Source organism: Sparus aurata, chromosome 2 (genome assembly GCF_900880675.1).
Source record: "Sparus aurata chromosome 2, fSpaAur1.1, whole genome shotgun sequence".
NCBI lineage: Eukaryota > Metazoa > Chordata > Actinopteri > Spariformes > Sparidae > Sparus > Sparus aurata.
Window position 1 is genome coordinate 33733893 of NC_044188.1, and position 72089 is coordinate 33805981.

General features: G+C 40.3%; 2 protein-coding genes across 3 annotated transcripts; one reads left to right on the forward strand and one right to left on the reverse strand.

Annotated features, from left to right (window-relative positions):
* Positions 1-3711: 3711 nt before the first annotated feature.
* On the reverse strand, positions 3712-34146 carry dhrs13a.3 (dehydrogenase/reductase (SDR family) member 13a, duplicate 3). Of its 2 annotated transcripts, XM_030406346.1 has the most exons (6): positions 33994-34106; positions 32465-32664; positions 12809-12927; positions 12109-12232; positions 11600-11926; positions 3712-4196 (listed from the first exon to the last, which is right to left on the reverse strand). In XM_030406346.1, exons 2-6 carry the CDS (start codon positions 32634-32636, stop codon positions 3922-3924), a joined length of 1017 nt encoding a protein of 338 aa, XP_030262206.1. In that variant the 5' UTR covers positions 32637-32664; positions 33994-34106; the 3' UTR covers positions 3712-3921. The 2 variants fall into 2 exon arrangements, with proteins under 2 accessions (XP_030262206.1, XP_030262215.1); XM_030406355.1 differs by lacking the exon at positions 32465-32664 and having other exon boundaries at positions 3715-4196; positions 33994-34146.
* A 9810-nt stretch (positions 34147-43956) lies between these two features.
* On the forward strand, positions 43957-56766 carry kcnj13 (potassium inwardly rectifying channel subfamily J member 13). Its single transcript, XM_030439161.1, has 3 exons — positions 43957-44295; positions 51513-52076; positions 53436-56766. Exons 2-3 carry the CDS (start codon positions 51560-51562, stop codon positions 54008-54010), a joined length of 1092 nt encoding a protein of 363 aa, XP_030295021.1. The 5' UTR covers positions 43957-44295; positions 51513-51559; the 3' UTR covers positions 54011-56766.
* Positions 56767-72089: the final 15323 nt, after the last annotated feature.

The following is a 72089-nucleotide window of genomic DNA, read 5'->3' on the forward strand; positions in this document are numbered from 1 at the left end:
AGTTACTAGCCAGTTACTCACTAGTTTAACACTTGTAATTGCTAACACTGGTTGAAAGACTAGAGAGGACACAGTTAGCATTACAGAACCCACAGGATAGAGGAACATCCTAATCTGGACAAAGGGTGAGAGAGAAGATCAAACGTGATCTAGACTCAGCAGCTTAAGGTTTTCACCGGTAAAGTACGAGTGGAACCGCGAAAGAATACTAAAAGTCATAGTAATTAAACAGATCACATCAAGAGTAACAACGGCACCCAGCCTGTCTCAAATCCGCAGAGCGAGCGGCACGCAGCGTCCGCTCCTGCCTGCCCCAACGGGCCTCCACACCACCTGGCGCTGTCCGCCTGCACAAGCCGCATAGATATTATATAATATTATATATAATATATATATATATAGATCAGGAGATATATAGCTATATATATAGATATATAGTATAATAGATAGATAAATGACAGAAATAGAAATACATATAACAATATAAATACATTATATAAGAATAGACACTATAATATAGAAATATACATATAGAGATAAAGAAACATAGATAGAGAGAAATAAAATACAGAAATATACATATATTAGACAGACAGATACATATATATACATACATATATATATATACATATACATATATATATATACATATATATATATATATACATATACATATATACATATACATATACATATATATACATACATATATATATACATACACATATACAAATATATACATACATATATATATATATATATACATATATCAAAGGGAACTTTTACTTATTTCATTAAAATTCAGACCAAAATTCAGACCAAATAGGAAAAGCACTCATGTAAATAACAATATCCCTAACTTATTGTGAGTAGTGTATATACAAATATATACAGACATATATGATGGTACACACATAATGTAATGTCATTTTTTAAACAAGTTGTGCTGCCCCCACCGTGCATGCACTGTTTCCACCAGGAGGTGGCAGTAGTTTGACTCAGTTGGGTATTTTGTGTTTCAACCTTTTGACCTTTTGAGTTGCCGTAGTTGGCCAGTGTAAAAGCAGCAGTGAAGCAGCATAAGCTAACAGCTCTTGGTCTTTTCACACAGAGCTGAAGAAAATATATGTCTGTAAGTATTCATATTCATGAACACAGTTGTTAGTTCAATAAGATAAACTTTGGAAGTTAATGTATAGTTTGTATAGTTTATAGTTTGCTAGCAATCTGAACCTGTGTTTCCTCTGTATCAGTTTTACAGTACACTTCATATGAGAGGCAGCAATAAACAGCCTGAACCTCAAGCTTTGTCCATCATTGAAGAACTGTTTAAACTATCTGCCAAACTAGACACCTACGTTCAGGGAGGGCGGAATACAAGGGTTTAAAATCTTTGGGCTCTGTGCACACATCTCATTTAACAGATATCACTGATGCTCTGTAGATGGGTACTAATGATGTTCTGGGCAGTTTTAATCACCCGCTGCAGAGCCTTCCTGTTCTAGGCCATGCACAAACCATTCTTGATGTTTCTAGTCATGATGCTCTCTATTGCTGCTCTGAAAAGGTTGACCAGATATTTCCAAGGAAACCTATAACTGTTCACCTGCTCCAACTCAGCTCCACTGATGTGGACAGGTGTGTGTTTCTTTGCCTCCTTCTTCCTAAAATTAAAAATCAGTTCCTTGGTTTTGCTGACGTTGAGCAGTAGATTGTTCTATGTCCACCCCTTTACAAGACTGCTGAGTTCTTCCCAAAATGAACTCATAATTTTTTATAATGTGGCCAATAATGGTGTTGTCATCCACATACTTCAAAACAGTGTTCTCCTGATGTCTGAGAGTGCAGTCATGTGTGTACAGTGTGAACATATATACATAGCAATCACAGAGTTGAACTCTTTTTATGTGTATACATACTTTGCAAGTTAAGCTTATTCTGCATTGGCTTTTCTCTGTTTTTGTCATTGTGTTTTATCATCTGTTTTAAAATCTCAACATTTGGTAGGTGTTTGATAATACCCCAGATCTTAAAATACTGGTGCTTTGGGTTGGCGTCACATCCGAGCAGCGAACCCAATCAAGTATCTTTATCCAAAAATGTCATTTTATTTTTCAAATTACCAACTCATTCTCTATTATGTCATTCAAATCAAATGGTGCACGAGAGCTGAAAATACTTATCCTGATGATGAAATGTTTTGAAAAATGAAAACATTTGACAGAATGCAGTTAATTTCAATGGAATCGTGTGAATGAAAATAAGACAATGCCTGCACACTTACTCCCCGCCATGGAAATTTATTAGAGACAACATTTCACTTGGATATAAATGATTCATAAAGTTTTAGAATCAGTCCAGAAGATGTCTCAGCTGGCAGTCACGACACAGCTGCAATGGCTGTAACGTAATCATTTCAGGCAACATTAACCGTCAAAGTTACATCCACTAAAAGTACTTATTTCTGTCACTGAGGTTTGTTAAGTGCCTAATAACATTACGGAAACGACTGTGCTACAAACACTAGAGAGATCATTTTGTTAAATAAAAATACCCTTTTTGTTATGAGAAAACAAGTCTCTTTCAAGAAGTCTTGTTCTGAAATCTCACAGGTGAGGTGTTACAGTTTGTTGGCTCGCCTAGATTGTCAAAATCAGTTAAAGTATAACTAAAACCCCAGAGGTTTGGCAGAAGTGCCTCAACCCTGACAAAAATGGGTTCAAAGAGGAAAAAGTTATATCTCTGTAGGAATTGTTTCTGTAATGTTGTCAGACACGTAGAATAACAACCTCAACCTGTCAATGACAGAAACAAGATTGATTGGTAAGTTCATTGCAATTCTGTGCAAAAAAACTGACAAAAACAAGTGCAAATGCAAGACCTCTCCATGTAGATAAACAGTAGCACAAGTGTAAGCAGATTATAAAAAGTAAAACATTTCACTGCTTAACGGGCTATTCCGGTGTAAATTTAATCCATGGTCTAACACACTGTGAAACTGTGTTAGACTCCCTCTCGAGAGATCAAGTTAGCAGACCGCTAATTTACGGAGTTTTATCAACCTCAGAAATGACCGCACGACAACAATACACTGCAGTAAATGGATCCAAATATAAACCGCCACCAAAAAGCCACAAATAATGTTCAGAACAGCACCAAACTTCAGCAACAGTACAAATAGGGTCTCAGCACATAGTCCGGGGCATCTAACCTCCACTTGCTTAGCTGGATTTCTAATGAAAAGCTGACAACATTTACCACTCTTCTGCAGCAGCTTCCTGTTAACTGGAAGTCCCGACGACTCGATTACCGAGTGCGGTAGAGTTCCGCGGCTCATGGATAAAAATGTATGATTATGGCTCCATGGAAAAGCAATCAAAGTTCATATATGTCTTACCTGCCAGTTTATAACAGTTATTATCGAGAGCGGACAGGGAAAAGAACGGAATTGAGCATTTTCTAACGGCACTCGGTAATCGTCGCGTCGGGACTTCCCCGCTTCACAATAGAAATCCAGCTAAGCTAGCAGAGGACTGTGTGCTGAGATACTATTTGTACAGTTGCTGAAGTTTGGTGCTGTTCTGAGCATTATTTGTGGCTTTTTGGTGGCGGTTTATATTTTGATCCATTTACTGCAGTGTATTGTTGTCGTGCGGCCGTTTCTGAGGTTGATAAAACTCTGTAAATTAGCGGTCTGCTAATTTGATCTCTCGAGAGGGAGTCTAACACAGTTTCATGGTGATTTAGACCATGGATTAAACTTACACCGGAATATCCTTTTAATGCTCCTTCAGTCAAAGGATCTGCTTCGTCTTACATGTACAATACCCAAAGAAACCAACAATAAGAAGTGAAGACTTGAGACCTGTTAATGTCTCTGATAAGGCACAGAGCTTTCACACAATCCTCAGAGCTCCTGAATCAGGATTCAGTCTCTTGTGATACGCTGGTTAACCTCTCACTCACTTCCCACAGCTTCTTTGCTAGGGCATCATCTCGCCCTATGGCTCCCACTTGTTGCAGTGCACAGTTAGAAAAGTAGCGTCCGCTGAGAGGCTCGATGCCCTCCTGCAGGGCACAGTACAGGGTGGTCTGGGACCCCCCTTCAGGGCCAAGGAAGAAAAGCTTGGCAAAGGGTATCATGAGGAGCAGTTGCCACAGGCTCATACTGCGACACAGTTCTGTGTAGACGACTCCTGGAAAAAGAAAGGATTCACACACAAACAATATGATGTTTGACTGAAATACTCCATGTTAACCATGACACAGCTTGGCTCTAGTCTATTCCTTCAGTTGCAAGACCTGCACAAAATACTGTTCTGACATAATATAAGCCAGAGGCAGCATTACTAGGGGGACATAACACCCCCCCAGAAACAGGTGATGTAGTTTCAAGATAGCAACAGATTGAAAATACTCTGCTGAGAAAGAACATAATCGTAGGATTATACTGAATTTACTCAAAATGCTTGTGGAAAAAAAAGCACTGTACAATCAGGCACTGGAGCCCATGACTGGAAAATGTTTGCTTGCCTCCTGATTTTAATACTTAAAGCAACACAAACTGTGTGAGTTGTTTTAAATAATACATTTTTTTAAGCTATGTAGAGACCACTGTGTCATTTCATATTTACTAATCTGTAATCATAAAACACTGCCAGATAGTTTTCAGTTGATCAGATAGAGCTGTGAAAAAAATAAAAGAAATGCTAGTTGTTGCTGTTGCAACATTTTCTGTGTCTTGCTCACTTGCAATCTACATCCTGCACCCTTGTTCTAAATATGTTTTGGTTGGTACTATGTTAACACTGAAATTCTGTTTTTCAGTGTAATATTGTTGCTCATTAACACTTGTACTTGTGCCCATTTCAAGAAACTAGGTGAAGAAAAATGCTCACAGGATAAAGGTAAGGTTTGTTTTCATGATGTTGGGTGGAGGGGGAGCTTTAATGCCAAATGTTCAGCTATCTTAAGTGTTTTCTTTAGGAAGGGGTTAAAATAAAATGTATATGTCACATGTGAATGCCATCAGACTGACTGACTGAAGTGACACCCGTTTTAGTGAATTATAGCAGGTCCAGTGCGTTGGCATTACATTTGGGAGGGAGGGTGTGTTGTTAGGCAGATGTCTGTCATGTCTGCTGTATCCTCATCCAGAGGGAGCTGCTGGTCCGTCATAGACCTCCGCTGCTGTTCAATATTTGCCAGGTAACATTACTTTAGGATTGTTTTAGTGTGTCTTCAGTTTTTAGGTCTCAAATGTAAAGTGTGCTAAACAACACTAATACATATTAGGCCTATTGTGGCGGTGGATTATTGCTCTGAGTGGATTATTGTTAACTCTACTGAGTTAGTTGCGTTTTTCTTTACCAGATTTATCAGAATATTTATTTGATATAATATAGTTTGAACAAATTTGCCTACATTCCTACAGTTTAGTTATGTTTTTGATGTATTACTTTGTTTTATTCAAAAGAATCATAATAACACAAATTAGAGTAAATTTAAAGTAAACTATAGTATATATGACTGTTAGTTCTGCCCACAGCATATAGGTTAAGACCATATCATCAGTTAGGCACAAGTAGTCCACTTCGTTTTATAACTCTAACAAGTACAATGTGTCGAAAACTGCTTAAAAGTGACAACTTTTAAATTGGGTGCATGCTTAAAGAAGGGGTGGGGAACCTCCGGCCTCCAGGCTGTATACGGCCCACGAGACCGTTTGGTCCGGCCCGCGAGGCAATCCATAAACACACCCGCAAAAAATGAATTCAAGAAAAAAAAAATTCAAATGTGTAATTAAATGCCCCCGGGGCATGTGTTTGCCTTTCCAGGTCAAGATCACGGTCATTGAACACAACACCAGCATAACTGTCGTCGCATTGTGTCCTCAGTGATTGGCAGGTGTCAACAACGAGAGGAGACTAGCATTGGCTAAAACGGAACATGTCGACTAAGAACAGAAAAGTTGATGTGGAGTGTCGCTCTTTCCAGGATAAATGGACAAATTAATTCTTGTTTGTGGAAGTGAAAGGCAAGCCTGTGTACCTGGTTTGTGGGGATGCACTGGCGGTAATGAAAAAGGCAAACCTTGAGCGGCATTACAGCGTGAAACACACTAAACTGGATGCGTTGTAAGGACAAGCGTGTGTGGATAAAGTTGCCACTCTCCGATGGAGATTGAGTGGCCAGCAAGCAGTTTTATCCAAACCGCGAGCAGACTAGGACAATGTGACGCAGGCTAGCTTCATGGTGAGTGAGCTAATTGCTAAGAAGCTGAAACCTCATGCTGACGGAGAGTTTGTGAAGGAGTGCCCCGTTGCTGCTGTGGAACTGCTCGCGCCAGAAAATATCAAGCTGTTCCAAAGTGTCAGTTTGTCTTGGGAACCGTCTCAGATTGGATTACTGACATGGCACAAGACATTGAGAAATCATTGAAGGATACTGCAAGAGATTTACAGTTTTTCTCTTTGGCCTGTGATGAGACAATGACATAACAAACAGAGCTCAACTAGCCATTTTTGTGTTAAGGATTACAGCTGACTTTGACATCAGAGAGGAATTGCTCTCATTGCAAGCCATGCATGTGACTACTAAAGGTGAGGATCTGTTTGAACAAGTTGTTTTGGCCATGAACAAATTTGATCACTCGAAAATGACAGATCTAAGTTGTATTTCCCCTGAATTCAGTCTGCTATTAAAAGAAAATTCCCTGTTTCCACTCAACAATTTCACCTCAGATTGATAGTAGATAAAGTTATAATGTACCTCAAATCATTTCAGCATTCTGATGTGATAATAAACAAATACAGCCCTCAGATGTTATTGTGATTTAAAGCTGATATGAGACCTGAGGGTTGTATTTTTAATTTGAATCTTTTTTTTTTTTTTTGAATCCCCAATTTTCACACTTTTTCAAGCATTTTCAAAGCTCATCTAGTCATTCACTCCATTAAAACTGACAAATTTGGCTACATTCAATGTTGTATTCATCTTTTAAATCCCATTAAAACTTTTTGAAAATATTCAACTTTCTTTGAAGCTTTGTCGCAACGCAATTATAATGGCAGTCAATGAGAAATCACTTTAAACTCACTAATTTTCCAACTCTTCTCCCTCCTTCATACATTCTCATAGAATCTTCATTCAAACTTCTTTCACAAAGATTAAGACTTTCTCACATGAATTCAAATTTGTCACAGCATTCATACTTTTTGCACAGTTGTGTTCAAACCTTGATAACTTTTCAGCTACTTTGATCGATTTTTGCATTGGTGTGTGTTGGGTGAAGTGTTGACAGCCAGAGTAAAGGAGCCAACTGACAGACTGGGGAGGAGCTCATAAAATTCAGAAAACATTGTCTTCAACTCGCCCTCGATTCCACAATTTTCACTCCAGCAGAAAAATGATGATGTCAGCTTGCTACAGTGGTTCTCTGGAGTTAATCAGACAAAAACTTTTGGCTCGATGGGCTTTTTAATGACAGGAACACTGACCAACTGCTGCATTAAGTCCCATTAAACTGAGAGTAAAAATATCTGGAGGCAGGCAAACGCATCCACTTCTCTGGCTGTTCCACAAGACGCATTTTTTACCACACACACACACACACAAACATTTCACAAAGTGCTCACAAGACTCTCACAGTTCAACCATATCATTATGTGAGTGATAGCAGTTACTGTTTTGGAGGGAGAAGCATGGTAATGTGAGGTGAGCCCCAGCTGAAATCACTATTAAAGCTGCAGTCTGGAGTTATGAGAAAAAAGTGGACTTAGCCAGTATATTTGAATGATACAGCTCCCAGGTCTTTCCTTCTTCCTCTCCAGCCCTGCCTTCAAAGCCCCTTCCACAGAGGAGCCTGCTGTGCACAAGCAGGCTTGTAACCACGGTAACAGAGGACGTCAGATAACTAAGATGGCACATTCAAAATAACAACAACATAAGTCCAACTAAATTACAGTGAAAAGTGCCTCATGCAGATCACTGTAGATATCCCAAGTAAAAAACAATATTCATCACATCGGGGTAGACGGAGTTATCATCTAATCATTACGGTGCAACGCCATGCTGCCTTTCTGAAGCATGAGTAACGTTATTTCTTTAAACCAATTCAACCACTTCAGAGCGTACTGAACACAAACTAACGTTATAACTGCCCGGTCACTTGAAAGACACTTTTGCTAACCAGTAGCCATGAAGACAGAACTAAACACCCGAGTTAGCATACAAGCTAACAAGCTAGATGTAGCAACAAGCTACATAGCTCGACTGCAACATTGTACGCTGATATGCGCTATTGCAAGTATAACTGTAACTGCCGCTACCTTAGCCTTGTGCTTAAAACATAGAATGAAACATATCAAGCAGGGGTCCTTACTTGTCCAGCACAAAAAGTCCTTAAAAATCCCACAGCTCCCTCCAGCTCTGAAATGACGCTCCGATATTTATCCTTGATTTCTCTCTGGCTCGGTCCAATTCTTTCTTTTAACACTGCTTTTCTTTGTCAGTCGTCTCTATTCTCTATGACATGGGCGATGGTGGGGCATTTTTCGGCTTGTTGTTGTTGTCTGTTCTCCGCCATTGATCACAGTTTGGGCTTGAAAGTATCTGCGAGTGCGTGTCACATCCGACAAATGTGGCAACACCGACAATATTTAACCACATCCGCTTTTAGACCAGGCCAAAATAAGTGTCTGAGTATGAGTTCATACATTTCATTCACACCTAGGTGTCCTGCCCATTGACTTTTGTGAGCCACGCACAGTACATGATCACAGTAAACACTGGGCACTACTATTTGGTAGACTGCAATCCAATCTGCTTTAGCGGAACCAAATTATGCACCGAAATGTCTTCGTTTAGTAAATAAATGAATGGCTCACCCTCGGCTTTGTCAGCACTCACCACATAAAACACCTCTTGAATGTTGGATCAGCCCCTTGAGCAGCACACACGCATTCCTGTGTCACAGGCAGAGATATGCTCTCAGGAAGCGGCATATCTTGGCTGGTGACTTGCACCAGCTCGGCGACATTTTTATGCTCTCTAGGAGCTGCGGCAATAATCTCCATCTTGTTTAACGCTTCAGCTTCTCCTGAAAAAACTGGCATAAGTATGCTGTCAGAAAACGAAACCTCAGTATTTCTGCGTGCTTGCACACAAATGACTGTACAGCAGGGGAACAAATCAGTGTGTTTTTGCGGTACTTTGCCTGACTCCGTGCTATGAGGGATGTCCAACACTTCAAGCTCAGGAGTCACTCTGCCACCTGCTATGTCGTTGCCCATTAAACAAGTTATTCCTGAGATTGGCAACGTGGGGCAAACAGCTACAGACAAGACGTCAGTGATCAATTTGGACTATATGTGTACGCGGTGTACTGGCCGAGGGATATAACCCATCTAGGTGCCAAGCAGCACAGTACCATAACCACATGCGGACTGCTCTGAAAAAGGCAATGCGCTGGAGAGTATCACAGACTGGGCGCCACCAGTGTCGCGCAAAATACACACCGGACACTGGTCACCAGACTTACCTGTCAGCAATACCAACCGTCAAATATAAATTGTTTGAAACAGTCATCTGGTTGATCACAGTCATTAGTGGGAATGCGCAGCTCTCATTTAGTCAACCATATGCTCTTTGGATCCAACGCACTCTGCGAAGACATAGGCTGCTCTTTTCTTTTAAAAGTCAGACAATTGGCGATGACATGTCCAGTCCTGTGGCAATAAAAACATTCTCTCTCCTCTTTATTTTGGATGCCCAATTTAGAAGAATTATTCTGCACAGCCGGAGCATAACGAGGCTTATCAACAAAACAGTCTTATGAGTCAGCGCATATTCATTGGCTAATACAGCTGCTACAGACAGCACATTCACCTTCTGCTCATTTAAATACGCAACCACACGGTCAGGCAAACATTTCTTAAACTCTTCCAATACGATCAACTTCCTTAATGAGGTCAAATCATTGGCTTTACATGTGTTACTCCACTTATCAAAGAGAATTCACTTTTCCTAGGTGAACTCAACATAAGTCTGATTCTGGCCTTTTCTGTGGTTTCTAAATTTTTGTCAATACTCTTCAAGGACCAATTCATAGACGTGCAGCATAGCAGATTTTACCAAATCATATGTCAAACTATCATTGACAGGAAGAGGGGAGGAGTGCAGCTTCTTGTGCTTTCCCCTGAATTTTACAAAATAAGAATCAATTTCAGATTCCGGAAATATTGGCATCAAAGCAACATGCTTACTGACAATGCACTATGAGATACAGGAGGAGGAGCCTGATCCAGAGCTAGAGAGCAACTGAGCTCAGCAGGAGAGGGAGACCAAACACATAATACACACCATACACACACGTACAGGGCCATAACACACAGAGAGACAGATTTATCAATGAGTCAGGTTATTACACACACACACACACACACACACACACACAAATGCAGTTAAATACATGTGTAAGCATGCACACATGTACACGCACACACATACAGCCATGCTTAAGCGCACACTCACATGCACACAAACACAAACACACACAGTATTTCCCAACATTTTAACTATTACCTTTTCATTCATTCAAGCCAGAAACTGCATCTAAATATACAAATGTTCCCAATCATTGATACATTGAGATTTATTGAATTTCTCAGTCCGATTCAGAGTATTTGACTCATTCTCACTGTAACATCTCTTCATACTCCATCAGCTGCTTTTCGACACAAATTCAAGCAAGTGTTGCAGTTTGGCTCAAAGCTTATATTCTATTTTGAATGCTTCATTCTCAGCCAAATATTACAAAGCTTCATTCTCTTCAGACGAGACTTCAAATGAATTAAAGCCACCAATTCAGTTTGGCCTTAGTTTTTCAACAAACCTACATTATTTCACTGTTTTTAGATATCGTGGACATTATTCAAAGTTTTCACAGCCAGCAATGCACATTTGGCTTTATCTTCTCAACAGGGAGCATTCACAACCGCAAGTTCTTCAGAACTTGCCTAGTTTGAAGTGCTGTAACGTAGGCAACTGGACGTGTTTCAGTTTAACTTCAACTGAAACTTCAGTTCAGTTTTCATCCAAGAGGCTTCTTCAGTTCTAACTCTGGAGGGGAGTTGCAGGCTTTAAACTCTGTGTTGGAGTGTCCTTACAGAGTCGTTAGGGCCACATGGGGGTCGTTCCCCCAACCGGCCTACATGTGGGTTGCTAGGGCTGGGTGAGCCCAGGTGTGAATGATTGTTAAGCTGTCTGGGGAGGAAACTCAGTACTGCATTGCAGGTGGGTGATAGGTAGGACACCTCCTCTGTTCAAAGATCGTCGTTCCAGTTTGACATAGATGGATTATTTTACTACTCTTTGAGTTGGTGATGTAATGAACAAGACGTATTAAAAATACGGTACAGTATTAAAATAACAACAGCTGGAAGTGGTTTTATGAGGTGTGGTCAGAGGTGCAACAGACTTGAAACTGTTAAACACAAGGGCAAAATAAAATTAAAATGTTCTCAAGCTCAAACATACCTGCCATAGGATATCCTACATCACACAAAATTCCTATATAGAATGCGCATTAAGCACTAACCTGGGTGGAGGCTATAGCTGGTGACACTGGTGCCCTCCAGCCTGTTAGCCAGCTCCCTGGCAAAGAGAACATTACACAACTTGCTGTTGCAGTAGGCTCGGAAGTTGTGCCAGGTAGACTGACCAGATACTAGTTTGTTCCTGGAAGCCAGTGGAGGAAAGTCAATGTTGCCAAAGCGATGCAGGAGAGCAGCCACCGTGACCACGCGGCTAGGACCACACTGCTGAAGGCGCTCCAGGAGAAGGTTGGTGAGCAGGAAATGACCCAGATGGTTTACCCCAAAGGCCATGCCAAAACCATCCTCAGTATGTCCTGGACCCATTATACCTGAAACAGTTTACTTCCTTTTTACAAAACTGTAGTGGTGAAATCAAAAGTAACCATCTTTTCCTTGAACTGTACTTTTCATTTTATTTTGGTTATTATTTTATATCTTAAAAAAACGATATATATATATATAAACAATGTACCACGGGATGGGTTTTGCCATCGTGTTCTAACACCCTTACCTGCATTGTTGATGAGAATGTCAAGTCTGGGCTCAGACTTCAGGAAGTTTTCAGCAAAGCTGCGTACAGACTTCAAACTTCCCAGATCCAACAGCATAAACATCACCTGATTGTTCCCACTCTCCTGATGGACATAAATATAGTTTTAATCCGGCTGTAATGCACAAACAAACAGAATAAGGAGAACTAAAGAATACTGATGGAAACATGTCTTTCTTTATTTGAAAACGTTTTTTTTCTGCAGTCTGAATGGTCATGAAAGTGTGGACAATGCAGTTCTCTGAGGGTTCTTGTCATTTCACTGTTAATGTGATCAGAGTGATAAGAAATAAATACCTTCATGTCCTGATAATCACAGCGACTTACTTACAAATCATTACAAAAGTACAGAGGCTTTGTACAAGACTGGGTTAACAACAAGGGATTGGTTGATTAATCGATTGGTTGATCATAGGAAACTTAATTGCTATTTTGATTATCAATTAATCATTTCAATTCTTTTATTTAATTAATTTCATTATTAATAAGTGAGGGTGAAGTCCAAATGTTTGAGTATATCTTGACAATATATCTTGACAATTTGATATATCAAATTGATCAAATTCTGAGATTTAGAATGGAATTTTCAGTTCTCGTCATGAATTACAGCACAATGGGTTATGTCTCCTTTGCAGCAGCCTCTTGCCATTATTGTACTCACTCTGCGAATGTCAAAAACAGCAGCCTCAGCTTTCTCCTTGTTGCGGCAGGCCAGGATCACCCTGGCTCCTCTCTTTGCCAGATCCAGAGCCGTCGCCTTGCCAATGCCAGTGTTGCTTCCTGTGCAGGACAATGATTCACACATACTTATCCATACTGAACTTATCCATATCCACACACTCTACCACACTCTCCAGTCCTCTTCTACCATCCAACTCTTTGCCCCATCTGCCAACCTAATCACTATGGGGTCAAGAGCATTCAGCAGATCTGCCCCGAGCCTCTGTGACTCTCTCCCTCTAGACATTCACACTTTTGACACTGTCTCCACTTTTAAATCTCGCTTGCAAACACACTTATTCTGAGTGGCTTACTCTGTATCAGACTAATCATACAATCACATTCTTGCCTGTTCTCTATTATTGCACTATGTAATGCATCTTTGTATTTATCTTTTCATAATTGCACTACAATGTTTCTTGTTTTTTGATGTAGGCTACTGTTGTTATGTGCAGTGTCCTTGAGTGCTTTGAAAGGCACCATTAAATAAAATGCATTATTATTATCATAATCATCATCATCATTATATCATTATTATTATTATTACTTATCAAACAAGAAAAGACTGACAACTGCCATTCAAAGGACTGTCAATTCAATGTAGCTGAAAAATACCCGAAGTTGTAAAAGAGAAGATTGGAACCATAGTATAAACAAATCATTACTCTGTTCATCTGAGATTACACAAGCAGAATATCATTTTACAACAAAGTCAGTTTTTGAAAGCACATGGTGAAAGAGAATATATCTATCTAATCTATCTATCTATCCCAAGTGTCTACTTGGTGTGTGAAAAATGTCAACTCTCTTTTTAACCTGGGAAACTGCATGTTAATTAAGTTAAAGATTTAGTTACTTGAGTTACTGATATTGAATGCTTAAGCTTCGCAAATTAGCAAATGGCACAGTCAGTGATACATGAAGGGATTTATGTGTTTTTCACCAAAAGTGAACCCTAATGCACTACACGAAACATTTGATGTTTGGTTTTTTTCTTTCATTTTGGTTGTGTTATATGCATCCATTTTGGCACTTGTAATATGTCTATAAATACACAGTGTCTGTTATAATTGAATAAATTAACTAAAACCACTGTCATTTCTGCATATAATCAAGCACCCCATGTCAGGAGTTCATCCTGTGGGCCTGCATTCATTTCTGAATGTTCCACCAGATGGCACCATTTACCCGTATTTTGGGGGAGGTGTTGCCTTATTGTAAAACTCACAAAGTCAGTGTCTGGTTCTACTGATATGGATGTAGGAGAGTGATTAGTGTGAAATAATGAAAATAATAAAAGTGTGTGATCTTGTGTGTTTTAGTGCGTGTTTTTGTGTATATATGTCCAGTTACAACAGAATCCAGAAATGGAAATTATATTAAGCAACACTTTCAAGTCCTTGTTATCCTTTCTTCCTTTCTTTCCCTCTGTTTTGACCCTGTAGGTCATATGTGTCAAACTCAAGGCCCGCGGGCCAAATCCGGCCCGCCACGTCATTTTATGTGGCCCGCGAGAGCTTAAAAAGTATACAATTGTCTTAAAATAAAAGTCTACACTGCTTTACAGTGTACAGTGACCATAAACTACATCTCCCACAATGCATGTCGATGACCCGATAACCCGACGTGCATTGTGTGACCCGCGAAAAGACCGCATCCTGCCGCGAGATCCCAGTGTTTCCATATCAGCATTTGACTAAAGCGGATTTCTAAGAAGTGATGGAGAAGTTGTCCACAAATTAAAAGGCAGACTGCAGCTGCAGCAGAATGTGTTCACCAAAGCTACTGCTAAAAGTGATGCAGCAGTGAAAGCTAGCTTTATTGTGGCTGAAGAAATCACCCGAGCGTCCAAGTGTTTTTCGGAGGGCGCATTTGTGAAGCAGTGCAAGCTAAAGGTGTGTGAGCAGGTGTGTGAGCAGGTGTGCCCCGACCAGAATCAGACTTTTAACAATATCAGTTTGTCAAGAAACACCATCGCAGACCGAGTTAAGGAACTAGCAGACAATCTGACAACACAGCTGGCCGAAGAGTCACGCAGTTACCTGCTTTTTCGCGGACAACATGGATAAAGCGCATCTGTCCACTTTCATAAGAGGCGTGAAGGCAGACTTCACCTTCAGCGACGAGCTCTTGGATGTAGCTGCCATGCATGGGACGACGACAACGGGCAGGAACATTTTTGATGCGGTGGAAAGGTCCGTGAGTAAAACTAAATTACCGTGGGACAAGTTGATGGGTTAACTACCGATGGTGCATCTGCAATGTGTGGAGGAAAAACGGGCTTGGTTGGATTAGTGAAGTCATCACACAAGAAGTCCGACATGGTCACAGCTTTCCAGCGAAAACTACACCTGTGGAGGTCCCAGGTGGAACAGGACAATGTTGCCCACTTTCCTGTCTGTCAAAGCATCTCAGCCTCAGTTCCTGGTGCTTTTTCATGTGCTCTGTTAATGCCACATATTCAGTGTGTTTACAGGTGTATGTGTTCAAATATTTACTGTAATCAAAACCATCTCTCATTATCTCTGCAAGGCTCTCTGCTTTTTGTTTTTCTAAAATGCCACACACGTGAGACGTGTTTTAGCAGCTCAGAATTATTTGTGTGCCATAGTTCTGCCCAACTCAACAGTGACAAAAACATTTTGAACAAAGTTGATGTAATAACTTGTGTGTGATCATATTTGGCTTATCTTTGTTATTAATTTGAAAAGTTTGATCTGTGATTGATGGAGTAATGATGGGTTTCTTAACCTGATAAATTAAAGGGACCAGTTATAATTACAGAGCAATGTGCTTAAATATATTTTTACATTTATGTAAATGCTTGTTCAATATTTGTACAGTTGAATAAATAATAATTAAATGCAGAGACACTTATTTGTTACAATATTTTACGGAGTAGTTACATTCATACAGTCTTACAGTTACAACCGGCCCTTTAAGGGCAAGCATAATGTTGATGTGGCCCGGGCTGAAAATGAGTTTGACACCCCTGCTGTAGGTCATATATTAACATTTCTATTGAAGAATGTTCTCTAATTTTCTCTGAATTCTCTGTTACCTGAATGCGGAATTGGCTACAGGTGTGATTGGCTGAGTGAATGTGAGTGTAGGTTGTCTGATGGAGCTGACTGGTTCCAGCCTCAAGGTCAGAGGTCAGAGGGCCGGCTCCTCCCAGTTCCCATGAGCTCTCCTCTCTCCACTCTCAGCATATCTGTTTGTAAACTAGATATGTTTTCAAATGAAACCTTAAAAAATACTTTGCTGCCAGGGCTTTGGAGATGGGAAGAGAGATTCTCATTTATACATTGCGCCAGGGTTTCCCTTAGGCCCTGGTCGGAACACCAACTATTTCCTTCTCTCACACATTCACTCACATGTGGAGCAAGAACAGTGACAGTTAATTTTGGCATCAAAAATAAAAGTTGGTATTGAAAACAAAACCTGAACTAAAAACAGAAACGTTGGCATTCAGATTGTACTGGCAATGAAAAGCATTACACAGTAAGATAAAAGACAAAACAATTAGATACATTTTTTTTATTTAATTTAATCTTTTAATTTAATATACTATTTTAATTCCAAATTTGGAAATTCTTTTTTCCACTCACATTACTCACAGGTGCGTACACACATGCAGTGTAGAGGAGATGAGCGAAGGGGCAGCCACACGTGCCAAGGCGCCCAATGAGCAGTGTTAGGGGTCGGTGCCTTGCTCAAGGGCACCTCGGCAATGCCCAGGATGTGAACCAGCACTCTCCAACTGCCAGTCCACATCATTCTTTTTTTGGTCCGGGTGGGACTTGAACCGGCGACCTTCAAATCCCCAAGCCAAGTCCCCACTTTGTTGTTTTTGATGTGATTTTAATGACAATCTTTTTCTTTTCAATAAAAGGATTTTTTCCAATGTCAGTAGTTTCTCCAGTGTCATTGATTCAACTTTCTGTCCCCATTTTGGCTGGAGAGGAGGGGTTTGAGGGGAAGGGAAAGGGAAAGGAGGCTGTGATTTTTATATCCACATCATGACCGTCACTGGTGCGAGGAAAAAAACTTCTTTGGTGCAACAACTTATCCCTTCTGCTTTTAAGCCACCTTAACACTGACAAGGCCAAAACATCACAGAAGCAATTGGCATACATATCAACATCTGTAGGCCCATATGCCGTAGTAGAGGAGCCCAGCTTCAAGTATTTATTAAAGGTGCTTGAGCCACGCTACAGTGTCCCATCCCGTGCGGTGGTGGAGCATGAGCTGTCTACTGCACAAGCTGTTGCACTCACAACTGATGGGTGGACCTCCCATTCCACTGAAAGCTACTTCACAGTTACAGCCCACTTCATCACCCCTGAGTGGGAAATGAAAAATCCAGTTTTATTAACGAGCCCACTGTATGAACAACACACCAGCACTCAGTTAGCTGAGAAGCTACAAGAGGCAGTAACAGAGTGGAATCTTGAAAAGCCCTGAACCATTGCAGTAACCACAGACAATGCAAGAAACATTGTTAATGCAGTTAATGAAGCAAGACTGGGTCCACAAATTGCATGCTTTGCCCACACTTTAAACGTAGCATCACAGAAAGCTATGGCAGTCAACCAGGTATCTCGACTCATGGGAAAAATCCGAAGAGCTGTTTCTTTTTTCGATCGGAGCACAGTGGCTGGACATATTTTGGAGCAGAAGCAGGAGATGCGGCATTTGCCAAAACATCGCCTCATCAATGATGTTCACACACCTTTGAACTCCAGCTATGAGATGGTTGAGAGGTATCTTGAACAGCAAACGGCTGTTTACTTAGCACTAGGGGCGTAACGGTTCTGAAACGAAACCAAAAACCTCGGTTCAAAGGACTTCAAAGGTTTAGAAACTCATTCCATCTTCCCGAACCTCGGTTCATCCCCGCCCCGCCCCGCTCCTACCGCACACACGTGTTAGGTTAGTTTAATTTCTGCAAGATGGCTAATAAACCTGAGCTAGCAGATCTCCCGGTCACACTCCGGTCAGCCGTATGGGGACATTTTGGGTTTCCAGTTGATATTAACCCAAAATAGCCATTGGATACGTGTCCGGAGCGTTACAGCTCCGATCCAGTTTTGCTCTGCCGTCCGCCATCCGGCAATCCCCACCGGTTGCGGTTTGAGTCCGTCATGGCACAGTGATACATGGCGGGGGCGCAGTACGGTAGACAGCTGGCGACGCGAGGCTGAGGAGTTCCCATGATAACCACATGTTCACTCGCGACCACAGTTACAGGTCTGTGTTATAAACACAACAACAGGAAGTGTTCCCGACCAGAGGATTAGTAGAAGAGCTGTTGTTTGTCTCTTTTTTTAGAATTCTGTGCTGGTGTCAACACGGAGCGTTTTATCATGAAAAGTAACCGGAGGTCATATTGTTGTTTTGGTGATTGACATCCTGTCTGCTCGGTGCTAAATTCAGCTGAAAAGTCACACAAGTGACCATCTGTTGGAAATACTACAGGCAGCTGTATCAGAGTGGAAGACTGACAGACCAAACGTCACCATTCCCATGACATCGGACAACGCCCAAAAAATTTAGACTGCTTTTTATTTTTGTTATACCTCAGACTGGTATAGGAAGTTTGTCATTTTTATAATATTTGGACAATGTAGACTGGTCTTAAGACAAATGTTTATTTTTTGTATTCCTGGATAGTTAAGAGATTAATATAAGTGTTTAGAAAAAAATAAATAAAAATAAAAATAAATAATATATATATATATATATATATATATATATATATATAGATAGATAGATAGATAGATAGAAAAACGATACAAAAGGATCTTCCATGTTAAATCAAGTTTATCTAACATTTAATTTCCTTTCATTTAATGTGTATATTAGGAATCGAGGAAAATATCAACACTTATAGAGAAAATATATAACTTGGAATTAGTTTTTATTAGGGCTGTCAAAGTTAGCGCGTTAATAACGCGTTAACGCAACATCCTCTTAACGCCGTTAATTTTTTAAACGTGTAATTAACGTTCGGTATTAAAAAAAAAAGAAACGCACATTGTATGATTTACGGCCGTCGATGGCACCTGTAGTCTTGATCCAGAGGGTGGCAGAAGAAGAAGAAGGGGAATCAGAAGAAGAAGAAGCAGGGTTGGTGGTTCGGGAAAAACACGGTGGACTGAAAAGCGAAAGGAAATGGAGAAAGGACTTATGAACGGCAAATTCACTTTCAAAACACTGCCAGATGGTTCGGTCGATAGGACAAAAGTTATCTGCACATACTGTTGACATGAAATGAGTTACCATTGAAGTACATAGAGTCTCAAATATCATTTGCAAGCCAAACACATGGCAGATGCAGAGATTTTTCTACATGATTTGAAGGGTTGAATGAACATTTTCATAAAGCAAGCATATTTGCCTAACCCTAACCCTTTCTTATGTTGTTAAAAGTATTAAGAACATGAAAAAAAATGTGCCCAAAAAAATTGCGATTAATTCGCGATTAATCAAAAGTTAACTATGGACAAAATGCCATTAATCGCGATTTAAAAAATTAATCGTTTGACAGCCCTAGTTTTTATATAAATTACACAAAAGACAAAAGAAATATGACATGTTTGACCTATTTCGGCCATAAGACCGCATATTTGACCGCACCTCATTTCGCGGGGTTTGCTGCTTTCATTGTTTCTCTTGTCTCTAACTTTGTTGTCGGTTTCCAGCTGTGCTTCTTTATGAATTTACTTGTAAGGTAATTATCATATAGTTGTATATATATGGCACCATGGGCATACAAAAACGGGAGTTCCCCCCTCTGTTAAACAGCAAGCCGAGCTGTTCAACACGAAGGTGCTGAAGTGATGCAACTCTAAATGTGTACCAGGGAAAGCTGAGGAAGAATGTCTGCACCCTGAGCACCCTGCACACACCTTAAGTGGGGCGAAGGCAAAGCCAGAGTCTGTGATGTACAACAACAACACCGAGTAAGGCAAGGACGTCCCGGACCAGATGGTGAAGGCGTACTCTGTCAAAGGCGTTTTTTTTTTTTTTTAATATCATGACACTATGAATGCATTCATCAGTCAGTTGGCTATTTACATGAGAGATAATAGAGTTTAAAATCTAGCGGTCACAATGACCGCTCACGGCCATTATAGTAGTTTTAGAATTCCGGCTCTTCTGAAGTCCAACTGACACAATCGGAAACATATAATTTGTCCGGATCTCACTCTAGGGTTGTGGAAAGAGCACAGTTATGGCTTAACCAAGATGTCGACCATAAAGATTAATTGGATCAGACCTGACGGGAATGAACCCGCCACAGTGGCTGGTAAACTGATTCAATTCACCCGCCAGCAAACAAATTCACCCGCATTTGGCCGGTGGCGGGTGCTAATTTTCATCCCTGGAATACACGCACATGCCTAATTTAATAGAATTTAATAAATGAAACATACAGATAGATGCATTAAATGTCTGCATCAGTACAAGTTACAGTATGCTCCCTGATGTGTGCATGTGAAGGTACAAATGAGTGAGTGTTTTCAGTCTTTTTAAGAGTTTATTTTAGAGCATGTATTTGCTCTAGTTTTGTACTCAATCACACTGTTTCAATGATATGTAACAGAGCTTGACTTTGACGTAGAATTGAAAGCAACTCTATATTTTACCCCAATCATATGCACCTGCAAAAGCGTCCTAACTCACCCCATACATTCCTTCAAGTAATAAAAACATGGCTCATCTTGCAGATCTGCAAAGATGCCATTGCATTGAAAACCAAAACAAATGCTGGCTTTGTTTTTGAGACCATGCGTGAGTTTATGCAACTGCTGTAAGCAGCCAAAACTATAAATGCACGCAGCACGCAGATATAATCATGTCATCCCTTCCAAAATGGAGAGATCTTCTGTGCAGGAAGCTGTGGATGTAATAATAATAATAATAATAATAATAATAATAATAATAATACATTAAATGTTTATAGCGCCTTTCAGGGTACCCAAGGACACTTAACAAAATGGAACATACAAAACACAGAATAAATGGATAAACAAAAAATACATAGAAGATAAAAATAGAAAAGTTGATTGATTTGGCTGGATCTAGAGCTGATAGGCCTTATTAAAAAGATAGGTATTTAAATCTCTTTTGAAAATCTCCAGAGAAGCCTGTTTGCAGATTTCAGCTGGGAGAGTGTTCCAGAGAGTGGGGGCTGTCACACAGAAGGCTCTGTCACCAAAGGTTTGTAGTTTGGTGTGAGGGATGGAGAGCTGGTGTGTGCCTGATGAGTGCAGCGTCCGGGACTGGGTGTAGGGGTGGAGGAGGTCAGACAGATATTGGGATGCGAGGGAATGGAGAGATTTATAGGTCAGGAGGAGAATTTTGTAGGTGATGCGTGATTTAACTGGGATCCAGTGAAGGCGGATGAGAGAGGGGGTGATGTGTTGCCAGGGCTTGGTGCGGGGGGGGACCCTGGCAGCAGAGTTCTGCATATACTGGAGCCTTTCCAGGGTTTTGGAAGGGAGCCCGGACAGGACTCCATTGCAGTAGTCCAGGCGGGAGTTGATGAAGGCATGGATGAGGGTCTCAGCCACGGGTTCAGAGAGAGAGGGCCGGAGTCTGGAGATGTTTTTGAGATGGTAAAAAGCTGATTTTGTAATGGATTTTATGTGTGATTGGAAAGATAGTGTGGAATCAAGGATGACACCCAGGTTGCGGACTTCCATGGATGGGGAGATAGCGCAGCCGTCCACGTCCAGGAGAAGATCTCCAACCTTCTGGAGCAGCGCCTTGGAGGCCACAACCATGAGCTCTGTTTTATTGGTGTTTAATTTGAGTAGATTTGATGTCATCCAGAGTTTTAAATCATGTAGGCAGTTGACGAGTGACTGTGGGGGTAGCTGGGTGGATGGTTTGGTGCAGAGATATAGGGAGGGGGGGGTCCTAGCACAGAGCCTTGAGGCACGCCCTGGTTGACTGGAGCTGGGGTGGAACTGGAGTCTCCAATGGTGACAAACTGTTTCCTGTTTGTTAAATAGGACTGGAACCAGGAGAGTGCTGTACCGGTGAGACCAAGGTAGTCAGATAGGCGGGTGAGGAGGATGGTGTGGGAGATTGTGTCGAAGGCTGCAGAGAGGTCCAGGAGGATCAGAATACTGATGTGGCCAGAATCTGCAGCGATGAGGAGGTCGTTGGTGATCTTGATGAGGGCAGTTTCTGTGCTATGGCGGGCCCTGGAGCCAGACTGAAGAGGTTCATAGAGCTCATGGTTGGACATGTGTTGCTGGAGTGGTTCGGCAACTGCTCTTTCCAGGATTTTGCTAAGGAAAGGAAGATTGGAGATTGGCCAGTAGTTATGTAAGTCATCTGGGTCCAGACCTGGCTTCTTGAGGATGCGGGTAACTGAAGCTGTTTTGAAGGTGGACGGTACAATGCCAGATTCTAGGGATGAGTTGATAATTTCCATTATGAGGGGGCATAGGGCAGGCAGTGAAGACTTCACCAGAGTTGTTGGCATTGGGTCCAGAGAGCAGGTGGAGGCTTTTGCCAACTTAGCTACAGAAATAGAGTCCACAGGAGAGAAGGAAGAGAGAGAGCACTGGGGCAGGCGAACAGTGGGAGGATCAGCTATCTGTGTCAGAGGTGTATATGGTAGGGTGGTGGCAGATGCCAGGAGTTGCTGGTGAATGGTAGCCACCTTTTTCTGGAAGAAGTCCAGGAACTTGAAACAGAGGTCAGGGGCACCAGAAGGCTGGGGGACATCGAGAGGGCTAAGGAGCCGGTTAATGGTGGAGAATAACATTCTGGGGTTATTTTGCTGGTCTCCAATGAGAGTGGTGTAGTAGTTTGTTTTAGCCTTGGAGAGAACTTTTTTATAAGACCTAACATGGTCTTTGTAGGCTTCATGGTGGACGGTGAGGCCAGATCTTTTATAGAGCCTCTCCAGGCGGCGACCAGTAGTCTTAAGGGTGCGGAGTTCAATGGTGAACCAGGGGGCAGAATGGGTAAAAGACACAGTCCGGGTTTTAAGAGGGGCAAGGGAGTCAAGACCCCAGGACACAGAAGCATTATAGTGGGCCACCAGTCCATCCAGTGAGGAGTCGAGGGGATCAGAGGCCAGGTGGGTTTCCAGGATGTTGGTCAGGGCCAGAGTGTTCACTGTCTTGATGTTCCTGTGTGTGATGTTTCGACTTATGCGCTGCTTGGGCACAGGGACAGGAACAGTGAAGAGGACAGCATAGTGGTCATAAACGGCGAGGTCCAGGCATTGTAGATGGGAGGGCACTGTGCCAGTGGAGCACACCAGGTCCAGTGTGTGGCCTTTGACATGAGTGGGACCTTTAACATGCTGAGTGCTGTTGAAACAATCCAGGAGTGACAGGAATTCAGAGGCAAAGGGGCAGCTGGTGGAGTCCACATGGATGTTGAAATCACCAAGCAGGAGTGTAGATGTAGATATAGAGCAGATGGAGGTGAGTAGTTCAGACAGCTCAGACAGGAAGGTGGAGGAGGCTTTTGGAGGGCAGTAGATGAGGACAACCTGCAGCTGTGTATGCCCAGCCAGAGAGAAGGCTGCACATTCAAATGATGTGACATTCAGCACTGTAAGTTGTTTAACCAGGATGTCGGCTCAATGTATGACTGCCAGCCCACCACCACGGCCCTCAGAGCGGGGCTTCTGGATGTAAACATAGCCTGGGGGAGTGGCTTGATTCAGAGTAAAGAAGTCCTGCTGATGCTGCCATGTCTCAGTTAGGCAGAGAAAGTCAATTTTCCTGTCTGTGATGATATCATGGATGAGTAGTCCTTTGTTGTTTAGTGAACGTGGATTTAGCAGCATGAAAGCGGCAGTGTTGTTCACAGATGCTGATGCAGTGGATGTGGAGGAAACAGCACCATTCACACAAGCCAAGGGTCTCAGATAGCTTAGTGTGCGCACCTGTGGTTGGTTTAGATGACGATATTCACGCCAGCCTCCTCTGGCATCCGGTTGCCATGGTGCATGTAATCATGAAGTCTGACAGTGACCAAGAGGAGCATGACAAATCCTCAACAAAAGAGGAGGATACAAAGATGGGGAGTGGTGAGAAGTAGGAGCTGCAGAAGTCAGCTTCCTCTTCATCTTCTGATGTATCCTCAGCAAATCCCAGAAAATCTGAGGACCAGCAGCAAAAAGGGGGCAAATCTCGTCCCCCACTCACAAGGGCACCCTCAGTACACAACAGCTGCCACCAGCTGGGTGCTGGAACCAAAAGGTTACATGCCATCGCCCAGATCAACACACTGGAGTTGACTTCAGACCAATTCATAGTGGACAAAATAATCCACATTATTGTGAGCTAGACCAGCATTCAAGGGATGTGTTCAGCCACTCAACTCACATTATCTATTACGTTGAAATCACAGCTTGGAGAGACAGCTGTGTTGCACATGTACACACGTTCATATGCACGCACAAAATGATCATTGCGCTTTACAGAGAGAACCTCAACCAAATAGCCCAGCCATTATATAGTTAAAATGGCACTGACAGGTGCTCACAATTTTGATACAAGACAATGATTATCTGGTCTCTCATTGTGGTTTAGTTACAAGTCATGATCAATGGTTAAAAACAATAGATACTGACTATGGTCTATAGACTTGTGTTAACATTGTATAGCAAGAGCTGTGCAGTAAAGTAAATTGTTAAGACCAACTAAGCACTAGGCAGCAGAGCCAAAGCTTAAAGGGATAGTTCAGTTTATTGAAGTGGGGTCATATAAAGTACATATCTATAGTCGATCTGTTTCCTACCGTAATCACCGATCAGCGCAGCCTAGGTTTGGAGAAGTAGAGAGCTGCGCCAGCCCAGAAGCTCAGCTTTGTACTGCAGTGAACGGGGTCCAGCAAAAAGCGAAATTAACCACCTAAAACAAGGCTCACCGAAAATTTTTTACATCAGGTCAACTGTACGTTGTATAGGTAAAATTCACAGCGCTTTACATCAACGTCAGGCCGCGCTTTCTTTTGGCACTACATTTTCTCAACCGCAGAACCCGGTGATTACGGTAGGAAACAGATCGATTATAGATATGTACTTTATATGACCCCACTTCAAAAAAACCGAACTATCCCTTTAATGTTATATGCGATTATTTTCTACATTATATTATATATGTATATATTTTCCATAATTTCTTATTGATGGTCATGTTATTTATGAGATAGCCTCTTTCATTTTTTATTTTCTTTCAAAGTGCAACAGATTGCTACGTTTCATTTTAAAATGTGTAAAATTATCTTCCAGAGAGATACAGGCAGCAACTCCTGGATATTTAGAAACGACTGGGACTCCAATTAATTTGCTGCTGCTGCCTTATTTCAAGATTTTTTGAGAACTCCTCAGTACTTTCAGAACGAGGCCTACGAAGTAGCACAGGCCTATTAGCAGCTAATGCTAACTAGTATCAAAATGCCTCTCCTTAACATGAACGACTTTCAGAAGATCCTTCAGAGAATTTCTGTGCTCAAAACCAAGGTCAACCAGATAGAAGTAAATGTGGAAGTGAATGGATTATGTGGGAACAAAACTACTCTCCCATGGAACCAAAACAGCAAACAAGAGCCTGCTAACACACGGCTAATTAGCCCCAACAATGATTCGAAGAAACAGGAGTTCTGTGGACTGGATAATAAACCCAGGAACATTCTTCCTTGCTGGAATACTCTTGGCGCAAAGCCTAAAGATGAATCGTTTTTGGGGGACAACGAGTAACAGGCAGAGCCCAGCGCCTTGAGATCTGTGATGCAACTGGTTGGCCTGCACTGCCCTCTGAGAACAGTGCCTCCTCATCACCCGTACCAAAGAGGAAACAGCCGTGGACAACAGCAAAAACAAAAAGTAAGAGCAAACTTACCCAAAAAACAAAAATACAACTGGAAAACAGATTTGCTCCACATTATTAAGACCTTGAAAGCTCTCTGTCACAAGGAAAGATATGACACCAAATCCAAAAGTAAAAGGCCACAGAGAGAGCCAATGACTAGGCCAAAAACACTGATTGTGGGTAGGGCTGGGTATCACCAGGTACCACGCGATACGATACTATCACGATATTTTGCCCACGATAACGATAATATCACGATACAGCGATTCTGCGATAATCGATATATTGCAAAAAATTTCATCCATGATACATCACGATATCTGTGTCACTGAAGAAATTCAGAATTTATTGACTGCACTGAATCCATGTCACAGGAATTACAAAACATTGTCAATCAATTTCACATGAATGACAGCCAAGTAAACAAAGAGTATATTGCACAGTGACTGTTCTTAACACACAAATTGACTACTATCATTATCTATCATTAAATATCTACATGTGTGGGTTTCAGAGCTACTTAAACCATTTTTTAAATTTTATTTGGTTGTTTGAATAAAGATAAAGCTGTCCTCCGAAGAGGGGTTGTGGTGGTGGGCAAAAAAAATAAAATAATAAAAAAAAATAAAATAATAATTTTGTTTTTTTTTTTACATTTTTAAATATCGATATTTGGCACCAGTGTATCGATAACGTACCTCAAGACGAAATATCGCGATATATCGTAGAATCGATATTTTGGCACACCCCTAATTGTGGGTGACAGCTTTTGCAGCAAGAAGAACACCAAAGTTCTCTGTTTTACAAACGATATGGTCTCTGACATCTCAGAAAAAATTCTGGGCATCGTTGCTGATCATCCAACAGCAAAATTTCTCATCACAAACAAACCTCTCAAACACAGGGGCCTGTGACGTTGTGAAGCAACAATCTGAGGTATTGAAACAAGACTTCACTGATCTGTTGAACAAAGTCAGATCTCTTGATACTGTGGTGTTTGTCAGTGGCCCTCTACCGACTGTCCGAAGAGGTGATGAGAGATTCAGCATGTTGTTGATATTGAACAAATGGCTCAAAGCTACATGTGCCGCTTAATCGGTGAACTTTATTGACAATTTTAACATTTTCTGGGAACGCAGACACCTCTTTAAGGCAGATGGATTTTGCCTTAACAAGTCAGGAGTAAGGTTGTTAACCTCCAACATATTCTACTCAGTGCACCACACATGAGTTCCTCCTTCCAAGGACAGCAGGCAAGACAAACCAAAACAACTGATAAGACATCTCCCGGATTTCACGGACGAGATGAAAAAGCTTGTCAATATTGGACTCAAAGTCACACCCCGTCCAAATCTGCCATGATTGAAACAACCATCACCAAAATTTCATCGTGTCCCTCCACCTCCTCTGAATCCTCCTCTATCTCTACAGTTTGAAAACAGTGCCGGGTCCAAGCTGCAAAGTTGATATCACTACTGTTTTCCCCCAAGAAAAGCCAGGGCCCCTTGAAGTTCAGGTAGCCTCCTCAATTCCTGTGCTTACAGGTAATAGAAAAATTGTGAATGCCAAACTAAATGTGCCAATCCATTCAATTTAGTTCCCATTCCTCATCAGCCACAAACTTTCGCAAAAAAATGCACAGTTGGTTTTGATACTGTAACTGTAGCTCTATTAGACATCAGGTCTCTGGCAGGAAAATCTTTTTTAACACATGATTTTATCATCAAAAACAATCTTAATTTTATGTTTTTAACTGAAACTTGGTTAGACCAGGATAATGCAGCTGTTCACATTGAATCAAGTCCTCCAAATTTCTCTTTAATAAGTGAAATTAGAATGCATAAAAAAGGAGGAGGTGTTAGTATTCTGTTGAATGAGTTACTCAAATGCAAGCAGATGTTTTATGGAAGTTTTACTTCTTTTGAATATGTGGCTCTTCAGGTAAACTCATCCTCTCAGGCGATATTTCTAAACATTTGATGACCTTGTTGAGTTACTGTCTCTTATCTGCACTGACTTTGACTGTGTGTTAATTGTTGGTGACTTTAACATCCATGTCGACAAACCTGAGGACAGATGGACTAAAGAACTGTGTTGTGTCCTTGATAACTTTGGACTCACTCAGCATGTGACACAGCCCACACACAACAGGGGCTACATCCTAGACTTAGTTATCTCCAAGGGTCTGAACATTTCTAAGGCTCTGGTTTCTGATGTTGCTCTTTCTGACTATTACTGTGTTTTCTTTGAGAATGATATCTGTGTACACAAATGTTCAAACTGAGGTTGTCGCAAAGCAATATATCACTGAAAACACTGGTGACATATTCATTGAGGCTTTCTCTTCTACACCCCCTTTCTCCAGGTTCTCGGTCAATGACATCATTTCAATTCCAAAATTACAAATGTCACGAATGACACTGCACCCACTAAAGTGAAGGTGGTCTCTGGTAAGAAAAAATCTCCTTGGAGAAACGCCACACTAGTCAAAATGGAAAAAAAGGAATGTCGAAAAGCTGAGCGCAGGTGGCGAAAAACAAATCTCCAGGTTCAGCCCTGTGTTCTGTGTGTTCTGAAGACACACTGTTATCTGTGAAACAGGGGTGCTCTGACACACCCCCATTAGCACTTGGTACTTTCCTCCTGATGAAGTCAAATATGCCATATTCAGGACACACAACATTGGGATGGAGAGGACCCGCTGCGTGTTTAGGCACTGCCATAGCAGCGTGTAATTAACGCGCCAAAAATTGACCAATCAGAATTTTGGTCGAGCCAGAACGTATCGACCAATAAATCGACCAGTCGACTAGGAGATTACAGCCCTAAAAACTGGGTTGGACTCTCTAGTAAAACACTAAATAGGATTAAACCAATCTAAATGACAGAGACTACTTTGTGTGTACTGGTAATTACACATCTGAACAGATGAAAATCACAAGCGGAGAACCCCAGGGCTCCATTCGGGGGCCTCTACTATTTAACATTTACATGCTCCCTCTAGCTCAGATAATGGAAAACAATAACATTGTCTACCGTAGTTATGCAGATGATACACAAATGTATATAACCATATCACCAGGGGACTATAATCCCATAAAAAACGCTGAGTAGATGCATTGAACAAATGATTGGATGTGTCAGAAGTTTCTTCAGGTAAACAAAGATAAGACTGAAATAATAGTTTTTGGATCCAAGGAAGAACCACTAAAAGTCTTTGCTCAGCTACAATCTGTGATGTTGAAAACTACAGACCAAGCCAGAAACCTAGGTGTAATCATGGACTCAGACATTAATTTCAGCAGCCACATTAAGGCAGTTACAAAGTCTGCCTACTATCACGTTAAGAATATATCCAAGACAAGAGGACTTATGTATCGGCAGGATTTGGAGAAATGTGTCCACACATTTATCTTTAGCAGACTCAACTACTGTAATGGTGTCTTTACAGGACTCTCAAAGAACTCCATCAGACAGTTGCAGCTGATTCAGAACGCTGCTGCTCGAGTCTGTTATGACCCTGGGTCATTATTATTATGTGTGTGTATATATATATGATGCTGCTCTGTCCCTCCTCCTCCAAGTGTGTGAGCAGTCTGCTCTGAGTGTGTGTGTGTGAATGATTGATAGCAGGTTGGACCTGCTGATTGGCTGGAGACGCTTGATTGCTGCTCCAGGATTGGCCAGAGGCGGGAGAGGAGCCCTTTTTGAACCACCGGCTGACTGCAGTCTCCCTCTCCAACCATTCTCCTACATCCAACTGGGACCAGTGTTTAGTTTGATTAGGATTCTGTGTTTGCATCTTGTGAAACCTTGTGTACTTGTTGATCTGAGTATTTTGGTAACTTGTGAAAAGAGAGAATTGTGTATGGTAGCCAGTAGGGAGGGAGAAGCCTTTTCTTTAACCCTTTTTTCTCCTGTTTTCCCTAATTTAGGAGTTAGGTAAGATTTTGTCTTTTGGTTAATACTTTTGATTTGTAAAGGGAAGGTAGGGAGATAGATGATTTTGTTTGTTGTTTCGGCCTTCACTCCCTCTGAAGCAAAAATAAAACGCTACCTTTAATTTAATAGTCCCTGCGACACTGGCCTTCTTGGGAGTGGGAAGAATGGGAAGCAGCACATCATGCTATGTCTCTGATTCCCCTAGATCAGGGGCGTAACAAGTCCTAGAACCATAACAATAGATCACATCACTCCAGTTCTTAGATCTTTACACTGGCTTCCTGTCTATCAAAGAATAGATTTCAAAATCCTGCTGTTGGTTGATAAAGCACTGAATGGTTTCGGGCCAAAATACATTTCTGATCTGCTGCCACGTTATGAACCATCCAGACCTCTGAGATCGTCAGGTACCGGTCTGCTTTCAGTCCCCAGAGTCAGAACTAAACATGGAGCAGTAGCATTCAATTACCATGTGCCAAATATCTGGAACAAACTCCCTGAAAATTGCAGGTCTGCTCCAACTCTCACTTCATTTAAATCATACTAAAACATTTCTGTTTGCCACTGCTTTTAACTAAAGCAATTTCAAGTCTTTTTCAAGACTTTTATCCTACAGTCTTGTCTATTTTAAATGTTTAAATGTTTGTCTATGTATTCTTGATGTATGTCTTCTTACTTGTTTTTGAATGCAATTTTGAATGTCTTTTTAATGCAATTTTGAATGTCTTTTAATTTAATTTGTATGCTCCTGTAAAGCACTTTGAGTTGCCTTGTGTCTGAATTGTGTCTTGCTTTGCCTTGCCGTACCGCAGTTACATCTCATCCAGCATAGTCCCGATTAATTTCCCACAAAGTAACCTGCTAGACTCTATCATACACACACAGGATACCAGCACCACCATCCTTAGAGTGGAGGCTCAGCCGGTAGCACAAATGCAATTAGGTGCACATTGTGCTGGGATCAGATTACAAAAATTCCACTCATTATGCATGTCGGGAACAATGAGCAGACATGTAGTGTAACATAATTGAAGAATAGTGGGTATCTGGGAATTATTCCCCCAACAGAAACAGCCCAGTCGTAACTGGTAGTCCGTGTAATGCTAATAAATATTATGTTTGGGTGGGAATAAAAAGGAATTAGTACAAGTAGTAATAGTAACCAGCATGCTTAACCTACTGTGGCAGAGGCATTACTGGATATCATAAAAAGTTAAAGTTAAAGTCATTTTATTTCGTCTCCCCAGGGAGAAACTTGTCATGGATATCGGGAAAATTCCTGCATCAATAACAACAGTAAAACATACAACATACCACATTCAACAAACAAAGGCATCCAGCCACCTATTTAAAAAAAAAAATAAAAAAATACACAAAACAGTAGGGCTACTGTGCAAATTGCCATCCATGTGCCTATGTAAAAGAACTATCCAACATTCATCTTGTTCTGCTTTGCATGCATTACAACCACTTCTTCACGCTTACATAATCATCCATACATCCAGTCCATTCTGTATACATTTCTTTGTCCAGATACATCACTTCCCATGCGTTCAATCCTAAAAATATACAATCATTACTCCATTTCTATACCCACATACATTTAACCTTGAAAAGTTTATTACTTCCTAGTTTACAATCAGTCATATATAAATACTCCATTTCTCCATTCAGCCCTGACCATGCATTTCAATCCTACAAAAATATACATGTTTTCGTTCCATTTCTACCCGCACATTCAGCCATGTGGATACATTATTTCCTATATTCAGTTATGATCACCGTTTCTCATTGATGAGCTTGATTGAGAGGGGGATGAATGAATGTTTATACCTGTTGTGTTTGCACAGAGAGACCCTGTACCTCTTGCCTGAATTCAGCAATATATATTCAGGATACAACGGATGGGAGCTGTCAGATAGGATAGACTTAGCCTGATTTATTGTTGCCTGGTCAAAGAGCTCCTGCGGGTTAAGAGGTGCTGGTGTTCCCATAATTTTGCCTGCTGTCTTAACTAGGTTAAAAATCTGGGTTTTAGATTTGACTGTTAGGTTCCCGAACCAGCTGGTAATACCATACTGCAGAATAGACTCGATTTGCCCTTTAAAAGATTAGCATGATATTTTTACTAACCCCAAACACTCTAAGTCTGCGCAAGAAGTGGAGGCGCTGATGAGTTCTGGCACAGACATCTGCCACGTGCGTGCGCCAGCTCAGGTCACTGTCAATGTGAACTCCTAGATATTTAAAGGAGGTCACCTGTTTAATGTCAGCACCGTGGATGGTCACAGTGCTTTGGTCTCCAACTGATCTGGGATCTACCAGCATTTCTAGAGTTTTTTTGTATTGATTTGAAGTTGATGTAGATCGCACCAATTAACAAACTTGTCCACACCAGCTCTGTGTAAAAAGAGCCGAACAGGTCAGTAGCAGGACGTGTTATTTAGCATGGATAAATACTACAGAGGGAACACAACAGATATTTCTCTGTGAAACATAAAGGTTCACTTTCACCTTGGTTTTGTCTTGTCCCCCACTTTAAAACACAGCAATGACCTGCCTCATCCTGGTTGTTTACTGTTATTTTCCATCCAATCATGGCAGTAGTGCTGTCTACATCTAACACGCTGAAGTAATCGTTTACATACATACATACATCGATTTATGTAGGGTGCGTTGACAGCTTGGATATAAGCAGTCATACTGTAGTATCTGTACAGACATTAATTTAGCCCCACTCGTGACCGTACCAGTGGCCTTTAGCGCGTGCCCATCCACCTCGTTGATAAAGCACGTACCTCGGCGTGGATGAATGGCATTGGCCACTGCAGTGTTGCTGTTCTTGGTGTTGTAGCGGAGGAAACGAGAGAGTTGACATAGGTGGGGAGAACAGGACACAGCAGCAGCCCATCTTTCTGAGGGGAAATCCTTCTTCTGCAGGGATGAGAGGATGGACTGTCTGTTGCTCATCTGGCGAGGTAAACGACTGCAGCCTCGGCTGAGGTGAAATCCAAACATTTGTAACAGCTGTGCAGGTAAAATCTGCTGCTTTCAGAAACAAGGTTATGATAGGACTACGGTGAGTTGTGGCGTGCAGCTCTACTTAAGCTTGCCATGCATCAGGTTGTTGTGCCGGAACTGATGTTGGTTCAGGGGCGCTTCCAGCGGATGAGAGAAGGAGTTTCTAATCTGGGGAAATGTAGCAACCAGGTGTGACTTAATGGGCACTGGGTTTGATGTACTAACCCCTCTGTTTAAAGGCTTTGTTAGTGAGTGGAGGCAGCACGTTTCAAATCAATCAATTGTCCAATACAGATGATCTGTAAAATGCCAAATATCGGAGCCAATAAGCAGCCAGGCAATAACTGGTCACCCCCTATTCCGTCCCAACCCTTCTCAACACCCTTTGGGAACCACTCGTCTAAAAGCCATTTTACTGCAGCCTCTGTTCACAGCAATATATTGCTCAGAGTCTGTGCCAGTATCCCTGCTGTTTCTCCAAACAGGACGCTAACTAATCGCAATCTACTGTAGGTATTTCCCTTACTATGGATAAATATGTAACCAGACTTCAAAAACCTGAACCATCCTTTTAAAAATGTCCCATGAATCCCTCAGCTTATGCTTGACAGAATTCAGACTGGGCTGAGAGTAGTACACAATAGAAACATGAAGTGTATTCCCACCTTTCCCGTAATCTGAAATGTGTTCTTGGAAATGTTTTTGTTTTGTGAACGTTTGTTGTGTTTTCTCACATGTTGTGACCCTTGGGGCCATTGTACCGAGAAAATGAATGAATGAATTGAGTAATTACTTAATAAAGAATATATTTAGGTAGGTTTTATCTGGGCACTAAATTACAATAACAAAAAAAAACATTAAGCACAAGTTAGTGTCTGGCTCCAAAACAAAATATATAAAGAAACTAAAAGAGTTCATATTCTTAAGTCTGAAGAAGGTTTGAAATGCTGATAGAATACTTAAGTATTTTATGCCTAATGGTTAAAATACTACTTCAAAGATGTATCTATGTTATATTTAAAAAAAAAAAAATGCTTTTAAACCATTTGCTACTTTTCTTTGAGACACCATTTAGTGAACTGTACATTCAGCTTTAAACTCAGCTGTGTCTATGCTGCTTGACCTTGACTGTAAATGTATTTAATATTTTGTAGGTGGACCACTTTGTAATTTTGGAATCTGGGTGGATCTCTCTGACAAGAATCAACATTTTGGAAGTGTTCCAGAAAACAGTTACCATGCAGATGAACTAACTGTATGAATCAATCTTACATTTTAGCGGCGACTGACAGGTTAAGCTCCTTACCTGTAACAATGGCCGTCTTTCCCTTCAGCTTCACTGAACTTGAGCACCTGGATCCGCCGAACACACCGTAGTACACTATCACATAGAAGGAGACTGCTCCTGCTACAAGGGAAAGCAACACCGACATCTCTGCACTGACTGAACCGCACTGGGTGATACGGTGTCAAAGTCGATAAAATAACAGATTGTTCCGGCTAACACTTTCAAAGTAAAATCTTTGAGAGCAAACAAAACCGGTTTTACTGTTTGTTAAGCACTAAAGTATCAAAACTCCCTCACAATACACATATCAGCACAGGCTTTTTAAAGAAAGTAGCCAAATGATATAATTATCTTTACAGTTTAAATGTATCAATTTCATATAGAACTTGCTTTGAAGGACCCACAAACTGCGACAAATTAACAACATCCGGTTGGGCTTCCCGTTTTAGCGTAACAAAGCCGCAAGATGTCGCCATAGCTGTTCAAAAGAAAGCTTGGATTGTCAAAGTGAAAGTAGGCTACGGCCGAGAGCTGATACAATCGTTATTATTAAGCACTCCCCCGTTTCCAAATTAATCATTTATCATTATTGCCCATAGAGCTAACTGGAATTGGCCCCAGTAACCCCCCTGAAAAAGGTTGTATAAAACATTCCCGCGACCCTCACGGAAAAAGCGGAAGAAAACGGAACGGAACGGATATAGTCATCAATAGTAGTCATTATTAAATAATGTTTTATGCTTTCCTATTGAGGTGTTAATCGTAGCCTATTGTGGCCTACTGTGAAGGTGAAAATAATCAGTAGAAAGTGGCCCACATTAAACCCTGGAATGTAATCTGGAAGTAAAGGACAGTAACCACGATAGGCTACTAGCAGTTCTGACGAGGGTTTGATTACTTTACTTACTGCTTTGTCAAGTATCCAGGCTGTACGCTGATGGATTTATTATTACACATTTCCAGTGCACAGTCAAATAAATACATAAATGAAGGGAGAACGATTATGTCATGCTTGACAACTTGAAAGTTAAGATTTGTTTTTCAGAGTTAGGTCAGAATTTGGTTTGGTTAGTGTTAGTTTAAATGATAATGGTTAGGTAGGACGCTAGGGAATATATTTTTCTTGCTTCTAACTCAATGGTGCCTGTACATTTCTGCTGAGAGCAATAGTAATTTCGAGGAATGGCTGGTTGGTCAAGAGAACTTGCCATAAATGAGTTTTGACCATAAACGAATTAAACAACACCTAAAACCATGACAATAATGCAACTTCAAACATTCCCTGGTAGGAAACTTACTTGATAAACTCTAAAATCTATCTATCTATCTATATTTATCAAACTTCAAACATTATAAGATAGGAAATCTAATTTAAAAAATAATTATTCAGTGAAATACAGTTTAAACTATGTCACAGTGCAAAAAAAAAAAAATGCTTCTCTCGTTGAGGTATGCTCAATTTCCCATAAGTGAGTTTTGACCAGTCAAAGAACAACATGTTTTTTTTCCTTTGTTGCAAGTTACCAGTGTTAACGCATGTAAATGAATCACAGCAAGTTGGCCCTTGTGGTCTTTAACAACATGCTGGATGACTCTGCCTAAAATGTGCTTGTACTGTGGCCTGAGACCACCCTCCCTCACCACAGTGCTCCTCCTGACCCATGGCAAGATTGATGTCAAAAGGACCATCAGGTAGACACACACATGCACAAAGTGTATTTTTGAAGATGTATTCCAAATGAACTGAAATTGTTCTGCAAAGTTAAAGTATTGACAGTTGTGGGTATAGTTTGAAAAATAACTGAAAAACTGGTTAGGTATGATATTATTTCATGTAAATGAGGTCTTTGACCATGAATTCCAATCAGAGGTGTAAAACTTTTGGTAATGATTAGTTATTCCATGCTTTAAAAACATTCAAACCAAACCAGATGACTTTTGACCCAGGAGAACAAAAGTCACAAGACCGTGAGTGTTCATTTTACATTTTTCTTGAAAAGCCCCATTTCAGTGAAATAAAGCCCAATTTAGTATTCTGTGCAAAAAGGTGCTTATTTAGAAGTGAAATACAAAATATGGGCATGAATGGCTTTGGACCATAAATGATTTGAAAAAGAAATTGCCACCCTATTTGCCATAATATTTATCCACAAAACTGAAAAACACTTTAAATCATTATATTCTGCAAAATTAGCTTCCAAGCTAGCAGGGAACATGTTTATCTAATGTTCAAAGAACATTTTAAGGATGTTTTCAAATAATGTTCCTAAAATGTTACATGTTAACATAGGAAGAATGTTTTACCTGCAACATGTTGAGCATGCTCAAGCTGATTTGGAGAGAGGTAATTTCATAAAATAATTATAATAATAATAAATCATTACAACAAACACAACTATCTACCAAACATTGAAATATGAATAATGCAAAATAAAACCATATGTGGCGATCAACAGTTTATAAGTCAGCATTAACGTAATGTATCGGTATGTCAATTACCCCAAACTGTTAGCTAGCTAATAATGATAGTAATGTTAACATTACTGTGGGTTCAATAACAGGTTTACCTCTCCACGGTCCTCTCAACCCGAGATAAACCAGAGCCGCTTCTCCTCTTCCTCCACAAGCAGAAGGCTTAAAAAGGAAATCAGTCATTCCTGTAGCTTAAACATATTTGACAGTCAAACTTTACTCTTCTTGTCACTTTCGCACACCTGGGCTGCAGAAATAGTGACGTACGGGTAGGGGTGGGAACATCTGGTGAGGCAACCAGGAAATGCTCCGAAGGCTAGAGTGTCCCATTTAACAACGGTTGACGCGGCCTGCAGGTCTCTTCATGACCCAGCCTTTGCGGGCGGCGAGGGCTGGGTCCTTTAAAGATGCTGCCCCTGAATTGTGACACAGATAGTGTCCACTATGTTCTTCCCTCTATGTTTTCCCCTTCTTGTTGCGTGTTTGTCTCCCTCTGTCTGCCAGTATTGTTTCCTTTCCCTTCTGTGCTTCCCCTTCATTATCTCACCTGTCCTCTTCCTCCTCTCTCCCCTCACCTGTTCCTTATTCCCTTATCAGTGTGTCTGTGTATTTAAGCCTTTGTTCCCAATGCATTCCTTGTTAGTTCGTTGTGTGCTTTGAGCATTGTGAAGTTCCCTGTGTTCCGCTCATGTCTTGGGTCTTCGTTGGTATGTTTTGGATCTTGATTTCTTATTTTTGCATTTTGAGTTGAACTTTGCTTTTGGTTATACTTTGCTTTAGCCTTTGTTGCTACTTTGCCTTTTGTCCCTTTTTGTCTAGATTTTGTATCTGGCTCCCTTTGTTCAGCTTTTGTAAAATAAAGCTTGCCTTCTGTTCCCCCCTATTTTGCCTTATTGTGTATGGTCTGGGTCCTCAATTACAACCTCAACCTTGACAGTTCTTCTATAAAACAATGTTACCTAATAACAAAGGAAGAACATTCTTGAAACAACACTTTGAACATGTTTTCAGGATGTTTTTAAGGTCTCCAATTGCAGAACATTATTTCTGAAACATTCCTGTAATGTCATATGTTAACAAAGGAAGCACATAATCAAAGCAACACTCGCAAAATGTTTTCGGCATGCTTTTAAGGCCTCCAATTAAAGAGGTTTTTTATAAAATATTCCCACAATGTGACACGATAACAAAGGAAGACCATTGTCAAAACAACATGCAGAAAATGTTTTCAGGATGTTATTGATACCTCAGATCACAAAAAAATTCTAAACCGTTCCTGTAATGTAACATCCTTTAATGTCATGCTAAGATTATCCTTAACTAGCATGCCTCGCTCTCACTTTTCGCAACATTACAGATATTGACTTGTCAGCGCTCTCTAACGAAATTGATTACTTTCCCAGCAGAGACCATTTATCTACCACAGATGAACTGGTATCCCACTACAATCTCGGACTTCATCAACTGCTAAATACTCTTGCACCTCTGAAAACAAGGTCTGTTTCCTTTAACCACTCTGCTCCTTGGTTCACAACAGTGCTACGCCAGCTCAAAACCAAAGGCTGTCGCCTGGAACGTCTTTATGTCAAAACTGGCCTACCAGTGCACAAAGAAATGTATCATAATCACATACTCCAATACAAGGATGCTATTACTTTTGCCAAAACCACATACTACTCAGCCTTATGTAGGACAGCGGATGGGAACACTAAAGCCCTATTCTCAACCATCAACAATATCCTGAAAGCACCTGATGCTCTACCACCTCACCTTCTCACAGTTGCACAGTGCGATAACTCCATGACCTTCTCCAATGCCAAAATTGAAAACGTCCACCAGACACCGACTGCGTCAAATAACTCTACACCCTCTCTGCACTCTCTGCCCACATTTTCCATCAGTTCTCCACTTACCAGCTTCAAACTGCCAATTGTCTCTGAAATAACCAGACTCATCCTTAAATCCAAATCATCCACCTGCCAGATAGACCTCCTGTCTACCTAAAGTGCCTTGCAAAAGTATTCACCCCCCTTGAACTTTTCCACATTTTGTCACGTTTTAACCACAAATGTAAATGTATTTTATTGGGATTTTATGTGATAGACCAACACAAAGTGGTGCATAATTGCGAAGTGGGAGGAAAATTATACATGGTATTAATTTTTTTTTTTTTTTTTTACAAATAAAGTATTCACCCCCTTCACTCTGATACCCTTAAATGAAGGGCAAGTGCAACCAGTTGCCTTCAGAAGTCACCTAATTAGTAAATGGAGTCCACCTGTGTGTAATCAAATCTCAGTGTAAATACAGCTGTTCTGTGAAAGCCTCAGAGGTTTGCTAGAGAACATTGGTGAACAAGCAGCATCATGAGGCCCAAGGAACACACCAGACAGGTCAGGGATAAAGTTGTGGAGAAGTTTAAAGCATGATTAGGATATGAAAAAATATCCCAAGCTTTGAACATCTCACAGAGCACTGTTCTATCCATCATCTGAAAATGGAAAGAGTATGGCACAACTGCAGACCTACCAAGACATGGCCTTCCACCTAAACTGACAGGCTGGGCAAGGAAAGCATTGATCAGAGAAGCAGCCAAGAGGCCCATGATAACTCTGGAGGAGCTGCAGAGATTCACAGCTCAGGTGGGAGAATCTGTGCACAGGACAACTATTAGTCATGCACTCCACAAATTGGGCCTTTATGGAAGAGCGGCAAGAAGAGAGCCATTGTTGAAACAATGCCATGCAGTTTACCACAAGCCATGTGGGGGGCACAACAAACATGTGGAGGAAGGTGCTCTGGTCAGATGAGACCAAAATTGATGTTTTTGGCCTAAATGCAAAACGCTATGTGTGGCAGAAAACTAACACTGCACATCACCCTGAACACACCATCCCCACCATCAAACATGGTGGTGGCAGCATCATGCTGTGGGGATGCTTGTCTTCAGCAGGGACAGGGAAGCTGGTCTGAGTTGATGGGATGATGGATGGAGCCAAATACAGGACAATCTTGGAAGAAAACCTGTTAGAGTCTGCAAAAGTCTTGAGACTGGGGCGGAGTTTCACCTTCCAGCAGGACAACGAGCCTAAACATACAGCCAGAGCTACAATGGAATGGTTTAGATCAAAGCATATTCATGTGTTAGAATGACCCAGTCAAAGTCCAGACCTAAATCCAATTGAGAATCTCTGGCAAGACTTGAAAATTGCTGTTCACAGACACTCTCCATCCAATCAGACTAAGCTTGAGCTAATTTGCAAGGAAGAATGGGCAAATTTTTCTGTCTCTATATGTGCAATGCTGGTAGAGACTTATCCCAAAAGACTTGCAGCTGTCATTGCAGTGAAAGGTGGTTCTACAAAGTATTGACACAGGGGGGTGAATACTTTTGCACACCACACTTTTCTGTTTTTTATTTGTAAAAAAATTAAATAAAATCATGTACACTGAAAAAAGTATAACCTTGCTCAAATTAAAAGAAATGATGTCCAGATATCACATCTAAAATATTTGACTTCACAGAATCTAAATTGAGTTACTTCTTATGACCTGATTATTTTATTTCTATGTAAACAATAATACTGCACTTGACCCAACCTTAATTCTTTGCCTTGATCCAAATGATTTTCTTAACATTTTAGTTATTGAACCAAACTAATAAATTGAAATTGAACCAACCTAATGTATTCACTTTTAACTAAATTAACATGAATCAATGTTTGCATCGACACCACTTAATTCATTTACATATAACCAAACTTTTTCACATTATATTTGACCTTACTTAGAAAATAACTTGTATTTTCAATTTCATAAACTCCATAAAAAAAGACTATAGCAGTATAGCCACCAGGAGGACACAGAGTAAATATTGAGAATCTCTAGCCAGAGATTCACCTTTTATATGAATACACACCAACTGTGACCGTATAGGAAGTCTCTCCCGGCAAACACCCCTTCACTCACGGTACCAACATTTTATCATCTTTGTTAACTCGACACAATTTAACCACAGAACAAGGATGTGAATTAACCCGCAACTGTCTTACACATCATCTTATTCACAAACACATTCACGAACCATAATTACACCAACTCCAACAGAATACCCAAGAGTTTTTGCGCCACAGTCCACAAGGGGCGTTACAAGACACTTGGCCAACAGATCACTTTAAATGTATTTATTCTTCTTTAACATATGAACCATATGCAACATATTTAACACTAAAACAAATGAAGGCCGACTGCCTAATCTAAAAGAGGGCAGATATTGTCTGGTCAATATGTAGTAGTAGTAATGAGTAACCCTGGACTAGAACACTAAAACTTTGATTATCAGCAACTGCTTTGCTACTTAAGTAAACGATATCCGCGATGTCAAATGGTGCGTCTTGGCCAGCATGCTGAAAGAGAGCTACAGGACTTGACATGTGCTCTGACCATGCAGTGTACAATGCGCATGCACAATTCACATTCGACTCAAACTAAAAATATTACCTGCAGGTCATGAAGAAAAAACAAACAAAATGAGAGAAATCAAAAACATTGTTTTGGGTCCTTTGGACGTATATTTAGTTCAGTATAAATCAAACTTGATGTCTCTAAATGCAAAAAGAATGAGTTTCACAATCATATCAATAATTTTATCCTGTTTTAAATGGCATTTATTAGTTTGAATGAACAACTGCATGTTACACTTTTTTCAGTGTATCAATTTCCTTCCACTTCACAATTATACACCACTTTGTGTTGGTCTATCACATAAAATCCCAATAAAATACATTTACATTTGTAATTAAAACGTGACAGAATGTGGAAAAGTTCAAGGGGGGTGAATACTTTTCCAAGGCACTGTATCTACTCTTTTTTGCAGTTTACCATCTGAAGAAGCCAGAGTGGATCTACTTCATCTTCGAACCTAGTGTGACTAGGTGATCTTACTCAATGATATGCTGGTCAGATGCCCTGATATCAGCAACAACATCGTAGGGGTGCCCATGAGGTTCAGAAAGGAACCTGTGGCCATCAGTGCTGCTTTCCAACACGTTTCACTGCTTCATAGGTAAAGAAGAACACCCAGAGACAGTTTCCAGGGTATTGCAGCAACAGCCTCCACAGTAACATTGTGGACTACTGTGAACTTTATGCAGTCCTGGCACTGCCCCAGTATCCAGCAGCTGACTTTGACAAGGAAAACATCTATTCTTCCTTGATTTCAAGTGTTTTCTGTGTGAAGTGATCAGGTCAAAGCCTTAACAATTGCTGTGGTATATTTGCACGTAAATATACCTTTTTTTACTGCCCCCAGATGGCCAAAAAAAGTAAACGAATGCAAAATGGTTAATTTACAGTAAAAATATAGACATGCTACACTGAATAGGTGTGAATGGAATTTAATGTCTGTGTAGGTTGATGGACCAGAAGGTAAAAGAAAACAGACACCACACTGAAATAGCAGTCTCATGTGCATAAAGCTCTTTCAACCCTCTAAGTTGCGCCCTTGGAGAAAAACTACACCAGCGAGAGGGTATTTTAATTTCATCATGTATGTCAAAAAAGAGTCGAAATGACGAGAATAAAGTTACAACACAATTTCGTGAATAAAGTCAAAATGTTGAGAATGAGTTGACATTTCAAGATTATGTTTGAAACTACATCAAACAGCTCATATGACTGTCTTAACAAAATGCCTGTGAAGATGAACTGGTGAAACTACTCCAGAAATGGCTTTAGTAACAAAGAAATTATTTTTCTTTTAGCTCATAAACACGATGTAGTTGTCAGTATTAGGACTTTGAAGAGATTGTGCCAAAAACTTTGTGTGTTTGTCAGGAAAAACAACACAAGCATGGGGGAGGTAGCCACGTTCGTGCAAGCCGAAATTGAAAGGATGTAGTAACGGTAGAGACTGGAGGGCAAATTGCATAGCTGTCAGCCACTCCCAGGTCTCTCCCCTAACTGGATTTGAGAGACCAAAAGAGTTGACTTTATTCTCGACATTTTGACTTTATTCACAAAATTATATTTTGACTTTTCGACTTTTTTGCATGATGAAAATAAACTTCCTCCTCTAATTTTTTTCCTCTCATCCCCGGGTCTAAAACTCTTATGTAGGCATGAGTGAGAGAGTGGAGCAGCGGAAAAGTGAAGGGTGACACATGTCCCAGCAGTAGGTGAATGACCATCTCTCACTCTTCAGACTAATGAGAGGGAATGAAGGCAAAGCTACTGCAAACCAGCAATGCCTCACATGACACTGTCATCTGCCACCACCACTGGTACCAGTCAGACCCATGGAGGGGCCTTCACTCACACAAATGTCCCACTGCCACACAATAATGATCCACTCTGACTTAATGGCAACTTGTTTTGATTTGATAAGTTCATCGAATTCATAACTGACTAAATTTCAAAAGCTATCTTCTCTCTGTGGTGTGGTCCTCTGCTAGCTTACAGTATTTTCTTACCTACAATCAGTGTTGAAATGCTCCTCAGAGTGAATAGATCTTGTGGATGGAGGGAGGCGCAGACTGAATAGAGGGGATAACAAGTTGAGTAACATGGCTTGTTTGTCCTATAAACCCTAATGTCAGGGACATTCAGGAGGCAGAAGTGCCTGTGAACCCTGTAACACTCCTCAGCAGCTGTTATTTGCAAGCTGAAAGAAGAGGAGGAGATCTAGCAATGTTTCTATCATCCTGAACATTTTTATGTCGTAGACATAAATAACCTGAAAATAGTGTGGATACACATCATTTTCGAAGAGAATTGTTAACAAAAAATCAAAGAAAAGTACAGACACTGAATAATTTCAGAATAGAGAATGAAAAATGTGATCCTGCCTAACCCTGTGTTATCACTACTAATAGGTAAAATGACCAAAATTTCAAAAAATAGCCCAAAATATGTACAAATTAAACATTCTATTTGTCAATCTTGCTTTGGACAAATGGCCAGACTGACCAACGCTTCTGCTCTGCTGCTGAGGGTAAAAAAAACAGTGTTTAGTCACCAGTAAATAACCCCTCTGTGACTCCTTTGTTAATATGTTAACTATTCACATAGTGATTGAGTAGTGTGTCCGTTGTTTATGAATGAGGTTGGTGGGAAGATTAAAACTAGTATTTTACATATTTTCAACCTTGTTGTGCAGTTATGCATAGTTTAAACTCACAGATGTTTAATGTGAAATATAATTCCAGTGGAGATGCCAAAAGAAACAAAATGCCACATGGAAATTTTAAGAAAATCGGTCTGAAAAAAAGCTGCACAATTTATACTATAATTTCTCTCAATAAGTTTTTTAGATGTGTTGTAATTTGATAATACAGATCAATTTAGAAAAGACATAAATAAAGAAGAAAACGATATGGAGAAAACACATTGGGACGCAGGCAAATACATGCATGTATTCACATTTTTATGTACAGAGATGCAAACGTTATCAGCAAACCCAATTTCTCACAGCAGTAGCTGCGGGACACCAACTAGCAACAAGCAGCTCTTTGAATGAACTGTGACAAGGTGTTGTTCTTTTCCCCCCTCCCCTCTGTCTTCTGTCTTCCGGGAACACTAATAGGCTCCATGCAGAGTAATGTGACCAATTGAATCATCCTCGCCCCAAGCTGGAGGCTGCAGATCGTCGGAGCAGAGTGCGCTGCGCTCAGTCCGGCTCCCACACTGAGAAAGCCTTTCTGGGGTGACACTAACAGTTTTTGCCCGGGACCTTGGGGATTTTACACCCTGTCCTTCAAGGAACTAGTGGCACTCTTTCCAACTGCCTAGGCCCCTTTGCCCGGGAGAAAAGGTCAGAGGGCTCTTGTTAAGCCATAACTGCCGCTCTAGGTGAGTACAAACTCTAGCTTGTGGTATTGGGCAGAGCTAAGGCCCTGATACCAGAACAGTGTATGAGTGATCAACTGTGATCTGATGAGTGTTAGTAATCTTTTAAGGAGTCTTTTATTGTTATTCAATGTGTAGCATCCATAATACAAAACAGTATTTGCTGGATGACATATATTGTCTGCACTGCTAAACTTTGAAAATTACCATAAATACAGCAAATAAATAGTTTCATATGTGATTCCTTTTTTACCAGCTAAAACCATTTGTACAGCCCAGCATGTTAAAGTGACTGTGGGTTATCCAGGTTGCAGAAAACAAGCATGGATACAGTGGCATCGGACATTAAAGACAACATTACCATTTTATCACTTCAATGATTTAGACAATCAAACACTAGTTTTTCTATTTCCGACACTTATATTGGGTATAAAGTGGTGGTAACGAAGAATAGAAGTGTACAGCTGCAGTGTGTTACATAAACCCTTCTGCACCCCTCCGAGTTTTGGATAAAGAAACATTTCCACTAACTTGCTCTCTTAACTTGTATGTTAGTACTGATAGCTTAGTTAAACTAAATGTAACATATATCTGAACAACTTACAGGAAAAAGGAGAAAAACTATTAAATATCTTTACAAGTAGTCACCACACAGTCTCTATAGAAGATATGGATTAAAACATTTACTAAAATAAAAGTGAGCCTGCCTTCACAGTAACACAGTAATGTTCATATGTGAAAGTAAACAAAGACAGCAAAAGAACATTGGGCCTCATTCATGAACCGTTCTTACGAACAAATTTGTTCTTAAGTCCCACTTACGAAGATTTTACAAAGATTGTGGCATTCATGAATTTTTTCTTATCTAGGATTTTTTCTTAGGCAAGAACAAATCCTACGAACACTCAGGAGTACTCTTCAGTTTCAGTGCCGAAATGTTGGCATGGTTGTGTTTTCTTCTCTTGTGTAGTTCAATAAAATGCAATATTACAGTGATAATTCTGTCATATTTATTCATTTATTTATTTATTTCATATTTTTGGTAATTTACAAAGAATTAAAATTTTTAAATAAATTAAATGTGCCAATGATTTAAGATAAATCAAGTAAATTGGAAACATGCCATCAATTAGTAACCCCCCCCACCCTATTTATACGTGGCATTTCTCCATCCAAGGCCCGCAAAACAATGGCATATATATTGCTCCTGCGGCATTCATCAATGTAAGAACACAGCTGCGAACAATTCTGAGGCTTACAAACGAGTTGGTGAATCTGACATAGGGTTTTCTTAAGGAACCTCTTAAGAACAACTTAAGAAAGAATCTAAGAAGATTCTTAAGAAGATAATGGTGAATGAGGCCCATTCCCTCTAAGGATCCAATGATTGAGACTTAAACTTATGCACAGTACAGGAGAAAACATTCTTTTTCTGATGAGTCATTTATAGACTTAGTTCATAATGAGTTGAAATATAACTCACTAAACTCGGTTAAACAGACATTATTTAAGCAGTAGTATTCACAGGCTTCCATTATATGAACCCTGCAAAGACTTAAGGGGTAAACAAACACTGGCTAACCACAACTGGAATGTATGAACATTGTGTGATATTGTCTGTTTTTAAAAGCGTTAAGATACAATAACAAGCACACACACTGCAGAGTGATCTGTGTCCTTGTAACTAGCCTGTCATCTAGAAATTCAGTTCATAAATTGATAATTTGGATCAGCAAATTTGTTGTTAGGGAACATAAGGCCCGCAAAATCACGCAGAATGAGTAAACAAACATTTGCAAGGAGGCATTCGTCTTAAAACAATTTTTCAAAGTTGCTTCAAGGAACTTTCAATTCTGTTCATTCTAGCAGCCTCTGTGGCCCAAAGCGGTATGTATACCACCACCACCAGTCATAAAGATCTTGAACTGTGTAACGTGGATTTGTTGTAGAAGCCAGTGAAAGAAAAATGAATGCACAATTTTGTCCTACTGGAATTATTTAGTTTAGTTATTAATTGGTTATGCAAAATTTTTTTTTTTTTTTTTTTTAAATCACTATTTTGAGGGCTCAGAAATTCTTCTTGGTAGAAATTAGCGATTTTATGGTTTTTGGCCATGGGTGAGTTGAAATGGCTCACTAGCACCCCCTAAAATACAGCCCCCAAGATTGCTTTCATCTACATGTATGAAATTCAGTATTCTAGACCTAGAAAACAGTCTCTTGGTAACATGATTTAAACCCAACAGGATATCAGCTATTTTGAGTGTTTTGGCTATGTGAAAATGTTGTACTTAACCAGATCAATTAAAAGTTATCAAAGCTTCAGTTTTTGTTGTCTGTGGCGGTCCAGCTGTTGGCTGTGGTGGGTCAGCAAATATCAGTTGTTCACCGGGAAACAAGACGTTGCTGTAAATCCACAGCACCTTAGCATAATAAACCTGTCACACACATCCAGAACTGCATCAAGCATGTCATGGGTCATGCCAATAATGGATCTTGCCTTCCTGATCAGTTTGTTGATCTTATTCCTCTCCTCTAAGCTCTAAGCCCCACCCCCAGTAAACAGCATAAAACAAGAGACTAACTAAAACACCCTGATAAAACACATGTAGAAATGACCTGTTGACATCATAAGACCTTAGTTTCCTGAGGAAAAATAGCTTGGATAGGACATTTTTTAATACGGCACTGGTGTTCTCCAGTGCACAAGGACACAGGATGTACTTATAAGAGGAAACCACCTCAGTGGCCTAATCCTTAATCATCACAGGGATATCAACATCCCTTTTCTTTCTAAAATCAATATAAGTTCTTGGTTTGACTTATAGTTAAAATCAAATGGCTATGATAACATCACTGACAAACACATCTATGCTCTGTTGGTAAGTGGTCGTCTATGTAGATGTAGCCATCATCAGAAAACTTTTGCAGGTGACAGCAACACCAAATACAACCTGCAGCTGGAGGAATACAGTCATGGTTAAAAGTTTGCATACACCTTTACATACAATACAGTATATATCATGGCAGTCTTCACATCCAATGAACTCTTTTCTATGATGGAATGAGTGAATGACCTACTACTTTGTCACAAAAAAACATTCATGAAGTTTGGTTCGATAATGAATTTACTATAGGTCTTCTGAAAATTGAATTTCCAATTGTGATGATATACAAAGTTGCAAGAATCGCATTTTCTTAGTAGCATGGCCTCTTTACTTCTTCTGAGTGATTCTAATTGATAACAGCTGGTGACTTTTCTGGGCCCAGTTTAATAGGAATTGTTTGATACACCCACTAGACTCAGCACAAATACTACTACAGAGCTCAACACTGATCTGAAAGAGCTCCCATGAAAGCTTTGAGATGATTATTGGGAGCTCTAAAACATTTTTCCACTTTTGCGTCACTTGTTACATTTGAATCTCTGTACATGGACCTCTACGATTCTATGGCCACACACACAAACACATACAGTTTGTCACACAAACAGGAAGGCCCGCCCCTCTCATTTTTTTTTTTTTTAACTCACCTTGATTCTTGAAGCACTCTAGATCTGGTTGCACCAGCCTCTGTCATGGTGATTTGTCTTGTCTTTTGTCCACACACTTCAGCCTTAGCTAGCTCTAGCTTTGTTGTTATACAAAGGTGGTTTTTGTTCTGGTAGTCTCAGGATTATTTGTGTGTCTGTTGCTGCTGTATGTAAATTGACTTGATAGGCACTCCCTGAAGAAAACGGTATAAGAAATGGTTAATGGCTAATTCTCTGTAACTTTAATTGGCAACCACAGATTATTGCAAAGCTGTAATTTAAGTGGCCTGCTGGGCAGTGAAGCCTAGGCTTATATTGATCAGATTCCTTCACTTACAAATGCAGTGATGAAGCTTTTGGTTTAGAAGTGAATCTTGTGGTGATATTCTTGGTAGAATTGCAGCTAAAAACACCAGCATAGCTGACTGGAGAAACAGCAGGCACTGCTAGTTTAAACCTGTTTGAGCTGACAAATCAGAAATGGCTGGGCTTTTCAGGAAAGGGTCATCCAGTAGAACTGGACTAAAATGGAGTATTACAGGCAGTCGGTAAATTGGGGGCGCTGCAGCAATGGAAAGTATGTGTTTTATCAATGTTAAGCAGGTATATGTAATCCAGCAGACCCCTAATACGTATAAATAAAATGAGTATAATTTGGCCTCTGTAATTCCTCCTTTTGATAACCTCTCAATTACATCAATTAATGCCCTCCAAATAAAATTTGTTTCTGTTGGAAAAAAAGGACCTGTGTGTTGCCTTCAGGGTATTTCTTTCATTATAACGAACTGATCCTTTAATATGTCTTTGTAACATATTCTTCTTCATAATTATATGTTGATAACTGTCATAAAGGTAAACTTGTTTGTAAAAATGCTTTATTTTGATATTTGATTCATCCAATGATGATCCTGCAAGTTCTTCCCAGCAGACATGCGCATGAATGTAATCCGCTTCCATCTTCTCAAAACCAAGGCAATTAGAGGTGGATTTCATCGTTCGATGTCGAGATTCAGTTCCCATCGGTCAGTTTGGTAGGAAGAATCGTTCATATCGTTCGTTTGTTGGTTCAGTCGCATTTCCGGTACAACGATGTTTAGCGGTGAATCATGTAATGAACAGTTCTCAGCTCCTCCTTCTAAAATGATCGTGCTAACGGTCATCATAACACTGTAGTTCAATACATCGCTGTAACTTCATGATTATGTGTACTTTTAGACAACACAACAGTTAACAGCTAAAGCCTGCAAGCCGAAAACGAGTGACTGACTGAACGAGAACGCCAGGAGAGGAATCAGTGAACGAACGAGAACAATGAGCTATGAACGAAATGAAATGGGTTTTTTTTCATGGAAATGGTTGCTATGCTTTCCTGTTTCTCATTGGCTAAAATTCGACCACAGTGTCCTAGACTCAGCATACGATTGGCTGGCTCTCAGTCCTCTTCACCACTCTGATAACTAAACAGTGAACAACACAGCGACTAGTTTGTGAGAACGACAGAACAGACGAGAGAGAAGTGAAACGTGGAATCAGTTCAGTGATTTCGCGTTACAGAGTCAGACTTCGAACTGATTCGTTCGTGACCGACACATCACTAGAGGCAATGCCTTTTCACAAGCATGTTAATAAATAAGTGTGACAGTAAACGGTCAGCTGTACTACTACTCTGTCATCATTGACTATGGTTTAACATGGTGTTTAATCAGAGTTTCATGGAAAGGCTAGAGAGCTTTTTATTTTAAAGTTGATGTTTTGAGTTTGTTACCCCATTACGTGGGTAACTTTTAACAGGGCAGATGGAAGCAGATCAAAACAAGGCTTCGTATAGAGTATTCTAGTTTGTAAAAGTACAACCTGCACCATCTCATTATCGATGAAAGTTCTCTCTTGTGATCAATCAGAGAGCAGCACTGTGTGCACAACTCTCAATTGTTGTACATCACAAGAAAAAAACATAGGGAGACACAACTCTGTTGCCCTAAGCTAATCGGCTATCCCACATCCCGCTAGCCACATGCTGCAAGCTCTCTCCACCTCTACCTGGGTGGAGTTTAGGTTGCATAAATTTGAACATGTTCGTATACCAGATAAGGCCAACAAAACTGGGAAACTACCAATCACTTAGACACACACTCACACACAAATATACTGTATCTATATAGGGGCAGGCTCGCTATTTCTTCATGCTTTAAGTCTTCATGCTAAGCTAGGCCAATCATGTCCTGACTCCAATTCTAATACTCCAGTTGTGGTGACGGGACTGACTGATCCACTGACAGCTCAGACAGTCTAAGATCTAGAACAATGAAGCCTCAACCAGCACATGGCTCTCATGTGACAACCTTGCTGACTGTTATCAGGCTGCTGTTTCCCCCAGCCTTAGCATTAAGACAAACACATAAGTTCTCTGTTGGTTGATGTTAGATTCACAGATTAACACAGAATGAGGTCTTGTATTGCTTATGCTGTCTTTATTTACTGAGAAATACTGAAGTAACTTGTTACAAAGTTTAGATATTTTTTAACTCATTAAAACCAAATAACCTGATAATGTTTTCAGTAGTGGTTTTAGGGTTTACACTGGTTGAGACTTGCTTTAGAAAAGGGTTAGGGTTAATCAAACTACTCTACTGTATGATGTTATCAAACTACATTTAAAAATGTTAAGTTCACTCCTCATACCCTAACACTTGTAACACTTCAAAGTTTGAATCCCTCACTGACCCTGCTTTTTGTATTTGAAAGCTATGCAAAGTTCACAGAAAATGCATCAGAAAAGGTTGTTGGAGCATAACAAATGCATTTGTAACAATACAGTAAATGTATATTGTAATTGGTGAATAAGATGAGTAGAGAGCCATGCAGTGCAATAAGTTTAAAGTTCCCTGCCGATGAAAGACGCATTCCTACTCTGCATGTTGCTGTGTTCCTCAGACAGATTCCCAGCTGGGACCTGCTCTAATCTCCTGGCAACAATATTGACATAGAAATAGAAACTCTGACAGGGACAGGACTCTAGCTGTCTGCCAGTCAGGACTACATTCATATAAAACTGGTGTTTAGAGTTCTTATATACACATATAGGACGTGTTTAAATTGCTTAAATGGTGATCCTGTATATACAACTAAATCTTTATATTTAAAGGAACACTAAAAACTGATTATTTAGTGTTTTACCCAGACTCAAATGTAAACATAGATATCAATTTCATCTTGTTTTTACCTCATCTTAGCTCAAAGAAACCTCTTACCAAGATCCACCAAAAACGAAATAAGATGAAATACCTTGAAATAGGCGAAAAGTCAGTCCTTTTGGTGTTGCAGCAAAATTGACCATTTTTGTCTTTAAAATCCTTTTGGAATCAAAGTGCAAACATGTGGACTTGATGTACTCCCCAAGTCATTCAAGACTGATTTCTTCTTCTGATTTTAGCAGGCAACATTGTTGACCAACAACAGTTGACTACAGCTAATACTCAAATTATATTGCTTAAGATACAACAATTGACAGCTTTGGAGTTGCTTGGAGTTTCACTTTTGACATTGCTAGGCAAGCCATTTCTTCCCTTTCAGTCCTGTGCTAGGCTAGAGAGGAAAATCTCAGATGTACATACCCCTATACTGGACACACATATTCAAATGATATTGAAATTGATTACTTATGGGGGTATTTTATTATATGTTTCAGGATCATCCTCAAATTCAACTTACCCTGCCTGAGATCCACCTGCAACCATGACGACAAAATCCAACAGCAGTGTTCTAGGAGGCAAGGCTTCATCCTCCCCTCTCTTGTCCTCTCCACCTCGCCAGCGCCTGGTCACCAAAGACGGACACTGTGCCCTTCGTCCACCTCTGTGCCCTTCAAGCTCATGGCCTGGGGCCTCGGGCAGAGCCTGGCTGCTGGCTCTGCAGGATCTTTGGGGACTGTTGGTTGGTCTGCGCTGGAGATGGGTGCTATTGGCCTTCTGTGCCTCCTTCCTTGCCCACTGGCTGCTATTTGCCTGCCTGTGGTACTTGCTAGCCCACCTCAATGGAGACCTGGCTGTGCAGGATCACGATGCCCCTCCACAGGGGCATGTGGTTTGTGTGAAGCACATAACCAGCTTTACAGCTGCCTTTTCCTTCTCCCTGGAGACACAGTTGACAATCGGTTATGGCACTATGTTCCCCAGTGGGGACTGTCCAAGTGCTATAGCACTGCTGGCTGTGCAGATGCTGCTGGGGCTCATGTTGGAAGCATTCATCACAGGTACAACTCCGAAATTCTTGTTGCCTTCTCCCCATAAACGTTGTTAAGTCTGAGATTATAGTCTCATCTGAGAGTTTGAATGACATACTGGGAGCTAAAATTGGAGCTAATTACTGTATTTGCTAAATAGAAGAAGCTATCTTTTTCTGGAAATTACACTAAATACGTTAGGGTTGTTTTATATTCAGGGATATAACAGGCATTTGAGTGTTAAAGTCTGTGTCTCCATCACCTTTTGTGTTTCCCCTTCGACAGATCTTAGGCCTGTCCTTGTAATGCATAAACTTCCCTTAACTTGAATATAGAAAGAGAAACAGTGACACCAAACCATGTCATGGTCCAAAACCTATTCCCAACCTCAGAGGGCAGATCTTCATGAAGCACATGGGGATACACTATTTGAAGATTGGATGATAATCCCTTAATACATGTCATTGTGTTTAGTCTATTACATGAAAAGAGCATTGCATCATGGGTTGTTTGCAGCCTTAATGTCCATCCTTAAAAGTATTTGATTGGTAAGGGAGAAAGAAGGTTTATGGGGCCCTTAACATCTGTAAGGCAATTGTGCTGAAAATACAGAAGCGCACTGTTTCAAAGATTTTGATGCAGACAAAATGTGACATCTGCTGGGCAACCTTTGGTATTGCATTTATAACACCATGTGACAGAGTAATTTATTATAATAGTCCTCTCATAGAACACATTTTTTAGTTTTTGTTCAGTTAAGAATGTTTTATAAAACTTTAACTTTTTAAAAGTTGACAGCTGTGCTTTTTGTGTAGCAGGTCATCCCTTATTCTAAACCATTGTTAAACCTCTCTGAGGTTATGTAATTAACTGTTTCATAAATAAATGAATAAATAACTCATAAGCATATTTAATAGCATAATAAATGACAGAAACCAGGAATACGATGGTAGGGTTGTTGCGCATACTGGCCCTTTAGCCAACAGCTTACCCAAGGAAAGAATCCACTTGAATCCCAACTTGGACCCATTTGAGAATTAAATTTTTAACCGGATTTCATCCAGACTCTGGCCCAACACTAAACCACTTAGACCTGCAGGACTATGCTGAGTGGAGGCATGAAGTAGACAACAAAAAACACAAATACCACCAGAGCTTGAACGGACTGTTCTAACCCCTCACTTTTTAGCATTACTCTATTATATTGTTGCCTACTCATCTAGTGCATCTAGATCATTCAGTGGTTTTACATCCTCTGTTTATTCTCTGAACTACATTTACTTTGCTGCAGTTTTGATTGCAAAGCAGCCTGAAACAGAAATGTTATTGTAATAAAGCCAAGCATCTCTTCATCATACCACACTGAAGTCTCATTGTCTTAACCTTCAGGTGCATTCGTAGCCAAGATTGCACGCCCTCAGAAGCGTGCAGGAGCCATCCAATTCAGCCCCCAGGCAGTTGTTGGCCAACATCAGGGCCAGACATGCCTCATGTTACGAGCCACAAACCTGCTGCAACGACCTCTGGTAGACGTAAAGGTGAGTGCTGTGCTCTACGAGGAGCATGATGGTCAGGCCCTGTACCAGACCTCTCTGGACTTCCACTTAGATCATCTGGGCCAGCAGCCTTGTCCTTTTTTCATCTTCCCACTCACCTTTTACCACCCCCTGGACCGCCGGAGCCCCCTCTATCCTGCCCTGTGTGAGGGCATGTCCAACCACTTTGAGTTGGTGGTCTTCCTGTCTGCTTTGCAGGAGGGAACTGGTGATTCCTGCCAGAAGAGGACCTCATACCTGCGCCAAGAAATACAGTTTGACCGTCGCTTTCTCCCCGCCTTAGGGCTGGATGCTCGTGGGAGATATATGGTGAGCACCCAGCATTTTGATACAGCTCACTCAAAGGAGCCTTTGAACAAGGACTGTGTGGTGCAGATCAATGGTGATGGCAGTGACAGGATGGAGTAAGGATGCTGAAGGGGAGATCTCATAGGGAGTTTCTGAGGGATTACTGGGGAGGGTAACAATTGGTCAGATATTTTTGTCTGGAGGAACTTGTTTAAACATACATTCAGATTTACCAAATTAAATCAATTTAAATTAAAATCTATAGCAAACATGGGTGCTGATGCAAAAACCCTCAGCTCTTCCCTCTGATTACTTGGTGTCACTAGCGCAGCAACCGCGGTATACTAGCCCACTGGCTAGTATACCAGTGGGCATTTACACCTGGACATTTATATGTCTAGGTGTGTTGGTATGATGAGCATGATCAAACTATATTTGAAAATATTAAGTACATCGTTGTTGGTGCAATCAATTTTAATTCATATTAAATTAATATCCAGTAATCATTGTTTTGTTTATCTCACACATCAAATGACTATGTACAATATAATATAATATGAAAGTTGGAATTCATAGTAATGGACCAACATTGAATTGTCACCCACTCTGACAAGTTTTTAAGCATCTTTCATCTCATTGTTTTGGCTTCATAACACCTTTGGTAGGCAGGCAAATGTTACCTGCAAAATGCCACTAAAAACATAGAGACAATGAACATGTAGGAATTTTCCATACACGTGTGCTGGTTTGACTCGGTTTGGTTCGGCAAGTCAGCCCAGCATGGCAGGGTTTCGCATTTCCACGACAACAGTGCTACATGCTAGAATGTGTATCTTTTAGTAACAGTGTGCTTGTCTTGTTTAATGGTCAAAGGAGCGACTATAAATCCTATTTTTCCCTACCAAACCATCGAAGAATAGCCATTAACAAAGCAAGCTTTGCTTATTAAGTTAGAAACACTTTTTGCCCCTAGAAAATGATTGGACCTCAAACAGTCGACCTATGTGGTCGTTTTTCTGATGAGGAGCTGCTCCTGAATAAATGTAATAGCTCTAAACCTGTCGTGGATTTTATGGCATTTGATTATCAAATTAATGTAGTTCAACAAGGCAGTACACAAGTTGATTTTAATGTTTCTATGAAACAGAAGTGAATATTTTCCACTTGACAAGAGTTATTTTTGGCACAGAAGATAATATTAAGTTGACATGCCTGAATACAAGCCCTGTAAGAATGAATATGGAATTAGTAGGAATGGCAGGTATATTGAAAGTGCTGAAAGAGCAGAAAGTACCAGTGAGGAATGAGCGAAATGGAATTATTCTTCTTTCATGTCTACTAAGGGGCATTCATGTTGCTGATCAATGATTTTCTCTTCTGATGTTTGTGGACTAGCATCCAAATTGAAGATTATACTGTATCAATGGGAGCTGATAATCACAACAATCAGTCAGTCATTCAGATGACTGTAATTTATGAGGGTTGAAAATAACAAAAATTAAATGATAAAAATAGAGCTGATAAAAATGCGAGAAAATGAAACATGGATTGATAGATGATCAATCTTGAAAGGTGATTGATTAAAAAAGTTGTGAAATGATGAAAACAGTCATGTTTTATAATTCATTCCATCTTACAATCATCATTCAAGACACAAAAAATTTAATTCATCATTCAAGGAATGTGTTCTCAAGGGTGGAAGTATTACAAAGTATTTGACAACAATGAAAGTGATTAAAATGCTTATATATAAATAAAGAAGTGATAAAATATATGTGAATTGAAAAATAGTAATAAACTGTCACTTGATTTAATAAACCCAACTGACATTTTACAGTATTTCACTGACAATCAACTTGAATACCATTCATTATTCACAGCACACATATAATTTGCAGCAAACGCCCATTCACTGAACCACTCGACACTCATTATGGATCCCACTGATTTTCTTTTAAGACCTGTATCTCAGGGCAAGAAAAAAGGGAATCTGATGATTTTGTTGGAAAAAAAAACCATCCAATTTCCACAGCCATGGTTACCCAGTAAATTTCCACAATGTTCCACAACCATTCCACAATGATAAATGTTATTTGGGTGCTGAAGTAAAATGTAAATTGTTTTTTCAAATAATCTGAGAGTGTATCACTTTCATTATTGATTCATAAGCATTTTGATTTCATCATACCAACTTTTTTTTAATCAAATCATCTTTAAATTTAACAAATCACTTGATAATTTATCAATCCATTTCTCATTTCACATGCAGTTTTCATTACAAGTTACCCTTGTGATGTAAAAAAATATAATAATGTACCTTGTAACCTTGTAAATTTACCCCTTTATTTTTCAATTCACATGCAAATGTTAAGCTGTAATGGCAAATCATTAGAAGCCTTTTGGAACGAAGACATCCATGTTTTAGAGTGAGCTATCTAACATTAAACAGACTTGCATAAAATGACATATATGACTGATAAAATTATATTGCCTGCTAATTGATTTGTAGATTAATGCATTTATATTGAAAAATCATTGCCTGAATCGTTATGCAAAGCAGAAATGAATGTATTATGTTCAATTTTTATGACAATAAATGTCAATTTGCAAATAAAGTTAGGAGATTAAGAAGCAGTCTTTATGTTGTAGAAATACATTAATTTGTATTTGGAGTATTTTCCCTTTAAAGGCTGCTGACATGAAGAGCATCACTGTGTTATCTCCATAGTTTAAAAAAGAAATCATGTTGCAACTTCAGACATCAAAAGGAAATGTTCTACAAAATGTGATTGTGAAGGATGAGATCTCAATGCATCTCACATGCTTTAGTGCCTTTGTACAGTGTACATTACATGAAATAAATATTTTCTAAACAAGCTGAATTGACCGAATCATCATTGTATTTAGCTTGTGGACTCCATTAACTCTTTTATAGTTACCATGGTACCATGCTACTATGTTGTATAAAGGATGTGTTCTCATTGGTGCTGGTGTAAGACTGTACCACACAAATATGTGCTTTGACTGAAATCATGTCAACATGTGCAGATCTTTTCTCATAATTATGAGATCGGATCTCATAATTATGAGAAAAGATCTCATAATTATGAGACCAATGATACATACGATACTTTTACTAATTACTCCCGGTAGTAAACTGAAGGTATCACGAAGGTATCCTTCCAGATTTAAAATCTGCTGGACTTAGTACTACCTAGACTACTTGCATGCATAATATGAAGTACTTTTACTGTGTACTTTTCGGGTAATCCTGTGTCAAAATCCTTGATAGAGAAAAAGAATAAGGATATTTCGCCCATCTTTGATGTGGAATAAAAAACGTATTCTCCATAAGTAGTCCAAGATTCATATACTGCTGAACTAAGCACTTTCTAGAATACTTGTGTAACTAGTATGAAGTACTTCTATCGTGTACTATTTAAGCAATCCTCTGTCAAAATCCTTAACAGAGAACAAGAGTACATATATTTCACCCAACTTTGATGTGGAAAATCGTATGTTTCATGGGTCTGACTGTGAGGCTGCAGTCTGCCCCACAGTCACTACCAGCAGCTCTTCAGAGCAGCTTCATTATGATTACTGTAAATGTTAGTAGATTCGTGCACTAGAAATAAAGGTGCGGCTGATTTGACCAAGCAAACGCAAACCAGGGCTGGCTTGACCGCAGTCAATGTGGCACCTTTCCTCATCTCATAATTACGAGATCTTTTCTCATAATTACGAGATCCTGATCCTGATCTCTTTTTATCCAGTGAATGCAATGCACTTCCATAATAATTTGTAAGACATATTTTTTTACTTACTTTCCTCTTGATCTCACATTTGCCAGTGCTGACTCCTCACCACTGGATCCACACAAACAAATATTGACATGTAGTTGCTGACAGACACCTTAGCAGAAATAATCAACAAAAATCAAACATACACAAAAAACAAACACGAGCTGAGCAAGCACCTGGCTGAAACGATACAGATCGGATTTATCATTCAAGTAAAATGTGTCAATATCTGTACTCGTGATAAAGCCTGAAGTTTATACATTCAAGTTTGTAAAAAACTTGCTCTATTAATAGTGGTTTTACTCAAAAACATTTATCTGATCACAGACTCCTGGACATGAAGTCACTTTAACGGTTACAGATTAAAAACGTGCAAATGAGTGAAACAGTTGCAGACACCACAACTCACTTACTTTAACATTGCTGCAACATTTGTGCTATAATGTATTCAGGGAACTATTGCAGCATTGAATGAAGAAATAGAAGTTGCATCTTGCCTCCCAAACTTTATTTCTCAAACTACCACATGTTGCCAAGCAACAAAAAACAAAACCAATACCCTGCAATCCATGATGGGGGACCAATACTCAAAATAATGCCTTGATGAGATCTTACAATAAAGCATAACACAAAATGTTAGGGTTAATTTTTTGCTTTGGTTCCTGGACACCTTATATCCTGCTCACACCTCATTAAAATATGTCATGCTGTGCTACAGAATAGAAGAGACTAAATTAAGCACCGGGAAAAAAGGCAAACTAGTTTTCTTTTATGTAAAATTGACTGAGATGTTTCAACCACAAATGTCCCTGAACACACCTGTACTATCACAGCATTGTCTCCTAATGAGCCAAAACAAGTCACATCTCATTGTCTACATGTGACTATACAGGCCTGCATGTGGGGGCTCATCCCTGATCTGCTCTCCTATCTTGGTTGTCTGTGATGGAAGTGAGACTTGGACATACTGGAATTACCAAAGTAAGGACAACAAAAGTATCAAAAGCTGACACTTTTACTTTTTGACACAACAGACGTGGTCTATTATGCACATAATTTACTGATGTATTTGCCAGATCATAATAAAAAAGGCCAATATGGGGCGCCAATTGTAAAATTGCGCATGCTAAAATAAACAGCAACTTTTCAGCACATTTAGCAACAAACCACATTAAATAAAAGCTTATGTGAACTTATGACCAGATTTACAGCAATATTTGTAAACTTTGTGATATTTACTTTTCTTGTAGAAATATAATTTATATTATATATTAAATCTAAATGTTAAATCTTAAGTCTAAATCTAAATGCTAAATCTAAGTCTAAAAGTTAATTAAAATCTAAATGTTAAATTAGAATATAAATGTTAAATTTAAATCTAAATGTTAAATCTAAGTCTAAAAGTTAATTAAAATCTAAATGTTAAATTTGAATATAAATGTGATACTTAAATATAAATGTTAAATTTAAATATAAATGTTAAATTTGAATATAAATGTTAAATCTAAATAATATATGTTAAATCTAAATGCTAAATGTTTACTACATGTGACCGGTCCGGAGTCTATTCACAACACCAGCTGTACCCACAACAGCTAGCACTGCCTAACAGAGCAAAGAAAAGAGAGACCAAACTCGAGAAGGCTACAAACAAAAAGAAGTTTGGATAGCTCAAGAGGTGAAACAACAGTTAACATTGGATGTGACTGTTCAACGATGGCGACAACTGATGGAGTTGAAAGCCTGAAAATGGATGCCATGATAGCTGTGTCTCCATATAGCAGTGTTCACACATGCACTGGGTTGTTTGGACATTAGCCTGACGAGCTGTATGTGAGAGGCGGAATGATTCTTGTGTGTGTCACACGTAAAAGGCCAAATCCCCTGTCTGGAGGTCAAGGGAAAATTGCATATATCTATGAATATAATTTACATGATGGTAGTTGTAAGCAGTAGTTGTTAAATGGTATCTATGTTACGTTTATTAATTAAGTCTTTGAACTAGATGTTTCAGAATTGTGTTGATGTATCATCACTCTGCTGGACAAACTACGTCTGCACCAATTTTGAATTACCCCAAGCATGTTTTTCTGCATTATAGTTTTTAAATATAAGGTTTTCATATCGGACAATATATACACCAATATTGATATGATAAGCTAATATCGGCCGATAAAATCTGCGATAAATCGATTGTGCTCTATTATTTTTCACAATATTCAATGTGTGTTCCTCAAGGAATTTAGATGGTAAAAAATTCCAAGGGGTCATGTAACTTAAAATGACCCTGCTTGTAGTGTATTGTGAGAAACCCTGCCTGAATAAACTCAGTCCACTGCATACAATTTATAGGTGTATTTACTCATTACTTTAATACAGTTATAAAAAGAAAATTGTAGTGGGGAGAGAAGGAAGATAACTGGATAAAATGGAATTGTAGACTTAGAAATGTCACAGTTATGTTTAAGGCATACTGCAACAATGTCCTTTGGGAGCTGTACATAGGTGTGTCGGGGCAGGGTGATGCTTCCATTGGGCCATCCCCCCTGTTAAAAATTAACAAATCCCCTCCTGGATGTATCCTTTTTCTGTGTCCTGTAGTTATGAGAGGGATGCACCTACTTCCAGTCTTCAGTGAGTAAGTGCACGATGTGGTAGAAATTCTTATTTAGAAGTGAACAAATAATAGATGATTCACACAAGGTTGTCTCTGTGTAATTAAGCAAGTGGTAAAAGCAGCAACAGTAATGTGGTGACTGGTAGTGTATGGCGTCATTTCAGCGCCAAAATCCGCGCACATAACCACCATAATCAGCGGGGAAAAAAGACCACCCTCTGTGTGCTCGCTGTCACTCTGTGCCTTCTGTGCCCCGCCTACTGTCTTCAGGTCAGAGCCAATCCGAGGCAGAGTAGGGCGGGTCAGTGAAGCCCCCCTAAAATATTCTTAAGCCCCGCTAAATAATTTGGTGTTTTTATTTAAAAAAAAGTTTTTTGGGGGGGGGGTTCTATGGAGACAGAACGGTGACTTAAAAATTTGGCATCCAAAAAAAAAAACTTGCATTGAAAACAAAAACAGTACTGAAAAAGGAAACATTGTCATTGAAACATTTGTATTGAAAACAGTTGTATTGGCATTGTAACAAGTATTGGCACTGAAAAAAGAAAGTAATTCAAATAATTCAAATCCGAAATTCTTATCATTTTATTTTATTGGGATATTTTTGTATTTTTCAATGACAATCTTCAGATTTTTTCTTCATGTCACTTTTTTTTCAGTGACAGATTTTTTTACAATGTCAGTGTCACTGATTTTCAGTTTCAACTTTCTGTCACTGTTTTGGCGTCGAGAGGGAGGGGCCTGAGGGGAGGGGCAAGTAGAGCGCGGTTTGCATATCATTTGAGAAGGTAATGGCAGCAGCCTGCGGGAAGGCGGGGCTGGACGGTCCAGCCACAGAACCGTTGTAGCCGGCCGTCTCTGGGCAACACAGAGTCCAACTACCTCGCGGACTTTTCTTCAAGCTCTCTCCTGATGTGTCCAAGTCTCTGTGTATCTGGTTCTGTCCCGGAGCTCCCGAGCTCTGGTCTCTATATGCGTATGGAGTGTGGTAGTAGTACGGAGCTAACGAGCATTAGCCACAGCTGTGTCGCTCCGAGCCGGGGCTGCCTCGCCGACAGCAGCGCTCCGTCTGCTCCCCAAGCTCTGTGCCAATCCCAAAAAAAAATCCCAATAAAATAAAATGATAAGATTTTCGGATTTGAATTATTTGAATTACTTTCTTTTTTCAGTGCCAATACTTGTTTCAATGCCAATACAACTGTTTTCAATACAAATGTTTCAATGACAATGTTTCTTTTTTCAGTACTGGTTTTGTTTTCAATGCCAATTTTTTTTTTTTGGATGCCAAATTTTAAAGTCACCGTTCTGGCTCCATAGTTTTTATACAAAAAAGTGCAGACAAACTCAATATAAAGTGGCCAGAATTTGAGTTTAAATAAATAATCATATAACCTGTCATTATTCACTTAAATATGGTCATAACACTGTCAGTTTCCCTTCACTTCACAGTGTATGGTAGAGAGCCCCTTCAGTGCGTCGTTATCCAGTCCATTCCACTTGTTCATATAGAGAACGCCCACATCACTGAAATACAGTCCACGTTTTCCCTGCGACTTTTCTTGCACTCGGTACCTGCAGCTGTGTGCACCTTGAAGCACACAGAGCAACTAGAACAGCATGAGGAGAAGAACATGATGAAGAAGAATGGATAAAAGAACGTTTTTCAAGAAAGTAAGTATTCATCACTGCTGGTAGTAACAATTAATTAGCTCCAGCCCCCAGCTGACAGCAGAAAGTCCCATGTAATTAATGAACCAAGTGCTCCCTGTTTGACAAATAAAAACGTAGCTTGCACACTATAGACAATCTCTGCGCACGTCTCACCTTTGTTGTTTCGCGATCAAAAGTGACATTCCAGCTCTAAAAGAACGCTGCTACTTAGCTAGCTAGTTAGTCTAAACTGCATTGCGAAGGCCCTGGTTGTTTATAGAGTTAAGTGTGCACTCTTGTTACCAAATACTGTCTTTGGGGTGACTTCCTTCCAGAGCATCAGTTGTGTTTCTCACTTTATGCATGGATACACACTGTGAAACAGGAGTTGAGCTCATTCAGGTATGATTATCATCAGTGGATAATAATAATAAAACAGGGCTTGAAGACGGAAATCCCGCGTAGCAATATTTGGGTGAAGTGTTTTTTTTTTTTTGTTTTTTTTTTTATCATGTTGCCACAGCAACATGTTTTAAAAAAAAAAAAAAAAAAAAAAATGTAACCAGTCGTTTAAAGTGATAGTTCCAACTACCAATGGTACTCAAGGTAAGCAAGGAGTTCTAGCCCTGCACACTTTTCACTCAGACAAACTTATGCGACAGCCACAGTTGTTAGATTTAATCAATGAGACCAACATTAATCTCCTAAAAAGAATTTAACCAGCTAGCGGTAAACCTCTAAAAGCGTGCAGATAAGTTATTTGGCTCGTTTTCTCCCCCGGGATGACGACGGAGGATGAAAAATATTAAAACTGTGACGTGTTAAAAGCGCTAAAGCCAGAATTAAAACAGCTTTTAGCAGCTTTACTGCTATCGCTGTCGATTGCCACGAACTGGCGATAGCTATGCTAATTTCTGTTAGCCCGTCTATGAGGTTTTAAATTTTACGTTAGCATTAAGCTAGCGGACTTTATTTTTAGTGATACTGGCTGTGTGTGTTTTGAACGTTGTTTCAAACTATAATGTGGGTTTAACTGAACAAATTTGATGCTTAAATATATATTGCCGCTTAATATAGACCTATTGTCTTACTCTTTTAATTTTATGTATGCCATTTTTACTGTAGGGCAGGCTAATCTTCAATTTGGAGTGACAAATAAAACCTTGAAGCAAAAAAATTTCCTTTTGTTGGAGAGTTGACTTGATTTTGACATTTTGGATAATTCGCCCATTGCCATAATTTCTATACTATAGAGGGATTATGGCAATGGGCGAATTTGCCAAAATGTGAATGCAAGAATGTTACTTTTTCAGATGCACACACTCCCCAATGCATAAAAAATGTTCAGGCACAGGATTTTTTCCTGCTTCAAGCCCTGTAATAATAATAATAATATTAATAATAATAATACACTAATAATAATCACTCCACCACCCCTATTGACCTGTAGGAGTCAGGGCAGAGAAGCACAGGGAGTGAGAGGGGAGAGAAAAGTGAGTCTAAAGGATTTCACAGGATAGAGTCATTTGTGATGCAGATAGTCTTGGAATTTTATGGAACTCAGTATGAATATGAAATATGAAACATTTCAGTCAAGGTGCACCATATAAGACTTATTTAACTTGAGCTTTTATTGAAGAGAGTAATAGTTAGAAAGTGGAGAAAGCCAAGATGTGTATATATAAACGCCAAATTTGCCTGACCCAAATATTTACATGAGTATATTTTTCAGGGCTTGAAATTACAACCATTTTAGTCACATGTGTGCCCAAAACGTAATCTGTGCAACTTCAAAATATTTGGGAGCAAACAATTATTGTGTTGTGAGCGAAAGTCATGGCATTAGCCTCTATGTTGATCAGTCATTAATAGACCTGTGTTAAAAAAATCGATTCTCCGATTCTGAATTGATTCTCATATTAATTCCTTAATTTCTCGGTGAACTTTAACCCCACTTCATGTCGTGGGTAAAGTGAAGCTCTCAAAACAATGAATATGGCGTTGGACAGCGGTAAAGTTAGCCCGTGCATAAGCCAAGCCCCGGCTTTGAAAATGCCCAAAACACTCAAAGCTACTATCTGGCACCATTTTGGGTTCAGAAATGACAAGGAGACGGATGAGCTTGACAAAAGCAAAGCGATTTGCAAGGCATACCAAATGGAGGTGAAGTATTGCAGAAATACAACTAACCTCAGGAACCACATGTTGCGACATCACCAAGATCTCATGTCCAAGTCGTCCACTGGGCCACAACAGATGAAACTTGAGCAAACTCTACAACTACCAGCCAATTCTGCACGTTCTGTCAAAATAACTGAGGAGATTGCGGGCTTCATTTGCAAAGATATGTGGCCATATTCAGTTGTTGAAAACGAGGGCTTCAGGCGGCTAATGAAAGTAACGGAGCCACACTATGTTATGTTGTCTCGCAAACGTCTGTCTTAAGAAGTCATCCCAAAGATGTACCAGTCGGTAAAATGTTAAAAGTAAGCTTCAGTCAGCATTACAAGTGATACCTGGACATCTGTGGCTACGGAGTCTTATATGAGTGTGACAACGCACTACATAGACGAGGAGTGGAACCTCATCACGTACGTACTACAGACCACAGAAGTTGAAATTGACCATCGTTTCGCCAGTCTACCTGAAATGTTGACTGCGGCAATAGAGGAGTGGGGACTGATGAGAAAAGACCCAGCCATTGTGACCGACAATGCAGCAAATATGGTCCGTGCGGTTGTGATGATGGGGCTAACCACCTAACTCTGCTTTGCACACATCATCAACCTCGCCTCGCAAGCCGTCTCAAACTCCCGAATATTGCACGCCTGCTTGGCAGAGTGAGACACATCGCAAAGTTCTTTCATCGCAGTACGACAGCCACCCGCATCCTCAAAGAAAAGCAGAAGCTACTGCAGCTGAAAGCACACAAGCTCACAATTGATGTCGTGACCCAGTGGAACAGTGCACTGGAAATGCTTGAACGCTTTCTGGAGCAGCAACCTGCAATCTCTGCCGCTCTGCTCTCACCCGAAGTCCGCAGAAATGAAAAGGATCTGTGCAGCCTGAAAGAGGAAGACATAACGGATGCAGAAGATGTGGTCAGAGCTCTGAAGCCAATGAAGACAGCCACTCAAGCCATGTCAGAAGGAAAGTCCCCAACTCTCTCAGTGATCGCACCCCTGCATGCCTTGCTGCTGAAGGAGATGACCAGCCTCAAAGTTGTTAAGGACATCAAGGATGAGATCAAGAAAAACCTGAGATCAAGGTAGGCCTATGCTGTGTGTGTGTGTGTGTGTATGGCGGTAAATCGATGTCAATACAATTAGAGAGACACGCAGCAACGCACGCACGCATGATTATTTTGTTATGCGTGCGTGCGTGCGTTGTTACGTGCATATTGTATTTCAAGCGTAACAAAAAGCTGCGTACGTATGAAGCAGCGTGTGCACGTCTGTCTGTCACTGTTTGACAAATGTTGTTAGGCGTTCACACGTACGTGCGCTCGCAGACTCTGATGCTTCGCAGCCGGAAGTTGATCTGCAGCGCGCATACCAGTTCACGTACATGAACGCCTCACGTAGTTGGCCTTTTCATTTTAATCAACCAGGGGAGGCAGCAGTGAGCCATACTTTGCCTGCCGGAAATTCAAAAGAAGAAGAAGAAGAAGATTTTTTTTTTTTTTTTTTATTTAAACAAGAAGAAGAAAAAGAAGAAGACGGAGGATGAGAAAGGTGACTGGGGTAATATTTACGTATAAATACATAGGTCATTTGTGTTGTGTAAGTTTAAAAGTAGAGTCTGGAGTATTGCTTGTTACAGTTTGTAAACAAAACATTGAAACTGGGCCCCTCCTCTCAGGCTCAACTGTGTAACGTTAGCCTCCTGCCCCTGACAGCAGCAGTTACCAGGACCACAAAGGTAAGGAAATACAGTCCGAGAGAAGCGCTGGTGCCTCCGTCACCAACACCGGGAGCCTCCGGTGTTATGTTGCGGTCAGCTGGGCATTTTGGGCAAAAAACTCAAGACTCAACCTTTTAACAGGGTTCATAAAACTCATTCTGTGCCTCAGACAAGATAATAAGGTATTAAATACCAGAACTGCGCCCCCTGCTGTCGAAAAGAGCCTCCGCAGAGTGGGTTGATGCAGCAGGTGGAAAATGTATATTGTTAGTGCTGCTAATCAGTTAGCTCGTTAATGCTTATTAGTTGCTAATAGTAAGAACTCTCCTACATGTGCTTGTATTATTGTTGTATATTGGCTGTTGTTAATTAAGCTGAATGATTCATTCTTATTTCTATTGGTTGTTTACCATTCCTGGTACTGTATAGTTAACCATGTACCTGCTGTTCTGATAACTGCTTTTTATTCTCTGTTACAGAACCACACAACTTTCATATACCTTCCACACACACATACTCATCTGTCACACTCACACCATCAACCATTCCTAATCAGCAATTGAGAAACTAAAAGGATAGTTTAACAACAGATCCACTCAGACACATGTCACACTGGTGAAAAGCACCTGTAGAACTGAGTTTTGAGAGCTTAAAAAAATAGTGTTGCCTTTAACAGCGTAGATGAGAGCCAAGTCAGAGACAAGAGAGACAATGAATGAAATCCCGCGAAATGATGTGCGGTCAATATGACCGCTTATGGCCGAAATAGGTAAAACAAATCATATTTTCTTTTCCTTTTCTGTAATTTATATAAAAAATATTCTCAATTAAAATACAGAGACTTTTAGAAAAATGGTTAGAAGTCTGTAATGTTTGCATTTTGTTATTAACATCACAGATTGATAACTGATAATGTTCAAAGTTATTATTATTATTTCACATAAACACACAGTAAGTATAACGGTACTGTGCTAGGTATTCTTTTCGTTAGTTCTTTATTGCTTTAGCAATATTGTTGTGGCATTCATGGCAATAAAGCAAATTTGAAATCTATTGAATTAATAAACCTTTAGATTCTTGATTCTTGCCTGTAGACTGATAAGTGTTGTGTGTACAAATGAGCAATACATCCAGATTTCCTGAGATTTGTACTGTCAATGGGAATTTAAATTTAAATATCAGGCGATGTTTTCTTCATGGAAATTATTTTTCGGGCAAACAATTACAATAGAGAGGGATCCGTTGTGTGACAGCGGAGCGGAGGGTCAGCAGCTGGATTTTGCACGCACGGTTAGTATTATTAGTAGGTGTTTGAGGTTTATTACGTTTGCAGACATTATTACATTCAATGTAATAATGTAACAGCCTTTGCGTGCGCACAGTTTGCGTGTATATGCAGGGGCCCGTGGTCATGATCATCCCCTCTATGGCTATAAGAGATGGATCAATTTCATGTAGTTTTTATTGAATCAAAAATACATAGGTAGCCTATTATCTAATAAAATAGTCCCACTGTTAAAAAAAAATAACCAAAAAGGTTGCAGGGCGACTGGGTTGTGTGTCAGCATGTCGTCTTCTCCTCTGCTTTAAAAAACAAACAAACAAAAACAAAACTGATCAGCACTGCTCAATCCACTCATACCTTGTTAAGCTTTTATCCTTTTTTCCTTTGTGGGTTCAAACGAATCATGTGGCGGATTACCCGCAAAACAAGCCTACTTCATATTAATAATGACATAACGCTCATTATGCTTCAGCTGGACAAATGGCTGTGTTGAATTGAAATTACTTTATCATGCTACATATCCGAAATTGTATGAAAATTTCTCCAATGTGTTATACCGATCTTCGTGTATATTCAGACACAGCCTGATATGGGTTCTGAGCAAAGGAATGTCTGTTTTCTGTTGTCAGCAGGAGCGGGGGCTGCAGGCTCGCGCCTGGGTGAAGTGGGCTCAGGCCAGAGTTCAGCCGGGCTCGAGCCGAGCGGGGAGAGAAAAAATGTGTATTTCTTTTGCTCTCTGGGAGATCTCCCACAACAGAGTGGATGAGAAACCAAGGGGGACAGATCTGCCCAGCAAACATCAGAACGCAGAGTGCAGCCTTTGTCTGTCACCTGGTTCAGCACCCTGGACAGCTGCCTGCGTAACTGGATGTGGGAATTTGATGCATTTGATGCCGCGACATTTGGTCAGAAACGTCATATATAATAACATTGTTTCGAGTCGTAAACAGTTCTGTAAGTGGAAGAAATAACAATCAATTAGGCTATTAGTGTTAGTCCTTCTTCATATAAAGTTGTGTTACAGTCGCACAGCTGGAGACCGCTAACAAAGTTAGACACAAGAGAGACAATGAATGAAATCCCGCAAAATGATGTGCGGTCAATATGACCGCTTATGGCTGAAATAGGTAAAACAAATCACATTTTCTTTTCCTTTTGTGTAATTTATATAAAAACTATTCTCAATTAAAATACAGACACTATTAGAAAATGGTTAGAAGTCTGTAATGTTTGCATTTTGTTTACATCGCAGATTGATAACTTAATTGTGATAATGTTCAAAGTTATCATTATCATTATTATTATTATTATTATTAATATTATTATTTACTGTGCTAGGTATTCTTTTCGTGGTGCTTGGTGCTTGGAGCAATATTGTTGTTGTGGCATTCTAAAGCGAATTTGAAATGATTTGCATTAATAAACCTTTAGATTCTTGCCTATAGACTGATAAGTGTTGTGTTTACAAATGAGCAATACATCCAGATTTCTTGAGATTTGTATTGTCAATGGGAACTTAAATTTAAATATCAGGCGATGTTTTCTTCATGGAAATTATTTTTCGGGCAAGAGAGAGGGAGCGCGGAGAGGGGATCCGTTGTGTGACAGCGGAGCGGAGGGTCAGCAGCTGGATTTTGCACGCACGGTCAGTATTATTAGTAGGTGTTTGAGGTTTATTACGTTTGCGGACATTATTACATTCAATGTAATTATGTAACAGCCTTGCCTTACAGCGCCTTTGTGTGCGCACAGTTTGCGTGTGTAGGCCCGTGGTCATGATAATCCGTCTATGGCTATAAGAGATGGATACACAATCAATTTCATGTTTATTGAATCAAAAATACAAAGGTAGCCTATTGTCTTCTCCTTTGCTTTTTTTTTCAAAGACAAACTGAGCAGCAGTGCTCAATCCACTCATACATTGTTAACCTTCCACAAACACAAGTTATGTTAAAACGAACAAGCAGAGGATTCATTCCCCGGCAGATCGCACCCATGGGCCACAGTTTATTTCAGAGTTGTGCGAGTGCGGCTGGAAGTGGGGATTCCAGCACCACGGATAGTGCGTGTAAAAAGATTAGACAAACGTTTAAATGTGTTTGCTGCAAGCGAAAATATACTACATAATAAATGAAGATAGTGACAAAGGCCTATTAGCAATAAAAAAAACAATGAGTTGTGTGAGTGTGGCCGGTGAGCGGACGGCAGTGTTTGATGTAGGAAGTAATGTAAACTTGAAAATCAATTTCGGAACAGCGGTGTTCCGGAGTGGGGCTGTTTAGCAATAGAAGGCTGTGTCGGAATGGAAGGCTGTCCCCTCACTCTGGGGTTAAAATGAATCATGTCATGCAAAAGCCTATATGTCTGTATCTCGCATTGGATCGATTGCACCATCTACTGGATGAAAATGGAACACAGAACAACTACGCGAGGCGTTCATGTACGCGGACTGGTGCGCACGGTGCAGATCAACTTCCGGCTGCGAAGCATCACAGTCTGCGAGCGCACGTACGTGTGAACGCCTAACAACATTTGTCAAACAGTGACAGACAGACGTGCACACGCTGCTTCATACGTACGCAGCTTCTTGTTACGCGTGACAGAGTTTGCGCATGTCATTTCCGCGTACGCGTAAGCGTGTGTAAAAAATTTTCAATCATCTTCATGCGAGCGTTTACACGTGCGTTTGCATAAAGACGCATGAATGTTACGCGTAGTCACTACGCGTCGTGTGATTACCGGCGTGAAGCAGTCATCACGCGTGAACGTGCGCGTGAACGGGGGCCCATTATAAGTCAATGAGGAAACTACTTTTTGAAACGATTCTAGCGCCATAGTGTGTGTGTGTGTGCGTGCGTGCATGCGTGTGTGTGTGTGTGCGTGTGTGAGGGAGAGGGAAAGGGAGCTGCATTGCTTGTGTGTGTGAGAGAGAGAGAGAGAGAGAGTTGAGAGAATATAACTGTATATTAAAGGAAACATAATTAAAGAAAATACTATTATCCACCTGTGATGGTATAATTTGATTTAAATGTGTGAATTTAAATTTCAGGTATGTGAACCAGATGGACATGCTGCATGTCGCCTCAGCTGTAAATCCATGCTTCAAAGCCCTGCCATTCTTGAGTGAGGAGGAGTGAGACAGCACATTTTCCAGACTCCAGACTGAAGCAGTGAGTGGGATGGAGGAAGAAGCATCTAATGTAAGTAATAATAAGAAGCCCTGTGGAAAAATCCAAGTAAATCCTACCTTGTTTTCTCTCACTCACTCACTCACTCACTCACCTCTGTATACAATACAAATTCTCTCTCTCTTCTCTCTCACACAGCAAGATGATGCTGATGATGAAGTTGATGGAGTGGAGGAAGAGGTGGAAGCCCAACCCCCTGCACCTAACCCCAAGCAATCCAGTGCCTTGGAGTCTCTCCTTGGGGAAGCTTACAGACCAAGAGAGGAAGGAGGAGCACAGAAAACTTGAGCAGAGGCAGAAGACGAGATCAAAAGGTACAGGGCAAGGAGACCTGCGGAGCTGCGGGATGAAAAGCAGTATCCTCTTTTGGCTCTCATGGCAAAGCGATATCTCTGTGTCCCCGGGACCAGTGTCGCATCTGAGAGGGTGTTTTCAACCGCAGGTGACATCATCACTGCTAAAAGAAGCTGCCTTACCCCAGGGCATGTTAATGAACTACTTTTCTTGCAGAAGAATCTTAAGATTCCCTAGTGATGACAGTTGACAGGACAGTTTACAGTCTGTCTTAAAGCGAAACTCTCGCCAAAAAGCAACCAAGGCTTTATTTGGGATTGAATATGAGTCAAACCTTTGCATCAAAATCGCTATTTTCATGTTTCATGTTGTGTCGAGCCTGCTTAGTGTTCTAAAAAAAGCGATTTTGATGCTAGCTTATGATGCCCCTAGCTCTCCCGTTCAAAATGAACGTGCCCAAAACCGAAACTACGGTAAATCTTAGAAGTGCCTCTTTCTTCGTAATTATGCTTTTACACGAAGGTTTGACTCATATTCAATCCCAAAAAAATCCTCGGTTGCTTTTTGGCGAGAGTTTCGCTTTAACTCAAGTGTAATTTCGAGTTTATCTTTGTTTGCACTTTAATAGGCAACGCCTTTCTATTTTCTTTTTATTTTCTATTTGCAGTTTAAGTTTAAAATGTCCAGTTTACATGTTTGCACTTTAAAGGCAATTGAATGTCTTATACTTTACACAAAACTGTGAGACACTTATGTTTCCTAAGGTACTGTACCTTTTGATTGATTCTTATTTAATGCTGTAATGACCAGCACTCTGTTTACAGAATGTCTTTGTTTTTCATATAGATAATTAAAATAAAAGTGCATTTGTATTCAACAGCAACACTTTTTGGGTGAATTCTTAATGTCATATTTTTAATAATGCACCAGGTTAGCATCCCAATAGCAGTCCATTGCTGCAGGTCGTGTCATCTGACCTCCGGCTGTATGTCTTGGACACTCGGGTGAAGAGAGGGGCTGAGCTGTCAACTGATCACCACCTGGTGGTGAGTTGGATCCGCTGGCGGGGGAGGAAGCCGGACAGACCTGGCAGACCCAAACGTATTGTGAGGGTCTGCTGGGAACGTCTGGCAGAACCCTCTGCCAGGGAGATCTTTGACTCCCACCTCCGGGAGAGCTTTGACCAGATCCCGAGGGAGGCTGGGGACATTGAGTCCGAATAGACCATGTTCTCCACTTCCATTGTTGACGCGGCTGTCCGGAGCTGTGGCCGTGAGGTCTCCGGTGCCTGTCGCGGCGGCAATCCCCGAACCCGGTGGTGGACCCCGGAAGTAAGGGTTGCTGTCAAGCTGAAGAAGGAGTCCTACCGAGCCTGGCTGGCCCGGGGAACTCCTGAGGCAGCTGACGGGTACCGGCAGGCCAAGCGTGCGGCAGCACGGGCAGTCTCGGAAGCAAAAACTCG

Excerpts from the sequence above, each read along its gene's own strand:
- dhrs13a.3 (XM_030406346.1), bottom strand. The coding sequence starts at position 32,636 with ATGAGCAACAGACAGTCCATCCTCTCATCCCTGCAGAAGAAGGATTTC. Across the intron at positions 12,233-12,808 it reads CTGTTTTTGACATTCGCAGA|GAGAGTGGGAACAATCAGGT; the intron begins GTGAGTACAATA and ends TATGTCCATCAG. Across the intron at positions 4,197-11,599 it reads CAGCTATAGCCTCCACCCAG|GAGTCGTCTACACAGAACTG; the intron begins GTTAGTGCTTAA and ends TTCTTTTTCCAG.
- kcnj13 (XM_030439161.1), top strand. The coding sequence starts at position 51,560 with ATGACGACAAAATCCAACAGCAGTGTTCTAGGAGGCAAGGCTTCATCC. Across the intron at positions 52,077-53,435 it reads GTTGGAAGCATTCATCACAG|GTGCATTCGTAGCCAAGATT; the intron begins GTACAACTCCGA and ends CTTAACCTTCAG.